Source organism: Balaenoptera ricei, chromosome 15, assembly GCF_028023285.1.
Source record: "Balaenoptera ricei isolate mBalRic1 chromosome 15, mBalRic1.hap2, whole genome shotgun sequence".
In the NCBI taxonomy this organism is placed as follows: Eukaryota; Metazoa; Chordata; class Mammalia; order Artiodactyla; family Balaenopteridae; genus Balaenoptera; species Balaenoptera ricei.
This window is the reverse complement of record NC_082653.1, coordinates 5,458,382-5,530,470: the sequence shown is the minus strand read 5'-3', so window position 1 is coordinate 5,530,470 and position 72,089 is coordinate 5,458,382. Positions and strand designations below refer to the sequence as shown.

The following is a 72,089-nucleotide window of genomic DNA, read 5'->3' as shown; positions in this document are numbered from 1 at the left end:
TGACCATGTCCTGGGTTCTCCGTCTTCTTTCTCCCACTGGTGAGCCTCAGTTTCCCCATCTGTGAAATGGACGTGGCGACCTACCTCACAGGTGGTTGCGTGGATCCAGGAGATGCTGCGGTGGTGGGTCGAGCTCAGGGCTGGGGTAGGCAAGCCCACCCCCCAGGTGGCGTCCTCAGCTCGGCATCCCTCCCACTCACTGTTCAGGCTGCTTTGATTTTGCCTTGCTCTCCTGCAGTTGCAATGCAATCCTGCACCCACAACCTTCCTTCCCTTTTCTTTCCTTCCTTCCTCCGCCCTCTCCCCCTCCTTTCTTCGCTCCTTAGGTGAGGTTCTTGGTAACTCTACGTTACACGTTCTCATCACCAGTAACGTAGAGTGATTTTTTTGTGGCAGGCCTGGCTTCAAGGTCAAGTAGCCTTGTCAGGGCCAGGCTGAGTGTGAGGACAAACAGCTCGGGGGCAGGGATCTCTGGGGGCGGAGATGGGGGCTGAAGATCCCTGAACCAGCCCCCCAACATCTGCCAGACCCTGGCCTGGCCTGGCCTCCCCTCTGGACACGGAGCCTCTTTGCATATGCAAATGAGCCATGAGCCTCCCCAGGCCAGGGCAGCACCGTTCCTGTCACCTGCTCTGGAAGGGGAGGCTGCGGCCACTGGGTCCTTCCAAGGAGCTGAGTTAGGGACCCTCCATCAAGGGCAGGAGGGGAGCCCGCACCCCGTGGGGTGGTGGAGCGAGCCGCTGCTGGCTTTCCCTCCTGCTCTGCTTCCTCTCTCCTCTCTGTCTCTCTGTCTCTGTGTGTGTGTGTGTCTCTCTCTCTCCGCTTCCCCTCTCCCTCTCTTCCTCCTTCCCCTCCCCACCTTGTTCCTCACCCTGACCCCTTCTGTGGGGACCTGACAGCCCAGGCTGTCCTTTCCAAAGGATGCCTCCACGTGGAGAAACGTCAGGATTTACTCCGGAGAACACGAGATGCAACACGAGTGGAAGCCCTCCGGCCTCCTCTGCTGCCCAGCAAGCGGCTGGAACTCTCTGCGCCCCCTTCCTTCCCCCACAGGCTGTGGGACGGGGTCGGGGGAGGGTAGGGTTATAGTGATGATGCTAATTAACTTGCAGGAGGGGCCAACCTAGCATTCAGCAGAGACAAGATGAAACCTGGAGAGCCCAAGTTCGAATCCTGGCTTAGAATCCCATTGGCTGAACTTGGCCTAGCTATTCAGCCTTCTTGAGCCTCTTTGTCTGTAAAGTCAGGGTGGTCATTCTACCAACCACAGGGTGCTGTTGTGATGAGGACATCATGGGTATTGCTGCTCCGACCCCAGGGCCTTTGCACGTGCTGTGCCCCCTGCCCGGCATCCCTCTCTCACACAACTCACTTCCTCTTTGTTCAAATGTCAAATTCTTGGGCCATCTTTTGTAAAAAACATGTGAAATCCATCCTTCCCTCCCTAGCACTCCCTACCCCATCCTTGCTGTATTTTTCTCCACAGCACAGACCACGCTCTGCCCACCGGGCATTTTACTTCTCTCTTTACTTCTTGGACTGTAAGCTCTGCCAAGGGAGAGGGTCTCAGTCTGTTTTCTCCCCAGCACATAGTGTTCTGCATACACCAGGTGCTCTATAAATACTTGTGGACGCGATCTGTACATTGAATAAATGGCTTGCTTCTTTCTCATCACGAGTAACGAAAACACACTCTGATCCTGCATCTGAGTTACCAGGACATTCAGATGTCAGCACCCCCCCAAGCAGCAAAGGAGCAGCATGGAGGTTTCCTATCTCTGGAATGGAAAGCAGAGGGGACCCTGATCCTTCAGAAAGCAGCCAGGAGGGGCTCCAGGGGCGTGAGAATAGAAGAAACGGAAGCTAGTTTGCCAGGCACCGGTCTGAGGAGCCCACCCCAGCCACTGTGAAGGGTTGCCTGAGTGCTGGAAGCTTCCGGAAGGGTCTGCTCCACAGCCCTTGACTTCAGATCTCAATCTTTTTCTCTCTGAGTTGCTGAGCAGATTCTGAGGTTGCCTGAGATCTGATCCTCAGCGAGCATCTGAGAATGCCCTAGTTCTTGGCCCTCGCCACGGCTGGCATCCCCGGAGAGCTTCAGCAATCCCGGGCCGGGTCCCGCCCCAGAGGGCCTGGTCTAGATGCAGCTGGGATACTAGGATTCCCTAGGGAATTCTACTGCACGGCCACACTTGAGGATCCCCGTGTTAATGGATCTCTGTGAATGGGAATAACGTTAACTATTGTTTATCTAACATCTTCTGCATACTGGGTGTTTTTTGGGCAAATGTCACAAAACTGGACTCCTTCCAGGGGCCAGGCAGGCCATGTAATTGTAGGAAGCGGACTGAGAGGCGATAGGGAGTGGTGGGGACTGTGGTGAACTGGGGAACCATGGCCCGTCCTAAAGGGGCAGCCAAACTCAATGCAGATGATGGCCAGTGTCCTGGGAAGCAGGCCCAGTGGGCGAGAGCTTCTGATGAGTCAAGAGAAACAGGAACTCTGAATTTTAGTGGGAAATTAGCTCGTTTTAAAACACCAGCAATTAATTCATATTAAAGGTGTGGGGGGGGGAGTGAGTAGTCATGTCCATTGGTTGGATGTAGCCTGTCAGTGGCCAGTTTCAGATCTTGGTTTCATGTCTATTATCGCTTTTCTTCACTGCGATATCCGTGGGGGTTAGACATTATTGCTCTTTTTAGAGACGAGGCAAGAGATTCTGAGAGGTGGAGTCATTTACTCAGGGTTGCTGTGGTAGGCAGAATAACGGCCCCCCAAAGATGTCCCCGTCCTAATCCCTATAACCTGTGACGTCCCCTTATGTGGCAGGGAAATTAAAGTTGCAGGTGGAATTAATGTTGCTAATCAGCCGACTTTAAAACAGGGAGATTGTCCTGCATTATCCAGCTGGGCCAATGTCATCACGGGGTCCTTTAAATGTGGAAGACAGAGGCAGGAGAGTCAGTGTCAGAGTGAGAAAACCAAGACCGGCCTTTCCCGGCTTTGAAGATGGAAGAGGCCGTGAGCCAAGGGATTTGGGCAGCCTCCAGACGCTGGAAAAGGCAGGCAAATGGATTCTCCCCTAGAGCCTCGCGGAGTCTCGCTGCCCAGGTTGCAATCCTGGCCCCGTCTTTGAGCTGTGTGACCTGGGGCATGTGTCTTCACTTCTTCTGAGCCTTGCTTTCTGCATTTGCAGAAGGTGAATAATGATGGCATTTCCCCTAAGGGATGGTTGTGAAGATGAGGTGAGGTAATCAGTGTAAACATCTTGGACTAGGCCTAGCCCATCGCCCATGGGCTCCTGATGACTATTATTACCGTTACGGGACCACGCTTGAAGCTCTGCGCTCACACTCCAGCTGTGGGCTCGGTGGGCACCCTGCATCAGCTGTGGGCTTCATTTGGGTCACGTGTGTGCACGGTGGCCGGGGGTAGAGGGTGGGCGCAGGGAAGCTGGCGGGGGGCACTAGTGTCTCCCAGGCTTGCATTTCCTGTGAATAAAAGCTCTAAAAAGCAGCAACCTCCATCCTCTTTCCGTTGAACTCTCTGCCTTTTACGGTCCACCTGAGATGGCTTTGACCTCAGATTTCCACACCCCCCTCAGCGCTGTGGATGCCTGTTCACGGCTCTGTCCAAAATTCTAGAGTTGCTTCTAAAGGGCAGATGCCGTCCAGCATCACCCCACGTCGCCCTCAAGCCCCCTGCGGCCACGTGGGATCGTCCTCAGGCTATAGACGTTATTAACATAATAACAATAACGGAAAACATTCACTTAGCACTAAGCACCAGGTCCGTGCCAAACGCATTTCCCTGTATTGTCTCGTTTCACGACCTCAAGAGTCCAAGAGGTGGCCTGTCCTGCAGAGAGGGAAACTGAGGCACAGAGAGGTTTAGTAACCCATCTCTCGGACGAGGAGATGAAGCTCAGAGGCAGTAACTAGTTCGTCATCGCTTACAAATGGGAGGTGGGAGCTGGAATCCTAGGCCAGGCTGGTCTTCCTCAGAGCCTACGCTCGCTCTTCTGTCATCTGATTAAACAATACTTCCAGATTTTTAACTTCCCCCCAGATACCACCTTCCTCACAGACACCAGGTGAGCATGTTTAGAGGCGGGAGAGCTGAAGAAAAACTCAGCTTCTATTGGCTCCTCCAATAGATGTCCTTGCAAAACCATGTGGCTTTGCGAAGAGAAACTTTAGTCGTAAAGATAAATGTTTCGCCGTCTAAGTCAGATCTAGGGAGCCCCACGTTGTGAGCTGTGCTACTTAGAAATATTGTTCATTGTTAGATTGCTGGTGCCATTTGGTAAGGAATTGAAATCCCCCATCAAGTAAATGAATTGTTATTAGTTTGGAAGAATGGTGTTGGATTTCCACTTCGTTCTAAATAAAGCCTCAGGAAGACAAAAGGACAGGTGGAAGTTACAGGTTAATTTTTTGTGTGCTTGTAAAATTCAGGATGTATGCAAATGAAGACAAACATGGTAATATGGATATTAACTTAAACTCACTGCAAGAGGGCCACTTCTATTTTTTACTTCTTTTTTTTTTGACTTATAGTCGGTTTATAATATTGTCTTAGTTTCAGGTGAAGCGTGCCACTTGTAAACTCATTTATTTGAATCAAAAATACTTAAAAAGAACTTTTCAACACTGCTTTGGTAAATGGAAAACACCATCACTTGCCAGAAACAGTAATAATTATCATCATTATTATTAGTGACATTTTGAGCATTTACTCTGTGGCAGGAACCGCCAGAATGCTTTACAAACTGTGTGACACATTCATCCTCACGGATGTAACTCTATGAAGCTGGTCCCATTATTCCCATTTTACAGATGAGGAAACTGAGGTTTCCTTCTTTCAGTCTGTTCACAATAGGGGTCTCCGGTGAGGACATGAAACTGACTTGAATTCATCTTTTGAATGCACCTGAATCACCATGTTCCCCTCTCCTCTTCCCTTACTTCACCCAGCTCCTATTCTTCTTGAAAAGTTTAGAAACTTGGTCCAGCACCCTGACCCCCACCCCCAAGCCTAGGCTGGTGAATGCCCTTTCCCCTCCCCCGCACTGCAGCTCTGAAGCACCCACCACATGCACCCTCTCCACTACCAGACAGAGCTCATGGAGGGCAGAGACAGAATCCCCCCTCCCCATCCCCAGCACGCGGCACACGGTAGGTGCTCAGTAAACACTTGTTGAAGAGATGAATGAGTGAATGAGTGAAGCAAATGTTGGAAGCGAATTCAAAGTCCAGCACAGCTGAGGTTCCCCGCCCACAGGCACCTGGACAATCGAGGTGTCCCTGTCTTTGGTTTTGGTAGTGACCTGTCTATTTTAAGGTGCTGCTACTCTGAGCCTCCTTTTCTCATTTGCAAGATGAGGGACAGTAGAAAGGGGGTCACCCTGCACCTCCCTCGGGGAGCTGTTGTAAGGATTAAATGAGTTCATATTTAGATTAGAACAGAGCCCGGCACAGAGCAAATGCTCAAACGTGTTAATAACAACAACAATATCATGTACTATCGTGATGTACATTATCTACTTATCTATATATCATAACTATTTATGACAAGCGATCTTGGTTTTCCATTTATTGTAGTTGTGAAGTTTTATTTAAAAATAAATGTATTTGATTTTCTAAAAGTGAGTTGGAAATAAGTAAGTATCTGTGCAGTGGTACCCAGATATGGCCCAAATCCTGAGGTGGTACTGAATGACAGGTTAACATAACCAAGAGGGGGGCGGGGAGGTGACTCAGTTGGGCACAGCTTCTAGAATACGTACCCTGGTCACCTGGAGACAGGCACCGCTGCGGCCTGGGGCGTGGGTTTCAGTGTAGAGAGGCCGAGGCTCTTTGGAGAAGCCTGAAGATGTTTGCCAAGGACCTCAGATGCGCTGCCACCGTGGGCGTCCCCGTTTTGTCTTCTCTGAATGTGCAGTCTCCACCCCAGACCCGGGCTGGTATTTTTAGCACACAGGCACCCTGCACAGCCTCATACACTCTGACCAAATTTAGAAATCACAAGAGGTCTTTGCACTTCCACGCCCTCGGTAGGAGTAATGAATGAAAAGCCCCCCTTCTCCCCACCAGTCCAGCTAGAGCCCACCCTAATGTATGCCGGGGTCTGTCTACAGACTGGTGAGACGCCCAAGATTTATCTCACAGTGAGAGAAAGCAAGTTGCAGAATCACATGCGTGTCTGGGTCTACTTCTGCAAAGAACAAAACAACCCCCCCGTGTGTATGTGTGTCTGGAACTGCATAGCCCAGAGAGGGGCATGGGGCAGGCTGCTAACAATGGCAATTGGCGGGTCGGGTGGGTTAGGGTGTGGAGCTGGAGGCTGGGGAGATGAGTAACTCTGTCCTTTATATTTATATAAACAAAGCTTTATATTTACTGTTTAAAACAAGTGTGGATAACTTCTGAAATTTGAAAACCTTGAGCACCAAAAAGTTTAAATATATCCCAAGATTGAAAAGCCACAAGCCAAATGCTCACGTGGGATTTTACAGTTAGCTGAAGGTTTCTGAGGCTTTGTGTGATGGTCCCTCACTGTTTCTGACAACTGGACATGCACTCCCCATTCCCTAATGCAGGGGTCCCCAACCCCCAGGCCGGTACCCGGTCCGTGGCCTGTTAGGAAACGGGTCGCACGGTAGGAGGTGAGCAGCAGGTGAATGAAGCTTCATCTGTATTTACAGCCGCTCCCCATCACTCGCATTACCGCCTGAGCTCTGCCTGCTGTCAGATCAGTGGCATTAGATTCTCGTAGGAGCGTGAACCCTACTGTGAACTGCACATGCGAGGGATCAAGGTTGCGTGCTCCCTATGAGAATCTAATGCCTGATCATCTGAGGTGGAGCTGGGGAGCGGCTGCAAATACAGATTATCATTAGCAGAGAGGTTTGACTGCACAGAGACCATAATAAATCAATTGCTTGCAGACTCATATCAAAACCCTATCAGTGAGTGGCAAGTGAAGACAAGCTCAGGGCTCCCACTGATTCTGCATTATGGTGAGTTGTATAATTATTTCATTATATATTACAACGTAATAATAATAGCAATAAAGTGCACAATAAATGTAATGTGCTTGAATCATCCCAAAACCATCCCCTTCCCTGGTCTGTGGAAAAATTGTTTTCCATGAAACTGGTCCCTGGGGCCAAAAAGGTTGGGGACCACTGCCCTAATGCTTTCAGATGTGCCAGGGACACTATTGCTCCCTGCTCTGGTCCACTGGGTGCTGACTCCACCCCCAGTTCCAGGGAGGGGCGTGGTCAAGGCTGGCCAATCAGAGCACTGCACGGCCCTGGTTCTTCAGGGCTAGGTCTCACAGCTAGCAGAGAGGTTACTGCAGACATTGTTAAAAACGGAGAACCCAAGACCCTCTGCTTAAGAGCTACTCTGGAACCTCTGTCACACCAACGAATTCATTCCCATTGGCCAAGCTTGTCTGAGGTTCGTCTGAGGTTCTCTGAGTCGTGATTGGGTCTCTGCAAGCAAATGAGGTAGCACCCTTATGAATCCACACAAGCTGATGGCTGAATTCGCAGGAGTTTTGCATAGCAGTTGTCAAACATGGCCAATATTAAAACTAAATTATATAAACTTACCATTAAATGAGTTATATTAAAACCAAAGGTAATCAATACTCGGCACTTACCTCTCCCTAATTATTTCACTACACTTTGCTATTATCCATGACCTTGGGGTTATTTATCTCTATTGTCTCTGTACAGTGGAAATGCTGTAGGACAGCGTGTGCCTGTGTGTCTCCCCGCTCCACACACGGTGAGTCACGCTGGTAGCTTGAAACCCGCCATGGTTGGGAGTATTCACACCATGGAAATTGGCAAACGCTGCAAATATGGCTCCCCCACCCAAAACTGTGGTTAAACATTTACGGGCATGGTGCTGAAAGGAGGCCTGATAATGCATGCAGGGCCCCATCTGCTCTTCAGGGACCCCAAGTAACAGGAAGGAGAGATTGTAGCATCCTCGGGGCAAGAACCACAGTTGATCTCCTTTGGTTTCCCCAGCATCTAGCAAGGACATTCCATTTATGGGTGTCAACTCACTTGAGGAAATCAGGGTCCAAGGTCACCTGGCAGTGGGGTAGGGTCCTGAGCTCAGATCCCCTGCCCCACCTTGGAATCAGCCCTTCTTGTACATTCGTCTCTGACACCTGGAAGACCGAGAGGCCCTGCTGGTAGCTGAGCCCAAATGCTCTGCCGCCAGCAATGAAGGAGACTCTGCCCCTCCCAGAGGCCCTAATGTTCAAGGCCTTTGTTCTGAGCACTCATTTCTTAACAACTTGCAACTGTGCAAGATGGTTTTAGCAAGTGATGGGCACAGCATTTAATAACACAAGGTCCCAAGTTGAGGCAGGTATGCCTTTTCAAAATATATGAAGAAAAACTGAAAGGATAAATAGACAAATCCACGATTATAGTTGAAGACCTCAACACTCTTCTCTAAGTTATTGAAAGAACAAACAGACAGAAAATCAGTAAAGATATAAAAGACCCGGACGGCACTATCAATAATGTGACCTAAGTGACATTTTAGAACACGCCACTCAACAACAGGATACACAGTTTTCTCAAGTGCACATGGAACAGTCACCAAGATAGACCATATTCTGGGCCACCAAACAAACCCTAACAAATTTAAGAGAAATGATAGCATACAAAGTTCATGCTCTGACCGTAATGTAATAAATCTAGAATTCACAAACCGAAAGGTATATGGAAAATTCCCAAATATTTAAAAATTAAATGCACTTCTAAATAACCCATGGGTCAAAGTGGAAATCTCAAGGGAAAGTAGAAAATATTCTGAACTAAAAATAAAAATATAACATATCAAGATTTGTAAAATGCAACTAAAGCAGTGCTGGGAGGGAATTTTATAACATCAAGTGCTTACGTTAGAAAATAAGAAACATCTCAAATGAATTATCCAAACTTCTACCTTAAGAAACTAGAAAAAGAATGGCAAATTTAACCAGAAGGGATGAAATTATAAAGATAAGAGCAGAAATCAATGAAATTAAAATCAGGAAAAATGAGGGAGAAAATTAATGAAACTAAAAGCTGGCTACTTGAAAAGACCAACAAAATTGATAAACCTCTAGCCGGACTGACCATGACAAAAAGAGAGAAGACAGAAATTAGCAGTATTAAGAATGAAAGAGAGAACATTGCTATAGACTCTACAGACATGAGAAGGATAATATAGGAATGTTATGAACAACTTTATGTCCTAAAATTTGACAACTTAGGTGAAATGGACAAATGCCTGAAAGACATGGACTACCAAAGCCCACTCAAGAAGGAATAGTTAATCTGAATAATCCCATAGCTATTAAAGACATGGAATCCACAGTTAAAACTTTCTAACAAAGTAAACTCCAGACAAGGTGCCTTCACTGGTAAATACTACCATTCAAGGAAGAAATAATCCTAATTCTATACAAACTCTTCTAGAAAACTGAAGAGGAGGGAACACTTCCCAACTCATTTCTTGAGGCTAGCATTACCCTAATACCAAAGATATTACAAGAAGACGATGGACCAGTATTGCTAGTGTACCTAAATAAAAGAATCGTCAGCAAAATATTATCAAGTCAAATCCAGCAAAATATAATAAAGATAATACATCATGACCAAGTGAATTCATCCTGGAATGCGAGGCTGTTCAACATTGGAAAATCAGTCAGTGTAATCTATAATATTGGCAGATACATAAAAAGCATATAATCATCTTAATTAATGTAGAAAAAGCATTTGGCAGAATTCAGTACTCATTCATGATTAATTCTCAGCAAACTGGTAATAGAAAGAAATGTCCTCAGTGCAATAAAGGGCATCTACAAAACACCGACAGCTAACATCTTACTTAATGGCAAAAGGCTCAGTGTAAATTGGGAAGTAGGCAAAAATGTCTACTCTCACTACTCCTATTCAAAATCATACTGGAGGCCCTAGCTAGAGCAATATGGCAAGAAAATAAAAACATAGACAGATTGGAGAAGGGAAAAAATAAAATTGTCTCTATTTGCAGATGGCATGATTGCCTATTTAGAAAATACCAAGGCATCTACAAACAAATTGCCAGAACTAATAACAAGTGAGTTTGGTAAGGTTGCAGGATACAAGATCAATATACAAAACTCAACTGTATTTCTCTATGCTAGCAAGGAACAATAGGAAACTGAAATTCTAAAAACAGTACCATTTACAATAGTACCAACAAAAGAAAAACCTCATGAAAAGCTCAGTAGAAGTTCTAACATCTGTGCAAGATCTGTACACTGAAGTCTACAAAACAATGATGAACAAAATAAAAAACCTAAGTAAGTGGAGAGATATATGGTGTTCATGGATTGGAAGACTCAATATTGTTAAAATGATAAATTCTTCCCAAACAGATCTGTAAATTCATCCCCTCCAAAATGTACTTTTGTCCAACAAAATGTACAAATTTGTACATCTTTTGTACAAATCAACAAATGGATTTGTAAATTTATATGGAGAGGCAACAGATCTAGAATAACCAAAACAATTTTGGGAAAGAAGTACAACGTTGGAGGACTCACATTTTCTAATTTTGATGCTTGCTATAAAGCCACAGTAATCAAGACAGTGTGGTACTGATGAAAGCCGGATCAGTGGAACAGAATGGAAACCAGAAATAGATCCCACATGTGTGGCCAATTTACTTTCAACACAGCTGCAAAGGGAATTCAATGGACAAAGGATGGTTTTTTCAACAAATGGTGCTGGAACAATTGGTCATCCATATGTGAAAAAGAAACCTTGATCCACACCTTGTATCATAAACAAAATTTGACTCACAATGGATCCTTGACTTTCACGCAAAACATAAAATTACGAAACTTCTAGAAGTAAGCCTAGAAAAAATTCTTTGTGACCTTGCGTTATGCAAAGATGTCTTAGCCAGGACACTAAAAGAATGATTCACCACCAAAAAAAAGGATAAATGAGACATCATCAAAAAATTTTTAAAAAAATTTGCTCTTTGAGAAACACCATTAAGAGAATGAAAAGAGAAAACAGAGAGAAAATACTTGCAAAACATACGTCTGGTAAAGAACTTGTGTCCAGAATCTATAAATAACTCTCAACCCAATTTAAAAAATGGTTAAAAGATTTGACCAGATATTTCATCAGGGAAGATATGCAGATGGCAAGTTAGCCCATAGAAAGATTTTCAAACGCACTAGATATTAGTGAAATGCAAACTAAAACCACAATGAGATGTCACTACACACCTACTAGGACAGCTCAAAACAAAACAAAACAACCCCCTGACAATACCAAGTGAAGGCGAGGATGTGGGCAACTTGACCACTCATACCTGGCTGGTGGGAATACAGGTGTGTCCACTTTGGGAACTGGTTTGGTAGTTTCTTATCAAGTTAAACAACTTCTGTCTTATGACCTAGAGATCTCACCTCAAGAGACATGAAAATATATATTTGCGCAAAACCTGTACACAAATGTTTATAACAGCTTTGTTCATAATCCGCCCAAAGTGGGAACGACTCAAATGTCCTTGACCTGGCGAATAGACAGGCAAACTGTAGAATAGCCATACAATGGAATATTATCCCACAGTAGAAAGAAATTAACAAATAATCCAGGAAACAGCAAGGCTGAATCTCAAAGTCATTACATTGAGTAAAAGAAGCCAGACTCAAATATATAGTGTAATTGAGTGGAAACATATGATTCCATCTATATGACATTCTGGAAATGACGACCGTAGGGACATAAAGAAACCAGTGATTGCTATGGCTCGGGAGCTGGGTAGCAACAAAGGAGCACAGTGGGATTCGGGGTGGTGGTTACATGGCCATTTGTTTGTCAAAACTCAGAATTGTACACTTAAAAGGGGGGATTTCACTCTATGTAACTTATATCTCAAAAATTAAAAATATGTAAAAAAAATGTATTGTTGGAAAATAGCACCAAGAAGAATTTTAATATCCATTTCACTTAGATAAAAAGTTGTGATTAGGAAATTAATTTCTATCTGGCCAACATTTAAAGGCCCCATATTCCCATGACTAATTTCTGATTCTTCATGAAATTTTTTAAAAACAAAATTTAAAAAAATGTGAGCAAGTATCTACCGGTACACATCCATCCATCCGTCCTGACATTATCCTACCTGTTGCAATAAATGGTAAGAATAATTTTTAAGAAGATCCAGCTGTTCTTATTCTGAAATGGGTCTGTGTTATCCAAAGTGGACTCTTAGCCTGACACAGGACAAATGCAAAGTTTGCAAAGTCAGACAAATGCATTTTCAAACGTTCGTGCTCTACGTGACACATTTACCGGCAGCCTGATAGGAACTGCTGTACCGTTGGCAGATCCCGGATCTTCCTGCCATCTCCCTCCCCTTGCCATGGGTCACGCGCTGCCACCGTGAAACAGCTGTCCCAGGCCACCTGAGCGTGCGATCTCGGTGCCAAACCACGGAGGAGGCCCCGCAAATTCCAGAACACAGCTCACATGTCGCTTCCAGAGGCTCTGTCTTCTTCCGTTCCCTGTGGGACAAAAACCAGTTGACAGGCCACCTGAGAGCTGCTGAGCTGCTCTTTGGGGTAGAACCACCCAGAGGGAAATGCTTAGGTCCTGGTATTAAAAGCATCTTCAGTTTTCCCGACATTGGTGAAAACAGGGAAGAAACCCAGCCTGGAGGGCGGATGATGCCGAGGTGGCTTTGCCACAATACTGCCTGATTCTCCGGTGCCACTTGGAGCTGCTAATTCCGTGGACTGGGGTGTCCAGTTCACAAGCCCCTGGACAGTCCCAACGCCCAGAGAGATTTCTGAACCTCCATGGTCAAGGGCCTTGGAGGAGCTGGGATTCCACCCCCGCCCCCGTGACGGGAGCAGGTGACGGTCAGGTGTGTTGCGTGGTGGGACATAGAGCCACGCTGGGGCCTCACGCTGGCCGAGGCCAGTGGGGGACCAGGTGACCAGTGCAGTGAGAAGTACACGCCCAAGCAACAGGCGACGCTGCTGCTCCGAGCAGGCCCCAGGCCCTCTGCAGAGACGGGCTGCCACTGGAGCAGAGGCACCCCAGAGACCTGGGGTGTCGCCGGCAGACACAGGCTTCAGTCCAGGCGGGGCTGTCCCGCTGTCCTCACTGCCCACCTGCAGCTCCAGCCACGCCATCCATCCCTGAAAACACCCCTCCCCACCCCCCAGCTCCTCCAGCAAAGATGCCAGGCTCCTGCTGTGGCTCGTGAACCCAGCTGATCTTCCCACGTCCTGAAACATTACTTCCATTTCGTGCTGGGGCTTCCGAGGGAATTCAGGAATCAGCTGTAACATGGGTTCACGCATACGATCTTGAATATCCACAGCTTTGGGATCACATTCTAAAATCCAGGCGCACAAAGTTAAAAAAGAGTGGTCAACAATTGCGGCCACTTCTAGGGAGACGGTCATGCCGGGTGACACTTCGGTCTCCAGGGCTTGTCCCAGCAGAAAATGTTCCAGGGATTTCACTGTTAAGTTGGGCACATCCATTAATAAAATTTCAACTTCCTCTAGCTCCTTCGAAAGACGACTACTTTCAAATATTAGCTTTTTTATTTAGGGAGTTGGCATTAGGCTTGCTAGTGACACTCTGTGGCCAGGACAGAAAAAGCCTATTTGTCCCTATATTCCATTTAAAATTGATTTTTGACACCTGGGGCAGCTGTACTTAAACCCTTCTACACCAGCAGCAAACCTTGGGCGTGCCTGTGTAGTGAAACTCTTCTTTCTGCTTAAGATAAATTATTTAACTGACAAAATATTTTTATGTCGTAGAAAAATCCTAGGATCCCTTTTAGAATTATTTTGTCAGTATTCACCGACGATTTCAATGCCATAAGCATGTTACTCTCATTTTTAGGGGGTAAAGCGGTTCTCATGCTTTGAAATACTAGTTGAGCTTCTCTCCACAAATTCATTTAAAGTTTTGAAATGGCCATTAAATGAAAGGGCTACCTTGGAAAAGGTGAAACACAGCTTTTCCAATCAAGTTAGTGACGGATGTTGATTGATTTAAAGTAATTCATTGTCTGGCGTGCTGTTTTCTGTTATTACTTTCCCTGATACTTATAGTTCAGGCCTTGGGATACAATTATAATAATTATCTGGATGAGTCTTTTAATCGGTGACCTTTGGACTCTTCAACAAACTGTCACGCTTCATTAACAGGAAATGACATCACGTGCCGGCTGTCGTTTGGCTGCTTCTCTGAGGAATATTCCACCATGAGAGCTATCTGTAGTCTTCCTATATGGTCTCCCATGGCTGGCTCCCAGCCACTGTGGCTCAGTTAAGAGTTTTTTTTTCCCTTTACTGCATTTTTTTTGTCTCAACAAGCATGGTAAGCATCCCATATAGTACTTACCTGCAACTGCTCAGGAAAACAAGCATATATGTCTTTTGACATCCTAAATTGTGCATACTATAAAAGACAATGATTTATGGAAATGAGCCTCATCATTGCAGCCATGCCTTGGAAATTAGACAAAAGCTACTTAAGTAGCACCGTAAACGAGGCTGCCCCTTAAAATCTGTTTTATCTGATACACTCAATTAAAAATAAACTGCAATGAAAAAAATTGGGGAAATGTAGAAACAGTCGGTTTGATAAGCCAAAGGTCCTAAGGCTGTTCATTGAACATGTTTAAGTATAAATAGCACTGCCCACTAAAGACTGATCGTCATAAAGGATACATTCCCAGGGGCTATTCAGTAAGATGATCAATGGTTAGCCAAATGCATAACATTTATACTGGAAATAATACCTGGAAAATAAGAAACTCCTGCCATTTTCACAAGGCTGTCGAACTTTATAATGTAAGCTGCTTGAGTTCCATCAGGACTAACCCCCCTTGTGGTCCCAACCCTTTCAGTGACTGATCTCAAACAACAGAGGCAACAGTCAAGCCTCAGGTGTGTTTAAAAAGCATCCTTTATATAGTAGAACTGTTGTCAAACAATGTTGTAATTTGAACACCCTTGCCCCAAAAAAGAGGCATTGAATTGTGCAAGAGGAGTGCCTTCCAGAATGATTTCCTGCTGGATTCGCAGAACTATGTCGAAGGCGGTCTCTCTCTGGGCATCCTGACCCCAGGGCCACGAGTGTCTTCTCTTCCAGGTCCTGGAAAAGCCCTTTTCTCACTGAGCAACCTCAAGGACCAGAAACCCTCCTGTTACTACTAAAGACACAGCTTTTTACTCACTTTTCTGTGTCGTACGAAAGTGATCAAACGAATTGCCAAGACTGTAATAACTTGGGTTTGTTAACTGTCTCCAAGGTCTGGCGTCCGTCTCCGTGTTTGAAAAGAAAGAAACCACTGCCCTCTTGTGGAGACTGGTGTCATTTCTCCTGTCACAGAAGTCAAAGGCATCAGGAATTTCTCCTTTGATCCAGGCGTCAGTGGGCATCTGGGCACATAATGGAATCAAAGCCGAGCATCTGAACTTAATTCTACCTAATAGCTCATCCAGATGTTATACATGCAAAACGCTGAAAATTACCTATGAAAGACTGTTTCTGGGGAGTTTTTGATGGTGTCTACATACCAACGGGGTTTACATGTTCAAACCATGTTTCTTATGTTATCTGTTCTTTTTAAATTAAAAAACTTATATGCTAGTAAAATCCATGACATGAAGTTTAGCATCTTACCCATTTTAAGCGTACAGTTCAGCAGTGTTAAGTACATTCACTTTGCAACCAATCTCTGGAACCCTTTTCGTCTTCCCAAACTGAAACTCTGTCCTCATTAGACAATAATTCCCCCTCCCCCTCCCCTAGGCCCCTGGCAGCCACCATTCTGCTTTCTGTCTCTATGAACTTGACTCCTCTAGGGAGCTCACATTAAGTGGAATCATACAGTATTTGTCCTTTTGAGGCTGGCTTATTTCACTTAGCAGAATATCCTCAAGGTTCATCCATGCTGTAGCAGGTGTCAAAATTTCCTTCCTTTTTAATGATATTCCATTGTATGGACAGACCATATTTTGTTTATCCATTTATCTATGGACATCTGAGTTACTTCCACCTTTTGGCTACTGTGAATATTGCTTCCATGAACATGGGTGTACAAATATCTCTTCAAGACCCTGCTTTCAATTCCTTTGGGTCTATCCCCATATTGCTGAATCACGTGGTAATTCTATTTTTAATTTTTTGAGGAACCACCATAGTGTTTCCATAGAATCTGCACCATTTTACATGTCTACCAACAACGCACAAGGGTTCCAGTTTCTCCACATCCCCACCAGGCAAAGAAGATGTTTTTTCAGAACCGTCATTCACATATAACAAAGAAAGGCAATTTTAAGTCATTTTATTTTATTTTGTTTTGCAAAAACCTCTGTAAACAACAGTCAAAGAATAAGAAACTACTGCAAAAGTTCAAATAGGCCCAATTATAGCATACAACAGACCGTGGGGTTTTAGTCTTATTATGTGATTTCAATTAATTCACTGTCATAAAAAGAATATACTGCCTTTCCTGCTGGGAAATTGCTTCCATATGTTCACCTTACATGGGGCTTCTGAACTTGGGGTATTTTCACAGCAGATCAGCATTTTAAGAATTTGAATTTAGTCAATTAGATGGGAGAAATTCTTTCACAATGCACACATACATCAAATTGTATATCAAATCATCACAAGGTACACTTTGAATACCTTACAATTTTATTTGTCCATTATATCGCAATAAAGCTGAAAAAAAAAAAGAATTTGAACTTAGGACCTATCAATGATTTTAAAATATGGGGTGGAGGGGAGTTCACAGCAAAAGCAGCTGCTGAGCTAAGAAAAGAAAAAAATACGACTCAGTATAAAGATAGGTACTAGTTAATTTTAAGTACTAAAGAGGCATTTCATGCGCTGCTCGAATGTGGGAAAATCTCTTTGGTGTGGCAAAAGAGAAATACTCATTATAGGTGCTCTAAAAAAGTACAAATTCTCTGCAAGTACACCTTTTCATTATCAGATTTTTCTGTTTCTTCTCACTCGGCCAATTATTTTAAAAATATAAACAAAGGCGTTTTAGCAAAACAAAAGGGTGACAAACTGATATACTAATAAGCTATAACGGAATGTAATGGGGGGACTTCATACCTGCCAAAGAAAATTAAGAAAGAATACAAAATCTCAAAGCGAGCCCTGCTGATCTGCCCCAGTAAAAAAATTGCTCATCACTTTCCAGTCTAATCTGAGGTTTCTCTTTTTCTACTCAGTTTTTAAAAATACCATTAGGGTCCTTTGCATTGAATTTAGAACTAATTAAAAGTATTGTGGTAGCTTTAAGTTTTATGGATAATTCATTTGTATAAAATTAGTCTTTTATGTTTAAAACTCATAGTATCAGAAATATCATGGGTGTGTACAATTCAACCTGTAGTTTCCCAGCTTTGCCTGTTTGCTGAAGCACTAAGTAGTCTACGTTATCATGGAAATGACTATTATCCAAAAATCACTGCTCATTCATTGTGGGCCACCCTGACAGTATCAAGTGAATGAATTAATAGGTTTGAGGTTTCATCCTCCAATTCAGGATTTGGGCCCTTTATCAAATACCTGCAGCGTTTCTGAAATACCCAACTGAAAACAGGCAAACAATTCTAGGCGCTACCACAAGCTCTGGAAAAACTGTGACCATCCGTTGTCATGAATTTAACTGTTTCACAGACGGTGCTAAACCCTCGTGACGCGCATTAAGAACAACATGTTGTAACACTGAACCCTGACTCCCCATCACTTCTCCATCATGGCCAGGATCATCTCACAGGTCATGTCTTCATCCAGGTCCTCGCCTCCAGCCGTGGCTTCTCCGAAGTCGATGGGAACCAGCCCTCCCGGGTACTGCTCTCCGCTCACCAGGGAGGCCTCCTCGGCAGCGGCTTCTTGGGGAAAAGGCACAGGGTTGGCAAATTTAAAATAAAGCAGCCAAGAAATCAGAATTGATAAACGGTGCAACTGTATTTTGGAAACAATCGCTGAATTTTTAGCACAGCATTTTAGAAAACAATACTTCCATTTATAGGACAGTACAAATATCCTGATCTCAACTCTTTAAGGCAGGGCTTCTCAACCTCAGCTTTAAGGCAGGGCTTCTCAACCTCAGCTCTGCAGACATTTAGGGCCGGAGGGTTCCCTGCTGTGGGGACCTGTCCTGCGCACCATTAGGTGGCTAGCTGCCTCCCTGGCCTTCACCCGCGGGGTGCCAGAAGCACCCTCCCCCAGCTGTGGCAACCAGAAATGCCACCAGACACAGGCACCTGTGCCCTGGGGGGCAAAATCACCTCCCGCTGAGAACCACGGCCTAAGGTGAATGCAGATCCTGTGAATTAGTGGCCGGACCGCTCACACAAGTCTTGTCCTGGTGCCCACGGAATGACACTGATGAAATGAAAAAGGCCAGCTGCTCTCGGGACACCTGTCCCATCAGCTAAGCAACATACCCCGAGTCACCTCCGGGTCAAGCGTCCTGCTAGGTACACACTGGGAGCCACACTCAGATCCGTGACCATCCCTGCCCTCCTTCCAGCAGCTTCTAAACAGTCAGCCCAACGTTGGGAGTCTAAAAACAGAGGCTCACATCCACATCCAACCCCCTACCCATTTTCCAAATTCCTCCCCAAGAAGACCCGCGGAAAGTCACTGACGAGGCATGGGGAATGAGAGACAGAGGGCCCCGTGCAGAAGAAGGCTTTTATCGCATGTGACTTCAAACTTGTTGCAGCATAGTTTTGCTTATGGTTCCCTGAAGCATTTGGGCGGGGGGGGGAGGGGGGGAGAGGAATAAGACCCAGGCCCTGTGTACGAAAATGAACACAAGAGTCGCGGAATAGATGCCGTCTGACAGTAACTTGCAGAAATCTACCGAGGACCTGGTGGGGGACACGCTGACCCACTAACACAGCAAAAGTAGAAGTGAGACGATTACCTGGAGGATGTAGGTTAAAAAAAAACCCTGAAGTGCGAATTAAGTCCTGTTTTTGGCTAATACAAGTCAGGTTACTTGTCTCAATTCACACTTCGCTTTGAATACACAGCTGACCCTCTTCGATATGCAAAACGTTTTAATATATCCAGTCTTTTCATCCCCGATTTTTAAACCTGCAAGAGCTTTGCCCTTTCTGCCCTTCTGGCTCATGAACAGCCAACGCCAGCCGTGTCTCCAGGGCCCTTCCCAGAGCTCGTCGACAGAACGGTCCTGTTTCAAAGACTAGTGTAAGTAAATGGGGGAGAAGACGCACGTGGGGACCCACTCTTCATCACTAAAAAAATTTTTTTTCTGTTCTTTCAATGTCAACGTCCAGAAAGCACGCTGGGGAGACGTCAGCTCAGGATTAATGAGGGCGAGGGGCTGCCCTGCAACTGCGGAGGCCGGTGCCCAGGCTGGAAGCCCTTAGACTTGAACTCTGCTCCCCAGCAGAAATGTCACCAACCGAGGGTGACGATTTCAAGGCCGCTAGTGAAGGCTACTCTTATTCAGGAAGAATTGTGCCAAACCATTTAGGCACAAAGAAGATACTGCATTTGTGTATCAAGGGGGGGGCCCGTAGGTGCCTAATTAGCCGGGAGGTCACACATTCGGGTCGACGTCTTGGGATCCAGCCGAGGGGTCCGGGGACCCTGACCTCGGGGTCTCTTTTCCGTGGTTGAAGGATTTGAGTCGACTTCACCTGCTTGACTTTGCCCATAAGAGACTGTGCTCATGACTCGCCGGTTTATTCAACAAGCGGTGCGTGAACCGACACTGACGCCAGCCTGGTCGGGGGGAGCTGGGGACCGACCTGACGGCCAGGCCCGCCTTGCAGGGGGGCACGGTGCAGTTGAGAATGGGCACTCACCGGAGGGTCAGAGAAACGTGAAACTCAGCCCCGGGTGAGGGTCCGCAAAGCAGAGGCACGGTCCTGGGGGCACGTGAAGGGAGCTGACCCGTCGGGGCTCAGAGCTGAGATTTCAGGGAGGTACAGGTGGGAGCCTGGGGAACCGGGGCACCGTCACCCAGGAATCCCCGGCAAAGGAGAGGGTGAGCCTGGCCTGGATGGGAGGGGGTCCAGCGTGGCTGGGAGCTGGAGTTGGGGGTCTGCGTCTGGGGTCCTGGGCCTTGGAGCAGAGGGTGGTCAGGCAAGGGGCTGGGTGGTGAGGATGGAGGGGCCCAACGTGCACGTGCGAAAGGTGCCCCGGCGGCCGCGAGAGGCGCTGCGAGATGGTGTCCTGGGCCAGGCGGAGGCAGGGGTGGAATCGGGATGAGCAGGGGCCGAGGTGCCAGGACCGGCTGCCTCCAGATGTGGCCGAGAGGGGCTGCCAGTGCGAGCCGCGGCTTCAGGGGCCCAGACGCCGGTGTGGGTCGGGGATGCGGGAGAGAACCAGGCTGAGGGTGGGAGGGATGGCGGAGGGGGGTCAAGACTTCAGTTTTCAGGCAGCTGAGCAGAGGTGCTCGCCAGGCAGCTGAATATTCACCCCCAGTCTGCAGAGGCTACGGGGGCTGCAGTTCTGGACACCAGTGACCCGCCTGAAGGACAGGGCGTGGGCCTGGTGTGGATGCGGTTCAGGTGTGGACACAGCTGTGGACGAGGGCGAGGGCATAAGTGCGGAGGTATGGATACAGGTGTGGACATGGGTGCAGGTGTGGACATGACACAGGTGTGGGTGCAGATGTGGATGTGGATACAGGTGTGGACATGGCGCAGGTGTGGACATGGGTGCAGGTGTGGACATGACACAGGTGTGGGTGTAGGTGTGGATATGGAGCAGCTTGGACATGACACAGGTGTGGACATGACACAGATATGGGTGCAGGTGTGGACATGGCGCAGGTGTGGGTGCAGGTGTGGATGTGGATACAGGTGTGGACATGGCACAGGTGTGGACATGGGTGCAGGTGTGGACATGACACAGGTGTGGGTGCAGGTGTGGATGTGGATATAGGTGTGGACATGACACAGGTGTGGGTGCAGGTGTGGATGTGGATACAGGTGTGGACATGGCGCAGGTGTGGACATGGGTGCAGGTGTGGACATGACACAGGTGTGGGTGCAGGTGTGGATGTGGATATAGGTGTGGACATGACACAGGTGTGGGTGCAGGTGTGGATGTGGATACAGGTGTGGACATGACACAGGTGTGGGTGCAGGTGTGGATGTGGATACAGGTGTGGACATGACACAGGTGTGGGTGCAGGTGTGGATGTGGATACAGGTGTGGACATGACACAGGTGTGGGTGCAGGTGTGGATGTGGATACAGGTGTGGACATGACACAGGTATGGGTGCAGGTGTGGACATGACACAGGTGTGAGTGCAGGTGTGGATGTGGATACAGGTGTGGACATGGCGCAGGTGTGGACATGGGTGCAGGTGTGGACATGACACAGGTGTGGGTGCAGGTGTGGATGCGGATATAGGTGTGGACATGACACAGGTGTGGGTGCAGGTGTGGATGTGGATATAGGTGTGGACATGACACAGGTGTGGGTGCAGGTGTGGATGTGGATACAGGTGTGGACATGGCGCAGGTGTGGACATGGGTGCAGGTGTGGACATGACACAGGTGTGGGTGCAGGTGTGGATGTGGATACAGGTGTGGACATGGCACAGGTGTGGGTGCAGGTGTGGATGTGGATATAGGTGTGGACATGACACAGGTGTGGGTGCAGGTGTGGATGTGGATATAGGTGTGGACATGACACAGGTGTGGGTGCAGGTGTGGATGTGGATACAGGTGTGGACATGGCGCAGGTGTGGACATGGGTGCAGGTGTGGACATGACACAGGTGTGGGTGCAGGTGTGGATGTGGATACAGGTGTGGACATGGCACAGGTGTGGGTGCAGATGTGGATACAGGTGTGGACATGACACAGGTGTGGGTGCAGGTGTGGATGTGGATACAGGTGTGGACATGACACAGGTGTGGGTGCAGGTGTGGATGTGGATACAGGTGTGGACATGACACAGGTGTGGGTGCAGGTGTGGATGTGGATACAGGTGTGGACATGGCACAGGTGTGGGCATGGATACAGGTGTGGACATGGCACAGGTGTGGACATGGGTGCAGGTGTGGACATGACACAGGTGTGGGTGCAGGTGTGGATGTGGATACAGGTGTGGACATGGCACAGGTGTGGGTGCAGGGGTGGATGTGGATACAGGTGTGGACATGGCACAGGTGTGGGTGCAGGTGTGGATGTGGATACAGGTGTGGACATGGCACAGGTGTGGGTGCAGGTGTGGATGTGGATACAGGTGTGGACATGACACAGGTGTGGGTGCAGGTGTGGATGTGGATACAGGTGTGGACATGACACAGGTGTGGGTGCAGGTGTGGATGTGGATACAGGTGTGGACATGACACAGGTGTGGGTGCAGGTGTGGATGTGGATACAGGTGTGGACATGGCGCAGGTGTGGGTGCAGGTGTGGATGTGGATACAGGTGTGGACATGGCGCAGGTGTGGGTGCAGGTGTGGATGTGGATACAGGTGTGGACATGGCGCAGGTGTGGGTGCAGGTGTGGATGTGGATACAGGTGTGGACATGGCGCAGGTGTGGGTGCAGGTGTGGATGTGGATACAGGTGTGGACATGACACAGGTGTGGGTGCAGGTGTGGATGTGGATACAGGTGTGGACATGGCACAGGTGTGGGCATGGATACAGGTGTGGACATGGCACAGGTGTGGACATGGGTGCAGGTGTGGACATGACACAGGTGTGGGTGCAGGTGTGGATGTGGATACAGGTGTGGACATGGCACAGGTGTGGGCATGGATACAGGTGTGGACATGGCACAGGTGTGGACATGGGTGCAGGTGTGGACATGACACAGGTGTGGGTGCAGGTGTGGATGTGGATACAGGTGTGGACATGACACAGGTGTGGGTGCAGGTGTGGATGTGGATACAGGTGTGGACATGGCGCAGGTGTGGGTGCAGGTGTGGATGTGGATACAGGTGTGGACATGACACAGGTGTGGGTGCAGGTGTGGATGTGGATACAGGTGTGGACATGGCGCAGGTGTGGGTGCAGGTGTGGATGTGGATACAGGTGTGGACATGACACAGGTGTGGGTGCAGGTGTGGATGTGGATACAGGTGTGGACATGGCACAGGTGTGGGCATGGATACAGGTGTGGACATGGCACAGGTGTGGACATGGGTGCAGGTGTGGACATGACACAGGTGTGGGTGCAGGTGTGGATGTGGATACAGGTGTGGACATGGCACAGGTGTGGGCATGGATACAGGTGTGGACATGGCACAGGTGTGGACATGGGTGCAGGTGTGGACATGACACAGGTGTGGGTGCAGGTGTGGATGTGGATACAGGTGTGGACATGGCACAGGTGTGGGCATGGATACAGGTGTGGACATGGCACAGGTGTGGACATGGGTGCAGGTGTGGACATGACACAGGTGTGGGTGCAGGTGTGGATGTGGATATAGGGGTGGACATGACACAGGTGTGGGTGCAGGTGTGGATGTGGATACAGGTGTGGACATGGCACAGGTGTGGGTGCAGGTGTGGATGTGGATACAGGTGTGGACATGGCACAGGTGTGGATGTGGATACAGGTGTGGACATGGCACAGGTGTGGGCATGGATACAGGTGTGGACATGGCACAGGTGTGGATGTGGATACAGGTGTGGACATGGCACAGGTGTGGGCATGGATACAGGTGTGGACATGGCGCAGGTGTGGATGTGGATACAGGTGTGGACATGGCACAGGTGTGGATGTGGATACAGGTGTGGGCATGGATACAGGTGTGGACATGGCGCAGGTGTGGATGTGGATACAGGTGTGGGCATGGCACAGGTGTGGATGTGGATACAGGTGTGGACATGGCGCAGGTGTGGATGTGGATACAGGTGTGGACATGGCGCAGGTGTGGATGTGGATACAGGTGTGGGCATGGATACAGGTGTGGACATGGCGCAGGTGTGGATGTGGATACAGGTGTGGGCATGGCACAGGTGTGGATGTGGATACAGGTGTGGACATGGCGCAGGTGTGGATGTGGATACAGGTGTGGACATGGCGCAGGTGTGGATGTGGATACAGGTGTGGGCATGGATACAGGTGTGGACATGGCGCAGGTGTGGATGTGGATACAGGTGTGGACATGGCGCAGGTGTGGGCATGGATACAGGTGTGGACATGGCGCAGGTGTGGATGTGGATACAGGTGTGGACATGGCACAGGTGTGGGCATGGATACAGGTGTGGACATGGCGCAGGTGTGGATGTGGATACAGGTGTGGACATGGCACAGGTGTGGATGTGGATACAGGTGTGGGCATGGATACAGGTGTGGACATGGCGCAGGTGTGGATGTGGATACAGGTGTGGGCATGGCACAGGTGTGGATGTGGATACAGGTGTGGACATGGCGCAGGTGTGGATGTGGATACAGGTGTGGACATGGCGCAGGTGTGGATGTGGATACAGGTGTGGGCATGGATACAGGTGTGGACATGGCGCAGGTGTGGATGTGGATACAGGTGTGGGCATGGCACAGGTGTGGATGTGGATACAGGTGTGGACATGGCGCAGGTGTGGATGTGGATACAGGTGTGGACATGGCGCAGGTGTGGATGTGGATACAGGTGTGGGCATGGATACAGGTGTGGACATGGCGCAGGTGTGGATGTGGATACAGGTGTGGGCATGGCACAGGTGTGGATGTGGATACAGGTGTGGACATGGCGCAGGTGTGGATGTGGATACAGGTGTGGACATGGCGCCGGTGTGGATGTGGATACAGGTGTGGACATGGCGCAGGTGTGGATGTGGATACAGGTGTGGGCATGGCACAGGTGTGGATGTGGATACAGGTGTGGACATGGCGCAGGTGTGGATGTGGATACAGGTGTGGACATGGCGCAGGTGTGGATGTGGATACAGGTGTGGACATGGCACAGGTGTGGATGTGGATACAGGTGTGGACATGGCGCAGGTGTGGGCATGGATACAGGTGTGGACATGGCACAGGTGTGGATGTGGATACAGGTGTGGACATGGCACAGGTGTGGATGTGGATACAGGTGTGGACATGGCACAGGTGTGGATGTGGATACAGGTGTGGACATGGCACAGGTGTGGGCATGGATACAGGTGTGGACATGGCACAGGTGTGGATGTGGATACAGGTGTGGACATGGCGCAGGTGTGGGCATGGATACAGGTGTGGACATGGCACAGGTGTGGATGTGGATACAGGTGTGGACATGGCACAGGTGTGGATGTGGATACAGGTGTGGGCATGGATACAGGTGTGGACATGGCGCAGGTGTGGGTGCAGGTGTGGATGTGGATACAGGTGTGGACATGGCACAGGTGTGGGCATGGATACAGGTGTGGACATGGCGCAGGTGTGGATGTGGATACAGGTGTGGACATGGCACAGGTGTGGATGTGGATACAGGTGTGGGCATGGATACAGGTGTGGACATGGCGCAGGTGTGGATGTGGATACAGGTGTGGGCATGGCACAGGTGTGGATGTGGATACAGGTGTGGACATGGCGCAGGTGTGGATGTGGATACAGGTGTGGACATGGCGCAGGTGTGGATGTGGATACAGGTGTGGGCATGGATACAGGTGTGGACATGGCGCAGGTGTGGATGTGGATACAGGTGTGGGCATGGCACAGGTGTGGATGTGGATACAGGTGTGGACATGGCGCAGGTGTGGATGTGGATACAGGTGTGGACATGGCGCAGGTGTGGATGTGGATACAGGTGTGGGCATGGATACAGGTGTGGACATGGCGCAGGTGTGGATGTGGATACAGGTGTGGGCATGGCACAGGTGTGGATGTGGATACAGGTGTGGACATGGCGCAGGTGTGGATGTGGATACAGGTGTGGACATGGCGCAGGTGTGGATGTGGATACAGGTGTGGACATGGCGCTGGTGTGGATGTGGATACAGGTGTGGACATGGCGCAGGTGTGGGCGTGGATACAGGTGTGGACATGGCACAGGTGTGGATGTGGATACAGGTGTGGACATGGCACAGGTGTGGATGTGGATACAGGTGTGGACATGGCACAGGTGTGGATGTGGATACAGGTGTGGACATGGCACAGGTGTGGGCATGGATACAGGTGTGGACATGGCACAGGTGTGGATGTGGATACAGGTGTGGACATGGCGCAGGTGTGGGCATGGATACAGGTGTGGACATGGCACAGGTGTGGATGTGGATACAGGTGTGGACATGGCACAGGTGTGGATGTGGATACAGGTGTGGGCATGGATACAGGTGTGGACATGGCGCAGGTGTGGGTGCAGGTGTGGATGTGGATACAGGTGTGGACATGGCACAGGTGTGGGCATGGATACAGGTGTGGACATGGCGCAGGTGTGGGCATGGATACAGGTGTGGACATGGCGCAGGTGTGGGCATGGATACAGGTGTGGACATGGCGCAGGTGTGGGCATGGATACAGGTGTGGACATGGCGCAGGTGTGGACATGGCGCAGGTGTGGGCATGGATACAGGTGTGGACATGGCGCAGGTGTGGGCATGGATACAGGTGTGGACATGGCGCAGGTGTGGACATGGCGCAGGTGTGGGCATGGATACAGGTGTGGACATGGCGCAGGTGTGGGCATGGATACAGGTGTGGACATGGCGCAGGTGTGGGCATGGATACAGGTGTGGGCATGGATACAGGTGTGGACATGGCGCAGGTGTGGGCATGGATACAGGTGTGGACATGGCGCAGGTGTGGGCATGGATACAGGTGTGGACATGGCGCAGGTGTGGACATGGCGCAGGTGTGGGCATGGATACAGGTGTGGACATGGCGCAGGTGTGGGCATGGATACAGGTGTGGACATGGCGCAGGTGTGGACATGGCGCAGGTGTGGGCATGGATACAGGTGTGGACATGGCGCAGGTGTGGACATGGCACAGGTGTGGGCATGGATACAGGTGTGGACATGGCACAGGTGTGGATGTGGATACAGGTGTGGACATGGCACAGGTGTGGATGTGGATACAGGTGTGGACATGGCGCAGGTGTGGGCATGGATACAGGTTTGGACATGGCACAGGTGTGGATGTGGATACAGGTGTGGACATGGCACAGGTGTGGATGTGGATACAGGTGTGGGCATGGATACAGGTGTGGACATGGCGCAGGTGTGGGTGCAGGTGTGGATGTGGATACAGGTGTGGACATGGCACAGGTGTGGGCATGGATACAGGCGTGGACATGGCGCAGGTGTGGATGTGGATACAGGTGTGGACATGGCACAGGTGTGGATGTGGATACAGGTGTGGGCATGGATACAGGTGTGGACATGGCGCAGGTGTGGATGTGGATACAGGTGTGGGCATGGCACAGGTGTGGATGTGGATACAGGTGTGGACATGGCGCAGGTGTGGATGTGGATACAGGTGTGGACATGGCGCAGGTGTGGATGTGGATACAGGTGTGGGCATGGATACAGGTGTGGACATGGCGCAGGTGTGGATGTGGATACAGGTGTGGGCATGGCACAGGTGTGGATGTGGATACAGGTGTGGACATGGCGCAGGTGTGGATGTGGATACAGGTGTGGACATGGCGCAGGTGTGGATGTGGATACAGGTGTGGGCATGGATACAGGTGTGGACATGGCGCAGGTGTGGATGTGGATACAGGTGTGGGCATGGCACAGGTGTGTATGTGGATACAGGTGTGGACATGGCGCAGGTGTGGATGTGGATACAGGTGTGGACATGGCGCAGGTGTGGATGTGGATACAGGTGTGGACATGGCGCAGGTGTGGATGTGGATACAGGTGTGGACATGGCGCAGGTGTGGATGTGGATACAGGTGTGGACATGGCGCAGGTGTGGATGTGGATACAGGTGTGGACATGGCGCAGGTGTGGATGTGGATACAGGTGTGGACATGGCGCAGGTGTGGATGTGGATACAGGTGTGGACATGGCGCAGGTGTGGATGTGGATACAGGTGTGGACATGGCGCAGGTGTGGATGTGGATACAGGTGTGGACATGGCGCAGGTGTGGGCGTGGATACAGGTGTGGACATGGCGCAGGTGTGGATGTGGATACAGGTGTGGACATGGCGCAGGTGTGGATGTGGATACAGGTGTGGACATGGCACAGGTGTGGATGTGGATACAGGTGTGGACATGGCACAGGTGTGGGCATGGATACAGGTGTGGACATGGCACAGGTGTGGATGTGGATACAGGTGTGGACATGGCGCAGGTGTGGGCATGGATACAGGTGTGGACATGGCACAGGTGTGGATGTGGATACAGGTGTGGACATGGCACAGGTGTGGATGTGGATACAGGTGTGGGCATGGATACAGGTGTGGACATGGCGCAGGTGTGGGTGCAGGTGTGGATGTGGATACAGGTGTGGACATGGCACAGGTGTGGGCATGGATACAGGTGTGGACATGGCGCAGGTGTGGGCATGGATACAGGTGTGGACATGGCGCAGGTGTGGGCATGGATACAGGTGTGGACATGGCGCAGGTGTGGGCATGGATACAGGTGTGGACATGGCGCAGGTGTGGACATGGCGCAGGTGTGGGCATGGATACAGGTGTGGACATGGCGCAGGTGTGGGCATGGATACAGGTGTGGACATGGCGCAGGTGTGGACATGGCGCAGGTGTGGGCATGGATACAGGTGTGGACATGGCGCAGGTGTGGGCATGGATACAGGTGTGGACATGACGCAGGTGTGGGCATGGATACAGGTGTGGACATGGCGCAGGTGTGGACATGGCGCAGGTGTGGGCATGGATACAGGTGTGGACATGGCGCAGGTGTGGACATGGCGCAGGTGTGGGCATGGATACAGGTGTGGACATGGCGCAGGTGTGGACATGGGGGCAGCGGTCCTCTATGGGCACCAGGCCGACTGTGGAGGAGGAGGAGCTATGGTTAGAAGCGGGGTCGGGGGAGGGCAGCTAGAGGGGCAGGAGAAACGCCAGGAGGCTGTGCCTGTAGCAAGTGGGTCAGGAGGTCAAGAGATGGCCGGTCATTAGTGCAAGGGCTGCGGAGAGCAGGGAAAGGCCGGCGGAACGCAGTGACCTCGGGTGGGTGATGAGGGGAAAGGGACGGACTGCAGGACACCCTGTTAAACGTGAGTTTCCGATAAACACTGAATCATTGCTTAGCATAAGTTTATCCCAGATAGCGTGTGGGATATACTCATACGACAAAGTTATTCATTGTTTACCTGAAATTCAAATTTAACTGGGCGTGTCCTCCACTTTATCTGACAACCCTTGAAGGAAGGAAGAGGCTTCCAACTATCCGTGGGAACATTCACAAGTCCAGGATTGGGGCTGGAATCAAAATCTAGGGAATTTAAAGGATGAGGACGTCATGCAAACATTTTCCATTTGTTTCTGCTGAAGGTTGCCTTGGTTTCCAATCACACTCTAAGTTCTAAGAGTCTCATACGAAAGGAAGAGAAAACATACAGAACAGCTGCACAGGAGCTAGGGCCTCCCCATCGTGGAGCAGAGCCATTCACAGGGCCGACAGGGCACGGACAGCCCCTGTGTTAACCTGGGGACTCACACCTGCTCCCTGAGGCCGGAGGGAAAAGACTGACGCCTGGAGTGGGTTGAATGGCGGCCCCGCAAAAGACACGTCCACATCCTAACCCCCAAACTGGGACTGGGACTTTATTTGGAAGAAGGGTCTTTGAGGATGTAATGAAGGATCTCGAGATGAGATCATCCTGGATCTTCCAGGCAGGCCCTAAAGCCAATGACACGTGTCTGTATAAGAGACAGAAAAGGTGAGACGCAGATACAGGGGATGCGGCCACGGGCAGACAGAGGCAGAGACGGGGTGATGCAACCACAGGCCCACGGGCGCCTGGGCCACCGGAGGCCGGAAGAGGCAAGGAAGGGTGCCCCCCCCACACCCCAGAGCGTGCAGATGGAGCGTAGCCCTTCTCATGGCCTTGATTTAGGGCTTCTGCCTCCAGAACTACAAGCAAGTCAATTCCCATTGTTCTAAGCCACCCAGCATGTGGTCATTTGCTGCGGCAGCCCCAGGAGATGGACACAGGCCCATAGCTCCACCAGGCACGGGGACGGTCCACCAGCACGACCAAGGACAGCGGGGGCACGTGCAGCGTCATCGTCTGGCTCTCACGTCCCGCCAGGACCCCATGTGACGGGGGGTGTGGACCCACTGGGGTCCCCAGGCTCACTTCCCCTGCGCATCCCCCCACTTCACCAACCCGCCCGTCGGGGCGGCAGCAGCAATGGCTGCTGGGACCAGGCGCCTGCTGGGGTCGGACACTTAGGGTTTCTGGATGCGTCCCCTGCACCGTAACGCTCAGCACCCAGGGAAACGTACAACCAGAAAACCGCCGTCAAAATAAAACCTGATTCATTTAACATGAGGTACCGGCTTCCTTGGCTGTCTCTTTCGGGATGGTCGGCTTCCTCTTTTTTGTTCGTCTTCCTTTTTCCGAGGTGGTTGGCTTTTCTTGCCCGGAGCCACACGTTTTCAAGTGTCTCTGCATGTTATTCTGCCAGAGAAATGAGAGCACAGGGAAAGCCAGCATCACTGGGAATGGCGTGGAAAACCCACGGGTAAAGAGACGGGAAGTGAGGAGGAGCGCGCGCCTTGGGTAATCTTGTACAAAAAAGATGATTTTTTTTTTCTGTTGTGTTTTGGTCTAGCCGAAACCCAGCTTATTTTTAAATATTTTTAAAGTCATGGTCGTCAATGAGAAGACCAAATTAATTTTCCTAGACTGCTTCTACTGAAGTGAGGCTTGAAAAATTCAATATATCCTCGATTTTATGAAAATCAATAATATGCCATGGGCATTTTACTGCCCTGCCAGCTTCCCTCCAGACCCACTATGCATGGACGTATTATTAAGACTGTACAACATTTGGAATTAAAAAGGCAGCTCAGAGCTTTCCTATCAAACTTAGTAACGATATATTTTTGTCTATGAACACTCAGGATGGTTTAAAATAAGTGAGAACACTTACACTAAGTCCACATGCTAAAGTAAGATACTGGCGGCATGTCATTAAATATGCTGATTATATAAAATGTGACCCCTAATTTCCATTGAGACTTCAGAGTGGCGCTCAGGACTGTCCTGGTGCGTCGGGGTAAAGAGGAAGGATCCACATGTAAGGGGAGGGGAATGGTATTTAAATTTCTTCCATTTTATGCTTATCCATAGGGGTTGGCAAACTGCTTCTGAGCTACAACGGCAGACTTGAGTAGTTGGGGCAGAAACTGGTCTGTGAAGCTGAAATTATTTACTCTCTGGCCCTTTGCAGAAAAAAGTGTGCCAATCCCTGGTTTATAGGATGACGAAGTATATAAAACCAAGCCTTTTGGAGTCAAGGATTCCTTTGTGAATATGATAAAAAGCAAGGCTCCTTCCCCAGCAAAGGGCATGTGTATCTCCATACACAGTCTCCCTACAACTTCACAAAGTTCATGGTTAAGAACTCCTGACACCAGTTTGGATGAGCAAACAAAACAAACAAAAACACATCCAGCCTTTAAAAAAATAAGTGGGGTAAGATTTTAGGTAAACATATGGACATTTAGGCCCAGGGGGCAAAGTAATATAACAAACATCTGTGTCAGGGAAATGTTTCTCAAGAGAGGAGGTGCCCAGTATTCTGAATCCAGAGCAGGGGTCCTTACTGGGGAGGAGAGGGGTGGCCCTGTGACATTCTGGTATAGAGATACACTGGGACCACTGTGGGCTAAAGAATGGAAGTTTGTGAATCATATACTTTTTTTTTTTTTTTTTAATATTTCAGCTTACTTTTTTTTTTTTTAAACTTTGGGTTTATTTAATTTATTTATTTATTTATGGCTGTGTTGGATCTTCATTTCTGTGCGAGGGCTTTCTCTAGTTGCGGCGAGCCGGGGCCACTCTTCATCGCGGTGCGTGGGCCTCTCACCGTCGCAGCCTCTCGTTGCAGAGCACAGGCTCCAATCGCGCAGGCTCAGTAGTTGTGGGTCACGGGCCTAGTTGCTCCGCGGCATGTGGGCTCTTCCCAGGCCAGGGCTCGAACCCGTGTCCCCTGCATTGGCAGGCAGATTCTCAACCACTGTGCCACCAGGGAAGCCCGTGAATCATATACTTTTTAAAAATTAAATTGAATTTGAGTATCCAGATACACTTTCATTTATTTGTCTATTTTTAAACACAATTTTTAAAGAGCAGTTTTAGGTTCACAGCAAAATTGAGAGGGAGGTAGATTTTCTTCCCTACAAATCCTCTGTGGTCTGCCTATTCTTTCTTCCCCCAAACCCCAACCCCAAGCGACCGCTGGTCTTCTTATTGTCTCCACGGTTTTGCCTTTGCCACAGAGTTGAAATCATACAGTGTGGAGCTTTTTCCGATTGGCTTCCTTCACTTAATGTGCATTTAAAGTTCCTCCATGTCTTTTTTTATTTTTTAAGATTTTTTTGATGTGGACCTTTTTTTTTTTTTTGCTCTTTCTAAAATATTAATTTAAATGTTTATTTCCTCTTTTACATTTTGTATTATAAACTCATTTAAAGCTACAACTTTACAAATATTGACAAGCTAATTCTAAAATTCAAACGGAAGTGCAAAGGACTCGAATAGCTGTAGTTTTTGGCTGCATCCCGTTAGTTTGGACATGTGCCGTTCGTAAGTTTTAAATATAATTTTAATTCTATTCTTGATTTCTCCTTTAGTCTAATAATGTTATAAAAGAGTGATTTTAAAATATTCAAATTTGTATTGCTGATTTAAAAAAAATTTTTTGCAGTGGTCAAAAACATGATCTTGCAAGTTCAACTATTTTGGAAGCTAAAAAGGAATTTGAGGTTCTCTTTACGAACAATTTTTATAAAACTTCTTCCAATTCTTGAAATGTCCTGCCCCATAACTTTGAAAGTAAATATTAACTTAAGTTTCTACCATCTAATTGTTATATTTTGCCCATTGTGTATTGTGAGGCTAAGAATGAAAACCAAGTATTTAGTCAGTAGTTCTTTCTTTATGCCTGTGCCATCAAATCTTTTTTAGAGAGAAAAGAAATAGAAGTTTAATAGCTATTCTTAATGAAGAAATAGCTTCATTCCACTCGCTGTCATACAACATCTGAGAATTTTCAACAGGAAAATAACTGGCTGCTCTCATGTTCAGAAAGGGGAAATCTGAGGAGAATTGCACCATTTTCATTAATCTGAGACACTTATAATCCTTTACCCCACAAGCAGTTGCTGCAGTTCATTTTGTATTACTGCATATACTATGAACTCCTAACACAGGAAGTTAATTCAAAGTATACTGTTGTCCTCCTAGACAAAGATAATGTACTGATAACAATGTCACTTTTTGTATTTACAAGTTCAGCGAAAGAGATGAAAGTGACACCCATTCCTCTTCTTGGGAATCACAAGTTGAATAGAAGTATTCAGTACTGGTCATGCTAGATCTTTAAAGAACTAGGCACACAAAAACCAATAAGTAACCATAAGTCCATAAATAATCATTATTTCACTTAATTAAAGTATTCACTCTTTCTAGATAACATCTTCAAAATAGAATTTTTTCTTTGATATTAAATTTTTTTGTTGTTGCCATTGTTTTGTTGGTTTCGGATTACCATTAACTTTTGTAACTTCTCTTAAAAATAAGAGTAACAGGGGCTTCCCTGGTGGCGCAGTGGTTGAGAATCTGCCTGCCAATGCAGGGGACACGGGTTCGAGCCCTGGTCTGGGAGGATCCCACATGCCGCGGAGCAACTGGGCCCGTGAGCCACAACTACTGAGCCTGCACGTCTGGAGCCTGTGCTCCACAACAAGAGAGGCCGCGACGGTGAGAGGCCCGCACGCCGCGATGAAGAGTGGCCCCTGCTCGCCGCAAATAGAGAAAGCCCTTGCACAGAAACGAAGACCCAACACAGCCAAAAATTAATTAATTAAAAAAAAAAAAGAGTAACAATTTTCCAACTGTAATGACTAAACATTTATGCCATGCTAAATTATTACATTAAAAACCTGCTTTTTAAATTATATAAAAGGAATTAATAAGAAGTTCTCTATCTAAAAAAATGTTTTTAATTGAAAAAAATAAGAGTAACAACAAAAAAAGAGTGACAATGTTCGGGAACTAATAGATTTAATGATCCTCAAAGATATAACTCCAACCTTATGAATCCGGCGTCTTTGGGGCTAGCACAGAGCCTGGCACCTAGTAAGTCCTTCACAAATTTGTGTTAAATGAGCATATGTGGCACTGTCAAAATGATGCAGTTCCAGAAAAAGCACTCTGGTGCCATCCAAGACAAATCACATACTTGCTGCGTGGTTAAGATCCCTTGACTTATCTGGTCCTCTACCAAAGCTTTTCTCTCCATTCTTGGAAGCCCTTTCAATCCAATTCTAGTTCTCTGATGCTAACATTTTCTTTACAATCTACTAAAGAAGGAGGAGTTGGAAAGGGACAAGGGAGAGGAGGGAAAAAAAAAGAAAAGGAAGGTATATAGACCACAAAACTTCTCCACCTTCTCCATCTTACTGCTGTTTGCTCACAATGAGCCATCCAAGAGGTGGGTCAAAATCCACCAAAGTCCAGGAGGCTACGGTCCATACAGGTGTTCAATCAGGCGTCTCATTGTTGATGTGGACCATTTTTAAAGCCTTTATTGAATCTGTTACAATATTGCTTCTTTTTTATGTTTTGGTTTTTTGGCTGTGAGGCATGTGGGATCTTAGTTCCCTGACCAGGGATCAAACCCGCACCCCCCGCATTGGAAGGCAAAGTCCCAACCACTGGACTGCCAGGGAAGTCCCTCTCCATGTCTTTTCATGGCTTGCTGGCTTGTTTCTTTTTAGTGCTCAGTAATATTCCACTGTCTGGATGCACCACAGTTTGTTTATCCATCCACCTACTCAAGGAAGTCTTGGTTGTTTCCAAGTTTGGGCAATTATGAGTAAAGCTGCTATAAACACCTGTGTGTAGGTTTTTGTGTGGACATAAGCTTTCAACTCTTTTGGGTAAATACCAAAGAGCACGACTGTGGAATTGTGTGGTATGAGTATGTTTAGTTTTGTAAGAAAGTTCTAAACTGTCTTCCAAACTGGCTGCACCATTTTACACTGCCACCAACAATGAAGAAGAATTTCTGTTGTTCCACCTCCTCACTGGCGTTTGGTATTGTCAGTATTCCGGATTTTGGCCATTCCAATAGGTGTGTCGTGGTATCTCATTGTTTTAATTTGCATTTCCCTGATGACATATGATGGGGAACAATTTTTCATATGCTTATTTGCCATTTGTATATCTTCTTTGGTGAGGTGTCAAAGTCCTTGGCCCATTTTTTAACAGGGTTGGTTTCTTATTGTTGAGTTTTAAGAGTTCTTTATATTCTGGATAAATCTTTTATCAGATGTGACTTTTGTAAATATTTTCTCCTAGTTTGTAGCTTATGTTCTCATTTTTCTGACATAGTCTTTCACAGAAGTTTTTAATTTTATTGAAGCCCAGCTTATCAGTTTTTTCTCTCATGGATCATGTCTTTGGTGTTTTATCTAAAAAGTCATCACCATACCAAGGTCATCTAGATTTTTTTCATATGGTATTTTCTAGGACTTTTATAGTTTTGTGTTTTACATTTAGGTCTGTGACCCAATTTTTTTTTTCTTATATCTTTATTGGAGTATAATTGCTTTATAATGTTGTGTCAGTTTCTGCTGTACAACAAAGTGAATCAGCTAAATGTATACATATAGCCCCATATCCCCTCCCTCCCACCCTCCCTATCCCACCCCTCTAGGTGGTCACAAAGCATCGAGCTGATCTCCCTGCGCTATGCAGCTGCTTCCCACTAGCCATCCATTTTACCTTTGGTAGTGTACATATGTCAATGTTACTCTCTCACTTCATCCCAGCTTCCTCTTCTCCCTGTGACCCATTCTGAGTTAGTTTTTGTGAAGGGTGTAAGGTCTGTATTTAGATTCCTTTTTTTTTTTTGCACGTGGATGTCCAGTTGTTCCAGCATCATTTGTTGAAAAGATTATCTTTTTTCCATTGTCTTGCCTTTGCTCCTTCCTCAGAGATCAGATGACTGTATTTACGGATGTCTATTTCTGGGCTCTCTATTCTGTTCCATTGATCTGTTTGTCTGTTCTTGCAGCAATACTGCACTATCTCTCGATTACTGAAGCTTTATTTGAAGTCGGGTAGCATCAGTCCTCCAACTTTATTCTTCTCCTTCAATACTGTGTTGGCGATTCTGGGTCTTTTGTTCTCTCTGTAAACCTTAGAATCAGTCTGTCAATATCCACAAAATAACTTGCTGAGATTTTGATAGGAATTGCATTGAATCTATAGGTGACGTCTTAATGATATCGAGTTTTCTTGTCCATGAACGTGGAATATTTCTCCATTTAGTTTTTTGATTTCCTTCATCAGAGCATTCTTCATTTCTGTTACATTGTTGTTGATCTCTAGCACTTCTTTTTGGTTCTTTCTTTGGATTTCCAGCTCTGCTTACATTGCGTGCTGCCTACTTTTTCTGTTAGTGCTCTTAGCATGTGAATCATAGTTGTTTTAAGCTCCTGGCCTGATAACTCCATCATCCCCGCCATTCCTGATGCTTGCTCTGTCTCTTCAAATTGTGTTTTTTGCTGTTTGGCACGCCTTGGAATTTTTCTTTTTATTGGATAAAAGAAGCTGCCGTAAATAAGCCTTTAGTAATGTGGTGGTGTGGGGTGCATTCTCCAGCCTGTGTTGAGGGCTGGGCCTTTACGTGAGCCTGTGCCTCTGGGCTGTGGTTCCTCAGTGTCTTTTTTCTCCCCTCTTGGGTGGGACAGAATGTCTAGAATGGGGTGGAGTTGGGTATTTCCCTTCCCCAGGTCAGTTAGGCTCTGATAAAACCCCAGCAGATTAGGCACTGGTTAACTAGTCTACCCCCAGGACAGACTTTGTTAAGAAGAATGGTTCCTTTTCCACTCCCCTTGCAGGAAGCAGAAGGAGATTTTTTGTTTTTTTCTTAGATATTCGCCGTGGGAACCTTGTTAAACTCCTGGTGGTAAAGCTCACAATATTGTGGGGATCCCCCTATGACTGGATCCCCCTGCACCTTTCAACACTCAGAGTCGTCCGCACCGAGCCTCCAGCAATTCATCAATGACAGCTCTGGTTTTCCTACACCGGCACTGGCTTCCACAGCAGTTCCTGCTTCTAAGTCTCTGCTCAGGTAAGAGGGAACTCCCTGCATTCACCTGTGTCTCCAAGCTTGGGGGCAGCGGTTTGCCCTGTGGCCTCACCTCTTTTACTGATCCTAAAGAGTTGTTGATTTTTCACTCTGTTCAGCTTTTTACTTGCTAGGATGAAGTAGTGACTTCCAAGTTCCTTACACATGGAACCAGAAATGGGAAATCCCTTTCTTTTATTTTTTTTAAACAGCTTAATTGAGATATAATTCCCATACCATAAAATTCACCTGTTTAAAATGTATAATTCAAGGTTTTTAGTTCATTCACAGAATTGTGCAACTATCCACCACAATCAATTTTAGAACATTTCAGAAAGAAATCCTGTACCGTAAACAGTCACTCTGCATTTCCCCTCCTTCCAGCTCCTGGCAACCACTCATCTACTTTCTGTCTCTATGAATTTGCCTGTTCTGGACATTTCATCAAGATGGATCATATAATACGTAGCCTTCTGTGTCTGGCTTTTTTCAAGGTTCACTCACGTTATATAGCACGTATCAGTGTTTCACATCTTTTCGTGGTTGAATAATATTCCAGTGTATGGGCCGGCCATGTTTTATCTGTTTGTTAGTTGATGGACATTTGGGTAGTTTCCACTTTTTGGCTATTATGAATAATGCTGCTGTGAACATCTGTGTACAAGTTTTTGTGTGGCCATATGTTTCAACTCTTTGGGATACGTGCCTAGGAGTGGAATTGCTGGGTCACATGGTAACTCTATGTTTAACTTTTTGAGGAACTGCTGGAATGTTTTACAAGGTGACTTCACCATTTAAAAATCCCACCAGCGATGTATAACAGGTTCAGTTTTCCCACATCTTTTATTATCTGCCTTCTTTGATCACAGCCATTCTAATGGCTCGTCCTAGGGGTATCTCACTGTGATTTTGATTTGCATTTCCTTAGCAACGAATGTTTTCATGTGCCTATCGGCCATCTGTATATCTTCTTTGGAGAAATGTCTACTTAGATCCTTTGCCTGTTTTTTTTTTTTGGTTTAAATTTATTTATTTATTTATTTATTTATTTATTTATTTATTTATGGCTGTGTTGGGTCTTCGTTTTCTGTGCGAGGGCTTTCTCTAGTTGCAGCAAGTGGGGACCACTCTTCATCGCGGTGCGCGGGCCTCTCACTATCGCGGCCTCTCTTGTTGCGGAGCACAGGCTCCAGACGCGCAGGCTCAGCAGTTGTGGCTCATGGGCCTAGTTGCTCCGCAGCATGTGGGATCTTCCCAGACCAGGGCTCGAACCCGTGTCCCCTGCATTGGCAGGCAGATTCTCAACCACTGCGCCACCAGGGAAGCCCCCTTTGCCTGTTTTTAATAGGGTATTTAACTTTTTATTATAGTGTTGTAAAAATTCTTTCTATATTCTAGATGCAAGTCCCAATGTGCTTTCTCAAATGGAAGGAAAAGTTTCAAAACTTCTGACTTTATGTTCTGAAGGATTCTATGAGGCTGACTTATTCTTTTCTCTGCTTTCTTGTTTCTCACACCAAAGGGCAGCTTCTTTACAATTTTAACTCAGTATGAATGACACTATTTTTGGAGCACTGCCACCGCTTCTGTTTGAAATTGTGAACTAATAGCATTAACACTCCAGAACTGTCCCACACAAAAAACACAACTACCCTACCATCTTCTTCTAAGAGAAAAGATAGTTTCTTCCATAAAAATAGTCAAGTTCAGATAATTTTAAACTTTTATAAAGTACACACATCATCTAGGGATCTAGCTAATCATCTGTGGTGGCTTTAAAATGTCCACAAATTCTTTGGCACGCTTTCTTTCAAAAGGGACTTTACCCCTCACCCCTTGAGAATGGGCTGAATTATATGATGCATTTCTAATGAACAGAAGCAGGGTCGTGTCACTTCTAAGATTAGGGGACACTGTGGCTTCCTCCTTGCTCTCTCTCGCTGTGGTCACGAGGACACTTGAGCAGCCCAACAGAGAGGTCCACGTAGTGAGGAACTGAAGCCTCCTGCCAACAGCCATGTTGAGCACGCCATCTTGGAAGCAGTGCCTCCGGCTCCAGTCAAGCCATCAAATGACTGCGGCCCCTGACAACGTCCAGACTGCAACTCACGAGAGACCCAGAGGCTGAGCCACCCAGCTGAGCCACTCCCAACTTCCCGACCCACAGAAAATGAGAGATAACAAATCCTGGTTGTCTTAAGCCACTACGTCTTGAGGTAATCTGTTATGCAATAGATAACTAATACGACACCTAAAAAAATAAAATTGAAGAGTAAATGTATTTCTGAGCACAGTACCGAGAGCCCTATTCTAAGAATATCTACAAAACATATTAAAAATTGCATTCTCTCTGTGAAGTAGCCTAAATCTAATCCACAGGGACAATTTTTAAAATGTTACCCTAAAAGCAGGGGTTCTTTGTAGATTGTTTGGGAGTCTGAGAACTCCCTAAAGCCATTTGCAAGATTCTGTCTGCAGGAGTGTCTTTTTTCACGGAAGGGAAACCACATGTTTATAAGATTTTCAAGAGTTTTGTGACTCTAAAAAACTAATAACCACTTTCTTAAGGCATGACAGATGCTGTCTTAAATCCTGGCAAGTTTCTATAATCAGGATAAAACTGCCCAAGTGTGACACTGTGCCTGGGGACACAGGGATCTTTTCAAGGAGGATTTATTGGGACTTGAGTGAGCTTACCAAGCGGGAAAAGCCTTTGCCACACCTGGGGCATTTGTAAACAGTCGGGACGAAAGTTGTATCGTGGTATTTCTTGAAGTGCACGTTTAGAAGTTGCTGCTGTCGGAAACATCTATTGCAGGAGGGGCAGGCAAACGGCTTCTCTCCAGTGTGGGTACGTATGTGAACTGTCATATGACGTTCCTAGAAGGGAAGGAAAACAAATGGCTGAGCTACTGACAGGAATTTTTTAGCATCAGACGTTATTTATTGTATACCTTTTTTTTTTCCTCCCCAAAGATGTGTGCATTTTTAAGAAAAAACAAAGCAAACGCATTCTTGACACAGCACTACCGTGGAAGTAGCGCGGTCTGGCCTCTGGGAAACAAGCTTACACAGTCCCTGCCATCAGGTTACCAAGTTCTCACGATTAATCCCAGCTGGTCCCACAGTCCCAGGGGGGATGCAGTAGAACATACCTTGGGGAGTGAAACCGTAATCAATTTCCCCTCCAAAACAGCTTATGTATTTGCAGCCCTACTTCTATAGTTATTTGCCATGACCTGAGTTTACAAGGGCGGATGGAACCTGCAAACTTGAAAATCTATTGTCTGAAGGACATTAAGCATCTAAACATTGTCCCGGCTACTTCCTGATAGTGTTACAAATCTTCATATTGATTTAAAAGCATAGTGGGGGACTTCCCCGGTGGCACAGTGGTTAAGAATCCACCTGCCAACGCAGGGGACACGGGTTCGAGCCCTGGTCCGGGAGGATCCCACATGCCGCGGAGCAACTAAGCCCGTGAGCTACAGCTACTGAGCCTGCGCTCTAGAGCCCGAGAGTCACAACTACTGAGCCCATGTGCCACAACTACTGAAGCCCGCATGCCTAGAGCCCGTGCTCTACAACAAGAGAAGCCACCGCAATGAGAAGCCCACGCACTGCAACAAAGAGTAGCCCCCGCTCACTGCAACTAGAGAAAGCCCATGCGCAGCAATGAAGACCCAACGCAGCCAAAAATAAATAAATAAATAAATACATTTAATAAATTCCTTTTTTTAAAAAAAAAAAAGCATTTGGGTGAAAATAATTGTTCTTGGCAAAGAAATCGCCAAAAATTTTAACTAAGATTTATATGAGTAAATCATTTGGGACATCAGGACAAGAATATAGAGAGAGCCAAGCGGAAGTACACATTTTATTGTTTTACTTAAAATGGCATGATTATTCAGATGGAATATACGACCACTTCTGCGTTACTATTAATGCCCTAACTGATGGTCTTCCTTGCAATCTTTCTCTCATGAACATACACCTCCCCGCCACACACCTTTCAGCTCATCCCTCTCTCCCAGGTAAGCATCACCTGGTCTCCTGCTGGGAGTCATGGTCTAACCCGGGAGGGCTGTTCTCCAGGACCAAAGTGGCTCAGTGCACCCAGCAGTGCTCCGGCCTCATCCCTGGCCTCCAGGTACCCCTGTCTGCTCTCTGCTCCCTAAATACCTGGGGCTCTATCCTCCCTGGAACCACCTCCCAAGTCTCATCCATCTTCCAGGAAGCTCTCTTAGTTCATTTAAACAAATTTGAGCCTGAGGCATCCGAACAGTCTAATGCTCAAAATCTACAAGAAAAACTCACTCTCCTTTATTCAAAGCATATACTATTTCCAGCCCACACTTTGAAACACAATAAGAACTGACCTCCACCTTTGGTGACCAGTGGCAAAATATTCACAGTAGCACACAATGCTTCAAAACCGCTGTTCAGTTCTTCAACTTTTGGTCTTAGGACCCATTATACTCATAAAAAATCATGAACAACTCCAAGGAGCTTTTGTTTATGGGGATGATATCTATTAATATTGACTGTATTAGAAATCAATTGAGAAATTAAAAATATAAAAAATATTTAGCAATTCATTTAAAAATAACAACAAATCAACTATGTTAACATACTTCTGTAAATGTCTATTATCTATTTTTTTAAAACAAAAAAACTAATGTCTCGCCTCATATGTAAGATTGCATTATTTGGGACATACTTATATACAAAAGTATTTGTTGTTTACCTGAAATTCAAATTTAACTGGTCATTATCTATTTTTATTTCTAAGTCTGGCAACATTATTCAAAGGAAATAGCTTCTGCCTTCGGTCTGCAGGGGTGTGTTATTGTGGCTGAAATAGATGAAGAACATCTGCTCTCCCAGATATGTAGTTGGGAAAGGGAGCAGAATTTTTATAGTCTTTTTCAAATAATTGTGGATATTCTTCTCTATTACACCAAAATTCAACAAGTGGTAATTTCTTAAAAGTTGGTTAAAATGTGGGGCCTGAAACCACACCAATGAACTTTTTGTACTTTGTTACGTTAAAATGTGTTGATCTTTTTATACTTTGAATGGATCTTTTACCCATGCATGATTTTGTAAATAACAGATGGGTCATTTGGAAAACATCAGCTTACTGAGTTATAAAGAGCTTCTAGGTGTTGAATATATACTATTAAAAATGCTTTCTTAAAATCACTTCAATCTCATTTGCAAAGTCTTAAGTGTTAGAAAGCTGCCAGGTTCACACTGATGGATATAAGTTTTCCAAAATTCTAATTCTAATTTCCTCTTGAAAGTGGAAATTGCTTTCTTGGCAACCCATTTTCCTTGACATGGCAGGATCACTTCATTTGCTTTCAAGAGAACGTCTACCAAATACCCAATAATGGAATAAGCAGAGTTTGTCATCTGTTCTTTCAAGAAAAAATAGTGATTCATGAAAAAGTGGCTAGTTGAGCTGGCAACTCAAAAGTCCCACAGATGCCTCCTCCAGTTGACCACCGTGCTTTGGAGGACAGCGGAGGTGCTTTATGCCAACTTTGTAGTTCATCGTGCAGACTATTAAAAAGAGCATTCAGGGTCAAGATGGAATAAAGTGAATATAACTTTCACTGCTTTGTCAAGGACATTCTCAAGTAAACTGCCCTTTCTTTTTGCTGCCAGTGCACGAAGAACAAGAACACAGCAGTCCTGCTTGGTGTGGCCGCACTGACTCACATTAAAGCAGCTCCACTGTTTTTGCACCATCAGTGCCAATGTCACCTAGTCAAAAGGGCAAATAACGTGTTGGCATTACAACTAGTTAATAACAGTGATTTTGATCTTATGATCCTGGTTGGTTTCAAGGACCTCTAGGGGTCTGTGAACCACACTTTAAGAACGGTTGCTTTCAACTCTGGGCTCCTCCCCAAAGTGCCTGAAACACAGTACCTGCTTGCAGGCATAGCTGCAGTGTTCACACTTGAACCTCTTCTCGTTTTTGTGAGTTTTGTGGTGCTGAAGGAGAGCATGGCGCACGTGGAAGACAGCAGGACAGTAGTGGCACTTCATCTCTGCAGCTTTGTACGTATGCAGGTTGCGCAAATGGACACCTAAAAGAGTAACAGAGCATAACGTAGGAGAATAGGGTTACTTTCTGTGAGGCCGATTTCCCCCTACCCTCCAAATAGGGTTTCTCATCCTTGCTACTACAGGCAGACCTCGGAGATATTGCAGGTTCCGTTCCAGACCATCACAATAAAGCGAATAAAGCGAATCACATGGACTTCCTTGTTTCCCACTGTGTATAAAATTTGTTTATGCCATACTGTAGTCTATTAAGTGTGCAGTAGCACTATGTCTAAAAAACAATGTACATACTTTAAAAATACTGCTAAAAAATGCTAATCGTCATCTGAGCCTTCAGCAAGTGATAATCTTTTTGCTGGTGGAGGGTTTGAAATAATGCAAGATTTACCAAATGTGACACGGAGACAAGAAGTGAGCAAATGCTGTTGGGAAAATGGTGCCCATAGACTTGCCTGATGCAGGGTTGCCACAAACCTTCGATCTGTAAAAAACGCGGTATCTGAGAAGCACGAGAAAGCAAAGTGCAATAAAACGAGGTCCGCCTGTGTTAACACTTGAGGCTGGCTAACGCCTTCCTGGGGGGTGTCCTGTGCGCTGCAGGATGTTCTGCAGCATCTCTGCCTCTACCCTCTAGTGCCAGTACCATCCCTTCCTCCCCACTTGTGACAACCAAAGCGCCTCCAGACATTGCCAAATGTCTCCTGGGAGGTAAAATCACTCTCAGCTAAAAAACTGCTGCTCTAAATGCACGGCGCACTGACATCTCATTTTAATATTCGTTCATATAGAGTTAAGAGTTACATAAGGTAGGGCATATTGGACCTAGTGTGTTCATGTAACAAAGCACTTGGAGGGCTTCCCTGGTGGCGCAGTGGTTAAGAATCCACCTGCCAATGCAGGAGACATGGGTTCGAGCCCTGGTCTGGGAAGATCCCACATGCCGCAGAGCAACTAAGCCCGTGCGCCACAAAGAGAGAAGCCACCGCAATGAGAAGACCCCATGCAGCCATAAATAAATAAATAAATAAATAAATAAATAAATAAATAAATAAATAAATAAATAAAACCAAAAAACAAAGCACTTGGAGAACCTTACGGTGTGGGTGGAATTTTAGGATAATGTTAAGATGGTTTTGGGGCTTCCCTGGTGGCGCAGTGGTTGAGAATCCGCCTGCTAATGCAGGGGACACGGGTTCGAGCCCTGGCCTGGGAAGATCCCACATGCCGCGGAGCAACTGGGCCCGTGAGCCACAACTGCTGAGCCTGCGCGTCTGGAGCCTGTGCTCCGCAACAAGAGAGGCCGTGATAGTGAGAGGCCCGCGCACCGCGATGAAGAGTGGCCCCCGCTTGCCACAACTAGAGAAAGCCCTCGCACAGAAAACGAAGACCCAACACAGCCATAAATAAATAAATAAATAAAAATTAAAAAAAAAAAAAAGATGGTTTTACATAACAAAGATATAACTTCTGTATTTTGGCTTAAAATAAAAGCCCCGACGTTCTGTTAAGAGGCCAGTGCTCTGTTTTCTCCTATATCGTAATTGAGAGGCACGCTCTAGGATAATTTCTGCTCAACTGAGTCTAAAGCGTGGTGGCTTTGTGATCCTTTGTGTAAGACGTCTCTGCAGGGCAGAGGTACACACCTCATATGTGCCGACTCGGTCATTTAAAGAGCTTGGTGTCTCATATAGTGACAGGAAGGGAGACTTAGCTTGTGTACAAAGCATCTTATATGGTATACGGAGGTATAGGGAGTGCGCCACCGGCTTGGATGGGACATAACCTGTATTTCTTTGCCGTGGTGTCGAAAATGTCCTTTCTTGGCAACTGACTCAAGACTCTTGTGCCCTACAGGGTCTCACTGGGCTGTGTTTTGCAACTGACAAAGGATTTGGATGCAAAGTTGTTAAGACTTCATTAAACACCTTTACCCTTTCAGAAATGTTTGCAAATGTTTGTGCCTCTCATCCCCAGAATTTCTCTGGGCAAACCAGGGACTCTATTTCTGCCGACATATTCTGAGTGTCACAGTGTCATGTGTTTTAGAAAGAAGAAAATGAGAGACCAGGAACCCTGAAACAAAGGAGAGGGGCTGGTTCACTCACCGTCACCTCCACCACCGCCCACGGCTAAGTAGGGCCGGTTTCCCCTGCAGGCGGGATACAATCCCAGCTCCCAATCTGGCACTCGGAACTGCTCAAGGTGCCTCGTATTGTTAGGAGGGTTTACCTTGTCACAATACGGATCTCACGTCACATGAAGCGGGCTCTTTTACTGAAGCAAGTTCCTTATGGGAAGAACCATGTCTTGCTTCTTGCCTTTGCATCCTCGGTTCCCAGAATTGTTTAGGGTCACAACAAGGGTTTAAGAAAAATTTGCTGAGTGTCACGGGAGAGATCATTTAATAGAGTCAGAACCTGCAATCAGGCCACCTCCTGGCACCTGGTCACGAGACTCTGGGGCAGTTCGCTTTTTGTCCCTTATCCGCTTCGTCATCTGTAAAAACAGGCCCAATATGGAATAAAATAATACCCGGGGAAGCCCTTTATGAGCTCAAATGCCCGTGAGAGCTCACCTGTGTACCTGGACCGGGCCTGGGCCAGACTCTGAAACTGCACTTATGCTATCTAGCCACAAGATGGCACCACAGGACGTCCGGAAAAAAAAAACACAACAACCCAGGAGCAGCTCCTGAATCCCGCTGCCTCCCTGGAATCAGGCCCAGGGCTCCGCAGGCTTCCCGAAAAGCCGGCCCACGGGGCAGCTAAAAGAAGTTCTCTATGCCAGACACTCACGCAGGTCACTCTTCCTTGCAATGACAGTGGCACAATGCGGGCACTGGTACTTGGGGACGTTCTCGGTGTGCTTCTGCAGGATGTGAATCTTCATGGTCCCACTCTGGGTGAAGCGCGCGTGGCAGATGTGGCATTCGTAGGGCCTCTCACCTGGGACACGGATGACAACAATGACCCTCCGCCGAGGGGCTTCACCCCGAAACCCCTGGTGCTCCCCAAAGGACACCTGGAGCTGAAAGCCTTTCTTTCCCCCCCAGGACTCCCTTTGCAACTCCTTTCTCATATGTTTAACTCCCAACTAGGGCCAGGTTCCTAAATCAAGCCCGGACAACGTGCTGTCCAGCTGTGTGGACAGCAGTCCAGATGGGCGACTCTCCTAACATCTGGCGGCTACTCACAGCTCAAGACCCACACCTAGTTCCTACCCTTGGTGTAAAGAACCCAGAAGCACACATATCATAGCCCTTATACAACAAAATATAAAGAGAGTGCTTTACGAAATCAGTACACCTTGTTTTTTGTTTTGCCTTAAAGTTGAAGGATGAATTAAGGCGCCGACTTTTAAAACCCTGGAAAACCCATGGGAGCAAATAGTTGACGGTGTTTACTCTTCACAGTGGGGTCACCACGGGGTATTTACGTGCTGTGTTTATGTGTTGAATTATGCTCCCTTAACGCTAAATAAAGGCAAAGGCAACATCCCTGTGTCAGAACTTCGCTTTGACGTTCAAACTTTAATTCTGCACTGAAGATAACTTTGACAAGGTCACTTGTAAGAAGGAAACTACGCTTTACTTATTTGGCCTTAAGAGTGAGAAACTTTTACCGGAATGCGTCCTCATGTGCCGTTTCAGCTTGTAGGGGTCTTTGCCGGCGTAGCTACAGAGACAGCACTGAAAGGGGCGTTCGCCCGTGTGTGAACGGATGTGGCGCTTCAATTTACTTGCCTGATAAACAAATGAAAGATATTTATTGCAATAGAAACTTCCAACTTGTGGAGTCTTCAATAAACCAGTGTTATAAGAGATATCTAAACGAGTCCGATTTTAACAGCAGAGCCTATCTCACAGCCTGAAGAAAACATGCTAAAGCCACTGCTTTTTCTTTTCCGTGGTGCATGAGGTACTGCATTTGACGTGTGTGCATAAGACCCTGGGGCGATAATGAGCGGAGCTTCAGGAGACTCTCACCTTCAGCTTCACTTTACAAAGGAAAACGGAAATCGAGCTGCTCCGTGGTATCCACAATTTTATTTTCATTTCTAAGGCAACGGCCTCTCAATAGCTGCAAAGTTTAGATCATGCTGCAGGAGTGCAGAGGCCAGAAAATTTTTTGGTTGCATAAATAGAGAAACTTGAAAACATGAGCTCTTGAATGGACCGACATCTGTCGGAGGCACTTCACAGTTCCAACTTCTGTGGACTCTAAACGGCCCAGGGATGTTAGAACACCTTCCTTGCCGTTAAGAATAGATTCTACGCGGGGACTTCCCTCGTGGCGCAGGGGTTAAGAATCTGCCTGCTAATGCAGGGGACACGGGTCTGAGCCCTGGTCCGGGAAGATCCCACATGCCACGGAGCAACTAAGCCCGTGCGCCACAACTACTGAGCCTGCGCTCTAGAGCCCGCGAGCCACAGCTACTGAGCCCGTGTGCCGCAACTACTGAAGCCTGCACGCCTAGAGCCCATGCTCCACAACAAGGGAAGCCACCGCAATGAGAAGCCCGCGCACCGCAACGAAGAGTAAGCCCCAGCTCGCGGCAACTAGAGAAAAGTCCAGCACAGCAACGAAGACCCAATGCAGCCAAAAATAAACAAATAAATAAATTTATATATATATAAAAAGGAATAGATTCTACGCGGTAGCAGTTTGTAAGAACTTTTAAGTAGAAGAAAATACATTCAAATTTGATTAATTACATATCGTAGGCAATTAGTTAAAAGGCAAACATGCCCATTTTATCATGTTTTTGGCCTATTGTATTAACCTTCTAGGACTGTTCTTATTCTGTATTCACTTACTTCAGGCTCTTTTCTACCTTTAGCAGAAACAGAGGTAATGAACCATGCTTGGGCTACAGACATGGGAAAGCCCTCAGCGGCCTGTCTGTGATCTTAGGAAGGCTTCACTTGGCCTGGTTCCCTAACGTGCGGCAAGTACCCAGAAGCCTAAAGAACATTCAAGAACAAAGGAAGACTCGGAATGGAAAACAAGATCCAACCCAAAAAATTTAGCTTAGATTTTTAGAAGAAAAAAAGATATCTTTGAGTGTATCAGAAGGCAAAACAAAAGGAATGTTTAAAATTGTAGCATGAGAGGTTTGGTAAGCTGAGTGGTGTGAAGGATCAAAGAAGGCTGTGTGTAAACCTTCTCTGGACGGCTTTGAAAGGTAGGAGGGGGAGGGAGGGGAGTTCAGAAGTTGGTGTACTCTGCACCCCAGCTTCACACATTCCTGCTGGCACATGTGTAAAGGGGTGGCGTCAGGGTGGGGGGCTTTGGCTACTCCCCCTTGGAGCAGACCAGCATGCCAGGACTTGGAAAATGCAAAAAACAGGGTGATGGCAGAAGCAGGGGGTCCATATGTCGAGGTCGACCCTGGAGAAGGGTCTCAGCGAACGTGGGAAATTTGTGCTGAGAACTGGCGGGACACCAACCAAAAGTCTATTCTAGGCTTAGGATTCTCAGGTGGCTTTGCTCTTTGAAACCCTCATTTTGTGTTTTCACAGTACAGTTTCAACCTTTAACTCAGATGACAAATAATTTTTAAAAATAGTAATAGCAAAAAAAAAAAAAAATTTTTTTTTTGGAATCAAATTCTGCCCTGTCTGTGAAATTTCCTAGTTGATGAAACACAGTTTCATCACTACTGTATTTAAACGTTAGCCATCCCCTTTAACTCAGTTCAATTCAAGTGTATCGTCCTTTCCCAATGGGGCTCAAAATCAGGACCCAGCATGCGCTCTGCTAGACAGTGGAGTTCTTAAAGATTAATTGTACAAAAGTGACACTCAAAAGTAAATATACTGTGCTGTTGTTTCACTGAGGGTGTGCTAAATCTGCTGGAAGGTATAAATAAACCGATCTAGTTGAAATGAACATGACTTATAACTGAAGGTTTAAAAAGTTGGCCTCTGTCATTAAGAGTGGAAATGGCCATGTTTAAATCTTTAAGCACATTGCTTTGTATCGAGTCAAGTGCCATTGAGGAAAGCTCAAAAATCTCAGCAAAAATTCAGATTGGATCTCTGTTCTGTTAGAGCAAATACACTTTGATTTTGTGGAATGAGTCCTACAAAGAATGCAAGGTAGAACTTTTTAACAAATACGAGAATTATTTCTCAAGGACCACAGATTATTTGTAATTTGTACAGCTCTACATACTGCTTTCACTAGTCGGTAATCAAAGAAAAAAAGAAATCACATTTTAAAAATTAAATTTAGGAAACAGAATGAGTATTATTTCCTGCAGAGATGTTACAAGAGATTCTACTAGTAGTTTGACTTACATGGCTTTTACAGCAGCTTCTTAATACGAAACTATGAAACTTTAAGAGTGAACTTACCTCTACGCTAGCATACTTGCACATGGAACATTTAAAGGGCTTCTCGTGAGTGTGTTTATAACGTCTGTGTCGGACAAGTTCTCCACTGGTGACAAATGCCATGTCACAATCACCACACTTGTAGGGCCTGGTTCCTGTAAAATCACATAGTTTATTCTTTTAAGCAAGATTTAACCACAATTTTCCTAGGGAATCATAACTTATAAATGACACTCAGTCTCAAAATGCTTTAAAAATTAAGAGGCTCTTTAAACCACAAATGCCCCGGAAAGACATGAGAAAAATCTTTGCAACATCCAACGTTTTTAACTAAAATTGAAGAAAAGAGACAAAACTAAAGTCTAAAAAAATGCATTATTTTAATATACAAACACATGGATTTGCATTCTTACCTAAGCCTCAACACACATCATTCAAGGGAAACGTCCTTCTCAGCTGTTTACCTGTGTGGGTGTTGATATGATTCCGAAGGAGAGTAACAGTACGGAAAGCTTTCAGGCAAAGGTGACACATATGGGGCTTTTCATTGGTGTGAGTTTTCATATGACGAGTCAAACTCGAAATTCTAGAAGAGGTGAACATGCAGATGTCACAGTGGAAGGTTCGTTTTACTTCTGCAGGAGGGAGAGACAACATTTATGTATTTGTAAAAACCTTTCTTTAGGCGTTCAAGTTCCACTTAAATACAAAGTAACTACACACATCCTTTTCTCACCTAATGTGGTAACCGAACAAGGTGCTCCATGCAAATGGTAAGCAAAAGAGAGCTGGGTGGCTCTACTAATAGACAAAACAGACTTTGACAAAAATTGTTCCAAGAGACAAATAAGAACATAACGCAATGATAAAAGAGTCAAACCATCATGAAGATATAACAATTATAAATACACGTGAACCTAATAACAGATCCCCAAAATACTTGAAGCAAAAACTGAAAGAATTGAAAGTAGGAAGAGATGCTTCAATAACAGTTGGAGACTTCAATGCCCCACTTTCAACAATGAAGAGAACTAGACAGAATATCATCAAGGAAACAGAAGACTTAAACAACATTATAAACCAACTGGACAGAAGAAACAGCTACCGAACACTCCACTCAACAACAGCAGAACGTACATTCTTCTCAGGTACACAGGGCACCTTCTTCAGGAAAGACCATATGGTAAATCAGAAAACAAGCGTCAATTAATTTTAAAAGACAGAAATAATTTGCTCTCTGACCATTATGGAATGAAGTCAGAAATCAATAAAAGAAGGAAATTTGGAAAATTCACAAATATATAGAAGTTAAACAACACACTCCTAAAGGACCAATGGGTCAAAGAAGAAATCACAAAGAAACTGTAAAATACTTTGAGATGAATAAAAGTGAAAACATGGCACACAGGATATGCCAAACAAGCTTACAGGATATAGCTAAAGTGCTCAGAAGGAAACTTTTAATTGTAAACACTTACATTAAAAAAGAAAAAATATTTCAGATCAATAACCTAACTTTACATCTTAAGGAACTAGAAATATAAGAGAAGTCTAAACCCAAAGCTAGCAGAAGGAAGAAATAATAAGGATTAGAGTGAAGATAAATGAGATAGAAAATAAGAAAACAGCAGAGAGGACCAATGAAACTGAAAGTTGGTTCTTTTAAAAGATCAACATTGACACTTTCTCTAGACTGGTAACCAAAAAATAGATAAGTCAAATAACTAAAATCAGGAAGCAAAGTATACTACTATTTCTGTACTACCAACCGTACAGAAGTAAAAAGGACTATAATACACAAATGTGTGCCAATAAACTAGAAAACCTAGACAAAATGGAAAATTCCTAGAAACACACAAACTACCAAAACTGACTCAAGAAGAAATAGAAAATCCTAATAGCCCTACAATCAATAAAGAGATTGAGTCATTAATCAAAAAACGTTCAATAAAGAAACCCCCAGGGCCAGATGGCATCATTGGAGAACACTACCAGACTTAAAGAATTAACATCAATCTAAAACTCTTAAAAAACATCTAAACTCAAAAAAAAAAAAAAAAAAAAAACTAAACTCAAAACTCTAACATCTAAAACTCTTAAAAAAAAAAAAAAAAGAAAACATCTAAACTCAAAACTCTAACATCTAAAACTCTTAAAAAAAAAAAAAAAAAGGAGAAGAGTAGGAAACACTTCCCAACTCATTTCATGAGGCCAGTATTACTCTGATACTGAAAAAAAAGACACCAAAACAAAACTATAGACCAATATCCCTTATGAATACCGATGCAAAAATTTTCAACATACTAGCAAACCAAATCCAGTAGCATATTTAAAAGATTGTGCACCTTGGCCACGTGGAATTTATCACAGTAATGGAAGAGAGGTTGAACAGATGGAAATCAATCAATGTAATACACCAAACTGACAAAAGAAAGGGAGAAAAAAACCTACGTGATCATCTCAATAGGTACAGAAAAAGCACTTCACAAATTCCAACACCCTTTCATGATGAAACACTCAACAAACTTGGAATAGAAGGTTTTGGGGTTGAGTTGTGTTCCCCGAAAAGATAGGTTGCAGTCTTAATGGCAAATATCTATGAATGTGACCCTACTTGCACATAGGGTCTTTGAAGACAATTTCAGATGATCATACTGGACTAGGACGGGTCCTGATCCAATATGACTGGTATCCTTATAAGAAGAGAACAGAGACACACGGAGAACTTTATGTGACAACAGAGGCAGAGACTTGGAGGGATGCATCTACAAGCCAAGGATGCCGTAGCTGCTGCATCACCAGAAGCTAAGAGAAGGGCATGGAACATGCTCTCTTTTAGAGCCTTCCAACAGAGCATGGCTGTATCAACACTCTGATTTCAGACTTCCAGCTTCCAGAACTGTGACAGAATACGTTTATGTTGTTTTACGCCACCCAGTTTGTGGCATTTTGTTATGGCAGCCCTGGGAAGCTAATACAGGCACCAATTTAAAAATGGGCAAAGGATTTGAATAGACATTTTCGAAGAAGACACACCAACAGCCAATAACACGTGAAAAGATACTCAACATCATTAGTCATTAGGGAAATGCAAATGAAAACCATAACGGGATACCCCTTCACACTCACTAGGATGGCTGTAATTTTTTAAAATGGAGAATAGTGAGAATGTGGAGAAAGTGGAACCCTCCTACACTGCTGGTGGGAATGTAAACTGGTGCAGCTGCAGCTCCTCAAATAGTGAAACATAAGAGTATCCAGCAATTCCACTCCTAGGTATACACCCAAAAGAACTGAAAACAGGTGTGCAAACAAAAACTTGTCCATGAATATTCACAGCAGCACCATGGACAATAGCTAAAAGGTAAAAACAGCCTAAATGTGGATCAACAGATCACTGGATAAACAGAATATGGTGTGTATCCATACAAAGGAATGTTATTCAGGGGTGAAGGAATGAAGTACCGACACATGCTACGACGTGGATGAGCCTTGAAAACGTTATGGTAAGTGAAGGAATCCAGACACAAAAGGCCACGTGTTACCTGGGTATAATTCCATTTAAATGAAATGCCCAGAAGTGACTGTTTAATGGGTACACTTTTCTTTTTAGGGTGATAAAAATATTCTGGAATTAGACAGTGGTGACACTTGCACAGAATTGTGAATATACTAAAAACCTGAAAATGAGCTAGGAGCTGGGAATTTGGGGGTACAATCTCTTGATTTAAATATATGAGAAACTAATATATAGCAAAGGTTACGAATGCAACCAGCTACTGAAGCCAGAGGCAATCAGCCTAAATGAATAACGTTCACCACACGTAAGAAGAAGGGATCGTGGTGGCAGCGTGGCTTTCTAAACTGAGTCTCTTTCTGACCCCGACTAGCTGTTGCTAGAAGGAGGAAACAGCCGAGGGTGGCCAGATATGACTTTTTATAAATGAGCTAAAAGTTGAGACTTCAAAGGTGAACTCTCTTGATTTAAATAAGGGAGAAACTAATACTTTTTAAAAAGCTGAACAAATAATTTTCGAGGGTCAGAGTCATCCTCTTTCCTGGCCTCACCTAAACATCCCCTCCCCTTAAAGGGCACCTCTGCTGCCCTCTGGGCATCACTCCTTCCTTCTCCAGGGCCTGAAGCACTTGCTCTGGTCTCCGTCAGACACCCCCTAACCCCCCGGGGCTGCAAACTAGGGAGCAGATGGGGCCCAAACTTCTATTTATGTGCACGGCCCTTTTCGGGAGCCTCTGTACTATGCTTTCAAAACATTTGCGCACAAGATGCAAAAACTCTTTTGGACTTGATTCACAATACAGAATGTTAGTTCAAAATTTCTCCCATTTCCTGACATTCTGAAAGGGACTAAGGCAACCACTTCAAACTTCAATGGCCATCCCCTTCCCCTAAAGAGAATCAGCAGCCCTGTTGTTTGAAGAGTCTCTTACAAATGAACTGGCCTACCCTTTGTCTTCTTTCGACTTTTTGTAGCGTTGGCTTTTTCAACATGTGCTTGACCCAGCGCAGGTTTCTCAGTATTTAAGGTTGAAATTGTCAGAACAATTTCATCTCCTGGTCTCGCTTCCACAAGAAAAAACTGCCCTTCTGTTTCTTCACTGAATCCACCTTCAACCAGCAGCTGTTCCTCTTCCTGACGTTTCTCAAGCTAATACACAAAAACAAGTATTCAAACAAGTACAATACTATGAATTACAGCCTGATTCAACTCTTTGCTTTGATGAAACTATAGAATCCATAGAGAAAAACACACATTAAAGAAGCACAGAAGATTGTCCATTGCAACCAAAATGCTTAAACTGTAATTACTAAGCATCAAGGGTTTCGGTGGTGAAACAGAATACAACTTGAAAACTCGATGCATCTCATCGTATTCTAATGAGTGTAACTTTTTAAACTCTTAAAAAACAACACGAGGTCTCCCAAGATTTTCCTGAGAAATATTTTTACTGTATTTAATTTTAAATGGCCAATTTTAAACTGCTTGTCCATACATAATACTGCATGAAGGGCAACTCTAAAAAATAGTTTTCTGGCTTCCTCCCCCGTCCCACATTTTATTAAAACCAGTCGTACCTTTATAGATCCAGAGCTTTCTGCCAGGCTCACTGCACACTTACTGTCTTCACTGGCCCCGGTCACATTCTCCTCCAGAACATGAAACTGCATCACCTCCACCTCCTGCAGCGGGTACATCTCCTCCTGGATGCTAATGGTGACACACTGGTGCAGGCTCTGCTGGGACCCCTCCCCAAGCCGCACCAGTGACTGCAGCCCACTACCAACCTGCTGCACCACCACCGGCACCTCTCCCTGGTGCTGTGGTGCCAGGTCCTGCAGCTCCGCATCTTCGGAGGTCAAGTGCGCCGTCTGCAGGGTCAGAATGTGCTTCTCGTCCTCCTCCGGGATGGCCAGCACCAGCTCCAGCTTGCCCCCCGGGATCTTGGCCTGGAGGGCCCCGTGGGTGCTCTCGGCCTCTAACTCTTCAGAGCTTGGGTGTTCCCTCACTCTGCACACCCCGTCTTCTCCCTCCTCCAGGGCTTTTTCTGTTATCAACACTCCTTCTTTGATTTTGGTGAACTGCTCCGGAGGGACAGAGATCTCGGTCCCTGCCATTGTGACTTGGTCTGTCAGAGAAAGAAGCAAGCCGTGTGGGCACAGTGGGTTCGGCCTAGCAGGCTTTGGGGCTGATCAAGGCCTGACAAGTTTCCAGCCCCAAAAGGCTTTGGGGCTCACACGGCTCAGAACTAAGTTAACTCAGCCTAGGCCTAGAAGGGGCTGGACTAAGTAGGATTGAGGCTAAAGCAGGTGTTTGTCCAGAAGATTCTAGAACCAACAGATTTGGGCCTGGGCAGGCTTTCAACAAATGCACATTCCAGGCCTGGAACGCTTGACCCTGGGCAGGCTTCTAGCAAATGCGCATTCTAGGCCTAGAAGGGAGGCCTGGACAAGCTTCCCACCAGGGCACAATTCCAGATTCGGCACCCTTTCAGCCACGCAGCCTTGGCCCTGCAGACCTCAGGTCTAGCATGCGCCCCTCCTGGGCTGGGGCACCTCCCCCCACCCCGGCTCCACCCTGGCCGGCCCCCTCCTCGCCACCCACCAGAACCTTTCCTGCCCACGCCCGCGCGGGTCAGCTCCGGCTCTGGAGGAGGCTGGAGTCCGGCTCCCGGGGGCGGCCCCTTACCCGGGAGGCGTGGCCTCGCCGCCCGCGCGGCCAGTCCCGGTGGGCCCCACCCCGTGCCGCGTGCTCCACCCCGTGCCGCGTGCTCCACCCCGTGCCGCGTGCTCCACCCCGTGCCGCGTGCTCCACCCCGTGCCGCGTGCAGCAGGCCACCGCCCGCCGCCGCCAGCCAGCCGCCTGGGCTCGAGGGTCAAGAATGGCAGTACGCAGGCGCAGGGCGGGAAAGTGGGGCGGTGTGCAAGGGGCGGGGCCGGGGGGAGGGGTTGATGGAAGATGCGGAATGTGGAGGAGAGGAGGTGGGAGCTGCAGGGGGCGCTGCAGGTACTGCTGAGAGACCATGGCGGGGTGGGAATGGATGAGGGGGGGAGTGGAGGGGGACCTGCAGGGGGCACTGAGACATACGGGGAGGTGGATGAGGGGGAGAGTGGGGGGGACCTGCAGGGGGCACTGAGACATACGGGGAGGTGGATGAGGGGGAGAGTGGGGGCGGGGACCTGCAGGGGGCACTGAGACATACGGGGAGGTGGATGAGGGGGAGAGTGGGGGGGACCTGCAGGGGGCACTGAGACATACGGGGAGGTGGATGAGGGGGAGAGTGGGGGGGACCTGCAGGGGGCACTGAGACATACGGGGAGGTGGATGAGGGGGAGAGTGGGGGCGGGGACCTGCAGGGGGCACTGAGACATACGGGGAGGTGGATGAGGGGGAGAGTGGGGGGGGGACCTGCAGGGGACGCTGAGATCTGGGGGGAGGTGGATGAGGGGGAGAGTGGCTGGGGACCTGCAGGGGGCGCTGAGACCTGGTGGGGAGGTGGATGAGCGGGGAGTGGAGGGGAGGAGAGAACCAACTGAGAGGGGTTTTGAGAGATGGCGTGTGTGGAAGGGGGAGGGGGGAACCCGCTGGAGGCTACGGAGACCTGAGCGCGGGATGGATGGCGGAGGAGAGGACGAGGGGGAGGAGATGGAGGGAGAGGGGAACACGGCGGGCGTGATGGAGAACAGGAGTGAGCCCAGGACATGGTCAGGGGGTTAGAAATGGAGGTCAGTGGAGTAAAAGACGTTGAGGGGGGAAAGGGTGGGCTGTGGAGGAGATATGAGGAGGCCAGAAGGAAGACACAGCTAGGTGGAAGCGAGAGGGAGCGAGAAGGCGAGACGCTGGGAGGGGGCTGGACTCCCGTACAGCTTTACATCCTTCCCGGCTCTTTAAACAGTCTAAAGTTCTTTCCAGAACCTCTGCGGTAAGGCAGGTGGAGGGCAAGGGAAAGTGAGGGAGAAACAGAGAAGGGGGTGTGGGGAGAGGTAAAACTCAGAAGGAGCCGTGAACCCACCACCTGTCCCTGAATTGTTCGCTTTAAAGGGGTTACTTTCTCTTGTACGAATTTCATCTCAATAAGTTCTTTTTAATGGAGAATAATGATTTTGATGGTCTCCACAAGGAGTTGGTTCTCCAACTAGATACAAAATAAGTACAAGTTTGGAGCCAACGGATGATTAAAATCATTTGCAGTTCACTGATGTTTTTAAGGCATGGTTTACACTATGCCAGGAAATTTCATTCTGTTTTATTTTTACTTTTAAATGTTTTTCAAAATTTTAATGAAAATTTAATGTTTGCTGATTGTGTATAAATATATTTGGATGCCGGGAAACAAAAAATAACTCAAAGAAGAAAGCATTCTTGAGGACAGGGTTGGGGTGGGCCTCCAGAAGCTCAGTGGAGGAATGGCCTTCGTTTGGCCTACCTTTATGTGAGCCCATCTTCCAACAAACCGGTAATGGATTTTTCTCCCATCCATAGCCAGAGAACCGCTGGTGTCCATCAAAGTGCTTCCTATATGTCTGCCCATTCATTCTCCACAGCCCCTTCTTGTAGCTCTCTGTATTTTATTTCACATTATCGTGCAGAGTACGTATGCAAATATTTTTTTATTTTTGATAGTACAAAGGATAGAACTAAATTCACTTTTAAAAGAAACTCACTTGAAACTAACACAGCATTGTAAACCAACTATACTCCAATAAAAAAACAAAAAACCAAAAAAAAAAAAAAACTCATGTACCAACAGTAATGGGTTTGTTGGTTAAAATCTTGGATGGCTAGTTTTAACATTGTGTCTGGGTTTTTATTACAGTATGTGTGCTATATGGGTGAAGATAAATATTTGAAGGTCACTGGGAAAAGAGTGTGTTATAATAACTTCTTTTAAATCATTTAAATGAGTTTTTCTGCTTGAACAATCACGACCTATTTAGTGCCTTCTCGGGTAATTTTGCATTATTGCTCTCACACTCATGCAGCTAGAAAGTTTTACCAGGATTTATATAATAAATTCATGTTTAGAAATTTCAACTACCGATTAAAAACACATTTTTTAAAGGAGAGGAGTGACATAGAAAGGGGAAACTGAGGTAGACTTGGAGGGAAAAGTAGGGGCTTAAAGAGGAGACAGTCGGGGGGAGGGGCGAGCAGGGAGAGAGCCTCCTTGAAAGGGAGAGTAGGGTGACATGGATGAAACACTCAAAGGAGGTAGAGCAGAGCAGACAAACCTGCAGTTTTCCAAACTTTGGTTCTGATGTGGAAAGTTCCAGCAAAGATTGCATCTGTTTCCTTTACTCTTTGCAGGCACCCCTGGGACTCCCTGGAAAACCTCCCACTGAAGGATGTGTCACTTTGGAGCCTCTGCGGAGCCTTCTTTCAGAAGGTGGAGGTAGGAGAGACACCCCAGAAGGTTGTCTTCCTTTGAGAGTCTCCAGGCAGCCCCGCTGACTGGGGGAGGGGGAGGAGACTTCACGGGTGCAGGGCCCTTGAGGCGGCCGGTGTCGAGGCAGCCTTCCTGGGCCAGGCTGCTACCCTGGCTGTGCCAGTGAGTGGGTTCAAAAGGTGGGCAGTATTTGGAGCCCACCGGTAGGCCAGACACAATCTCAAGACAGCAGGCTTGGCTGGCAGCCTCTGGAAGAATCCAGACTGTCGAAGCCTCATTTCGGCAGGGCTGGCTTCTTTGCGGATGCAGGTGACTGTCACGTCCATTCCTTATTCTCTGTGGAATCTGAACTGACCCTTCCTTTCCGATTCCATAAGCCTCCCTGCGTTTTTGGTTAATATGATATTCGGGGGGAGACACCTCCAGAAAGAGATGCTGGATTTCTGCTAAAAGGCCCTTGGAGCGCAGGAGACTAGCAAAATAAGAGATGTGACCTATTTCAGCCCGAGTGCGTGGAGCAGTTTCTACCAGTTAAGCTCTCGATCCCTGTTTATTAGGGGGATTGAGGTAAAACGCGAGGGAGCTTGCTTGCATTTAGTCTAGAATGAAAAGAGCAATTAACTCGTGGGCCTGCAACCGTCTTGTCAAAAGTCTAGACTCCTCAGATTCACTTCAGTTGCCTCCTTTACCCCTTCCCTGTCCCTGCTCCATCCAGACCCATCTCCTGATGGTCTCAAGTGGCCACACAGGGTGTAAGCTGAGCCATGTGTCTGTTCTAATACCCAGAGCTTTGCGCCTGGCTTGGCTTTGCCATCGTAGGTGTCCCCGCGAGCACCGATGGGTATAGCGTAGCCCTGCTGAGACCTGGGAGACCTGGCATCCTGTCCCGGAGGCAAATGCTGTTGCATCTGCTAAAGATGCTGCGGTTGGCACCGGCCAGCCTCGGGTTCCTCCAGCACCTTTGGTGTAGTTGTTGGTCACTTGTCTCCTTCAGGGGACAGTGATACTCACCATGCCTTTTGCCCAGGATGTCAAGGGACTTCTGTGTGGTTGACGGCTGCTTGCTGGATGGGCTCCTGGGAGACTCTACAGAGGACTGTAGCACCGTGGGCGGTATTGTTCCTTGGCTCCTCCACATTATCAGCTTTTGACCAGCCAGTGTGGCTCAAAGGAAAGAAGGGTCCTGGCCAAGTATATGGTGCTTACGACGCAAAATGGAACAAGGGTAGGAGGCCACGTTAACACTTGGTTGCAGAAAGCGAATGTTCGAGTACCTCTACTCAGCTCTCTTGCCCACAAGGTCTACCTCCAAGGTCTGCTTTTGACCCAGGAGGCATGGATGACGGTGGCGGCGGGGGGAGCAGACGTAATGTATAATCCTATTCAGAAATGTTAATAGATTTACCCAGAGACATATACATGATCAATATAAAAATATTTTGAAACAAAAAAAAAATAAATGAATGTCTTGCAGGACAGCATTGAATGAGGCAGGCCAGCAAGTGCCGACAACATCTTTTAAAATTTATTCTCAGTCTGCTCACTGCTTCCGGAGTGAGTGTCATGAGTCTTACCACCTAATGAGTCCCTGGCCCCCTAACTTGAGTGCAAAATCTTTATAAGGTACGTGGTACGCACTTAAATAGTTGAGCTTCCCAAGTGAAAAAGGAGTTTGGTGGCGCAATGCTATGTGAAGGTTGGAACTGCCAGAAAATCTGCGGCAAGGGGTCTTTGTCAGTAGTCTGTATCCAGTGTGCCTAGGACAGGGAGGGCCCTCGGCACTGTTTTGTGGAATTGCTGGATGCTGGCGTCCATAGCCCTTCCCCATTCTTTTTTCTTGCCTCTTTAGCATCCAGGAAGGGTGAATTTGGTTTTTATATCCTGGAATCTTACATAAATAAACGTCAGGGTGGTTTTCTCCTGTTGCCCTGCAGCGATATTTACCTGAACAATTGAAAGACATCTCTGACCTCTTCATTTTAAGAAGCTTTCCTGAAACTTTTTACTTTATTCAACAGTTGTTCATTCATGCCATAGGTGTTTATAATTAACTCTGCTAACTCCATCGTTGGGAAATGGGGTACTCAGAGGACCTCTCTGAAAGGTGATCTGGCACCCCAGAATTTCCAAACTCCACACTGGATGGGCCACTTCCCAAGACGGGCGGTGGGCCTGTTTTAAGGTAAAGAGAATTTAACCCATGATAGGTTAGGAGGAAGCCCTAGTACTAACTAAGGTATGTTCGTACTGCCTCAGCCGCGTGTGTTACTATAATCAGTTCAATTCTAAGGAAGAGGAGATGGAAAGTTAATTTGTACTTTTTCAAATATTAGAATTTAAGAGTAGGTACCAAGTTTTTCTTCTGCATGGTTGGTTGTTTCGGTGTTTATTTGCTTATATTGCACTGAAGCCTGACTAGCAAGTGGTAGTACATTATTATTTAATCCGCTGTTATAGTGATAAGGTTGGCCCCTCTGCGTGTCATAAAGATAATTCATGCCCAAAGAGTACATAAACAGCCTAGCTCTTTTGCCTGAAATGTGATTGCTGTCACTCTGGCTTCAACCAATGTGTTGCCAAGGAGCGTCCACTTTCGAACCTGCCAGTTGACCTGTTGGGCAAACAATGTTTTTATATGGATCGTTATCCTTTGACCTTTGGTATGAACACAGACCGAATGTACTTTTATGTAATGAGCAATTCAGCATTGCTCGTGGACTTGGCCACAGGGTGAAGAGTTTGGGGACAAAGGAGGCACAGGAGAGAATTCTTAAAACCATGTGGGATGTTTATGAGAAGGGAAGAGGCAGGATACAAGCATGGGAATTTGACTATTAAGCAAAAGTGCAGTAGGTGTTCTGGAACTCTCCAGAACTTTATCATTATAACCTCTACCTTGTCCTGCTTCTACATGAAGAAACATTTGGGAAATAAGTAGATAACGAAATAATAAAAGCTTTATTACATTAAGTCTGATTAAACGGAGTCCAAAAACAAGATTCTTGGGGGGAAAAAAATCTGGAAATGTGTACTCCAGCCCATGAATGGTAGTTAACTTGGGGGCTGGGGTGCTGAAGAGGCCGATGGGAAAGACTCCTGTTTTTTTCTGTGCATAATTTCTTTACATAGTACCTAAAACTAGTGTGAAAGAAAAGGTGATCTACTTTTTTTGTTGTTGGAAAAAAAATCCTGGAGGATCAAAAATCTGAAATAAATGCTGAGGGTTTATGGACTGTGTTCCGTTTGTCTCTACAGCCCAAGCTTCTAACTGCTATCCAGCGTCCAGAGGAAGCATAACTTAGCAGTAAAAGTGGTGCACAGCTTCCCTGCTGTGTGGCCTTCGACTGCTTACTCACCCTCTCTGAGCCTCTATTTTCTCATCTGTAACTTGAGCCTAATAATAGTGCCTTCCTAATTTTATTATTACGGGGAATAAATGAAATAATCCATATCAAGTGCTGAAAAATAACACAGAGCTTGGGATACAGTAAATACAAAATAAATGTTAGTTATTTTATTAGCATTTTTCACTGATTTATGCAACAGTTGTTATTTATAATAGAATATTTATGTTGTTGGAATTCTGCAGGTCTTTATCTATCTATCTATCTATTTATTTATTTAATTTATTTATTTTTGGCTGCGTTGGGTCTTCGTTGCTGCGCGCGGGCTTTCTGTAGTCGCGGTGAGAGGGGACTACCCTTCGTTGCGGTGCGCGGGCTTCTCATTGTGGTGGCTTCTCTCGTTGTGGAGCATGGGCTCTAGGTGTGTGGGCTTCAGTAGTTGTGGCACATGGGCTCAGTAGTTGTGGCTCACGGGCTCTAGAGCACAGGTTCAGTAGTTGTGGCACACGGGCTTAGTTGCTCCGCGGCATGTGGGATCTTCCTGGACCAGGGATCGAACCCCTGTCCCCTGCATTGGCAGGCGGATTCTTAACCACTTCGCCACCAGGGAAGTCCCTCTGCAAGCCTTTTAAACGTCACTTTTTAGATTTCTTTTGCTAGTTCTAAAATTAAATCTGCCTTAAAAAAAAAAAAAATGACATCCCTACATCTTCTGGCACAGAACAGATAAAGAGGGATTATTTTACATTTTTATATTTCTCCAGGAGGTTTAGCATTAGAAAAAGGTCTAAATTCAGTGGCATAGTTAGATCATACCTAATTAGATGATAATTAGAGGCTGGTAATTCTACTCTAAAATCTAAGAGGACTGATGCCCTGTGCTGTCCGGTACCGAGGACAGCTTGGGATGTCCTGATTTTTGCAGGAGCTGTTCCATTCTTGCTCTTGTCAAGGTCAATGCTAACCCCACTGATGGGTCCCTGCTCAGTTCCCAGTGCTCTGACCCCCCCTCCAATCCTCCCCTGCTCACCCCCCAACACAGGCCACTAGGATCTCGCCTCCGCTCGAAACACCACCCTGCCCCACACAGAGCCCTCCAGACGCCAGGAGAGCTGGTGTCCCCCCGTCCCCCAGACTTTAGGCGACCACCTCTCTCCCACCTGCTCCCGTCACACAGCCCCTTACTGTCTCTCACACCCCAAGCAGGCTGTCCCTCAGGGACTTTGCGCTTTGAAGGATGGCAGAATGCCACCCCAAATACCCCACTTTCGCATAAGGATTATTTTGAGCTAAAGGCACTTGGAAAAGAGCAGATGCAAGAAGGGCCCCCTGACCTCCCCTTTTCTTCCTGAAAGCGGGAGATGAAACCCCCCCCCCCCCCCCCCCCGTGAATGGTGCCCTCCCGGTACCAGGAAGAAAGAAACAGTCTTGTCACCAGAGATGGGGCATGGAGGTCGAGAGAAATCCGAACAAGCAGACTTGTTAAAATAATTCCTATTTTCCTTTAGTCTCCCCATGTATTGTTACTTTTCCATAGTTTCCTGTTTTTTCTCAACTCAGTGGATAAACACCCAGACCTGACCCGTTCACTGGGTCTTTGTTCCCTTGGGGGCGCCAATGTCCATGGAACAATCTGTGTGTGTTTCTCCTGTTAATCTGTCTTAGATCAATCTAATTCTCAGGCCCAGCTGGAGACCCTAAGAGGACAGAGGAAAAGTTTAGCCTCCCCTAAAATTTGATCTCTGTTCCATCATCCCTTCTCTGAGGCCTTCCTGACCTTCCTGTTTATTTATTTTTTTGTTTTGTTTTGTTTTTTGAATTTTACTTATTTTTTATACAGCAGGTTCTTATTACTTATCTATTTTATACATATTAGTGTATACATGTCAATCCCAATCTCCCAGTTCATCCCACCACCACCACCCCTGACGTCCCTGTTTAAAACGGACACCCCAGTGTCCTTTGTCAGCTACCCGTTCCCTAGCATTTAAAAGTGGTTGGCATCTCCTCCAAAACTTGAAGGCTCATGGTGTGCTCATAACAAATGTCACTAAAATGCATGCTCCCCCAGGGCCAAGGTCGTCCTGTTTTCTTCTGTTGTTTGTTCCTTCCTGGTACTAGATCAGGCTTGCCACTTGCAATGCGCTCAACAAATGTCTGTTGAATGAATGGACCTGAATGAATAGTTGTGCAATCATTTTATGCAATAACCTTACCTGGTTCTGAGAGCCAAGTGTTCAAAGTCAATGCGTAGTGGGTTCCGTTTACCTTTTAAGGTTAGTTGTCTATATCCTTGTAACGTCACACACGTCTAATGCTTCTTTAACTTCTCTATTTGGAGGATTTAGAAAGGCTGCCTGCCGTAATACAGCAGTAGGAAATAGAAGCCCCAAACGGAAGCTGAGATTCTGTTCGTGCTTTACCTCTTATGCCCAAAGTACCTCTGGCTTTTCGTTGACACATGTTCTAAAATATATGTTCTACAGAATTAAAATTCAGAATCATTACTTTGGAAAGGGGAAGAGATGGTTTTCATGTGGAACAAGGGCTGCATTTAGGGTGACAGAGGACTCAGAAGAGTCCCCGTGTGTGGGACACCTGCCGAGATGCAGGGCAAACGGTCTTCTCTTCAACTTGGGGTCGTCAGGGCTGCACTTCAACCAAATATTTGTGAATGGATGGATGGAAGGAAGGAAGGAAGAAAGGAAAGGAAGGGAAGGGGAAGGAAAGGGGAAGGAAGGGAGGAAGGAAGGTGCCTGAAAAGCAGACTAGAAACCCCGATGAGTGAGTGGGAGGCTGGCGGATAGACCAGGTTTCCCAAAGGCTGCTGTTCAGGCCAGATGCCCCTCCGGCTAGGCCGCCCAAGGGGAGACACGTTGTCTAAAGCAGCTGGCCTCCTCACATCTCTGGAGAGCAGGACTGTCATGAAGTGGAAAATCACCTTGATAAGTTGCCTGCAGGTGGAAGAGGTTCCCGGCCAACACCCTCAACGAGATAAAGAAACTGCTCTGTATCAGACGTGGAGAATTCGCCTCTATTGTGTTTGCCTTTTCTTGTCTGTTTGTTTTCGAAGGAGGGGGACGTGCAAGGAAAAGAGCAGAGAGGACGGAAAGAGGGACGGCCAAACAATACAGCTGACCCTTGAGCAACATGGGGGTTGGGGCACTGACCCTCTGCAGGGTCGAAAATTCTGGTATAACGTACAGTCGGCTCCCCCCATCAGGGGTCCCCTGCACCCACGTCTAGGGATTCAACCTCCGTGGACCGTGCAGCACTGTTGTATTTACTACTGAAAACACCCGCCTGTCATGGACCCACGCACTTCCAACCCGTGTTGTTCAAGGGTCACCTGTACTGCGAAATGGCTTAGGTATCGCTTAGAGGTGCATCTTATGAAGCTGCAAGTTGCGTTTCTCTCTCCCAGCCGTCAGTGAGCTCTCCTGCACACACAGAGGCCTTGGTTTGGGGGCGGTGTATGTGGTGTGTGTGTGTGTGTGATGTTTGTGTACATATAGAAGTCAAGCGAAGGGCTGGCTTCCACGTGGGCACGTGTGTAGTGCAGGCCAGCGTGGGTTGGGGGAACGATCCGCACGTGAAGTTAACCCAGAACTGGGGTTTGGACGCAGAGGCCACCATGAGGATGTTGGTTTTGAAAATAATCATAGATTGACGGGAGGTTGCCAAACAAGAGTGTACAGGGGGGTCCCTTTACCCAGTCCCCTGCGGTGGTTACATCTTAGGTATCTACAGTGCAATATCAAAACCAGGAAGCAGACATGGGTACAATCCACACAGTTTAGTTAGACTTTCGCAGTTTTACGTGCACTCCTTTGTGTGTGTGCATGTGTAGTTCTATCACACGTGTAGATTTGTGTAGCTTCATAGGTTCCTAAAGCCACAATCAAGATGCCAAGTACCATCAGCCCCGGGATCCCTCCAGCTACCCCTCTGTAGGCACACGCACCCTCCTCCCCTACCCCATCCCTATGACCATAAGAATTTAAGCCCCTTGCGAATTGGCAGAAATCTTGGGAAGGATGTTGTATTTTTCCACAAGACGGGCATGGGAGGCTCATGCTTATCTTATCTAGACATTAAGGGTCGTGTCGGCTACTATACCATAGCCCTAGAACTATGCTGATGTGACAAAGCGCCGCTGACTTCAGTCCTAAAGAGCTCCTACTCCAAAGTCCTCTCATTCCCAAAGTCTGTGTGTGGACGGCCTCTGACAAAGGGGGTGGGGATGGCATCTGAGAGCTAAACGTTGTGAGCTGGGTCCTCGAGTGCCAGGGGCGTCCATGGAGAGTGGGAAGAAAACCTCGTGGGGGCCGGAAGCATCGGGTCCCTGTGTTACCAGATTTGTTTCCTCTGCAGCCCCGGAACCATACTCAGTGTCCTGTGACAGGGATCGCTTCCATGAAGCATCCCAAGGTGCCTCTATTATGGATAAAGGATACATTTTAAAATCTAGAACAAAGGCGGCAAAGCCATTTGCCTTTAGGGACCAGGCCCATCGGTGACTCTGGCGGCTGGAGATGGGCAGGTGTCCTCTCCTGAGGGAGACAGTGCTCCCAGCACCGCTCAGCCGCGGCCACAAAGAGACAGATGCCGCGCGTCTTATTTTTCTAGACGAGCCAGGGCCTGAGCGTGCAACTAAATTCCTCTGAGTGTTAAACAGTGGCAACTAATTAAAAGAAGTTTTAAGTCCTCTTGTCAACCAAACAAAATGGATGCAGGAACTAGATTGGCTCAAAGCCAAATGGGATATTTTCCCGTTGGTTCCCATTACTTAGTCACAGAAGGAGGGGTCGGGTGGCTGGCGCCATGGATCATTCTGAGAGTACTTGTAAGCGCTTTAGGAACTTATGAAGTCATTGTTTTCCTCAGAAGAGAGCTCTGGAAGTGATAATAATTGAACTTTGTAGAGTGCTATCAGGCTCACCACATCCATGTTGGTTCAGGCGTTCTCGATTTACCTCCCGGTACGACGGTACATGGATGGTTGTCTGAGGTCACAGGGCCTGAGAGTCCAGGCACGGCCTGAGCATCTGAACTGCAGGTGTGCACGAAATCAGGGTGGACTGGGGGCACCCCAGGGCTCTTGCTAGAGCCCCCAAGTGCATGACAATTGCTGCAACGGGGCTAACCAGAGAAAGAGTGACTTTTTCCAACTTGGGAGGGGAAGCTGGTGATGTTGGACCTATTGCTGCTTCTTGAGGGACTTTCACATGCGTTTAGACTATATTTACTTTAGACTGTGTTCAGAAGCTAACCCCCATCCCTCCCCATCGCTCCCCAGTTTTTCTCACCACCATCAAAGACAGCTCTCACCGTCCTCCCCAATGCACACACACACACACACACACACACACACGCTTGCTCCCTGCATGTTTTTTCACTTTCCTGTCTCTTCACTAGTCCAACTCTGAAGCATCCATCAAGACTCCTTCAAATCTGCCTTTTTCTGTGTCTGCCTGGGCCACACAGGCCCCCTCTGAGCGCTCCCTCCTTCTTCCCCGTTCTCAGGGCTCCCAGGAGGTGGAGGAGGGCAGGGTCGGTTCCTGCAGGGCTGTGTGGATGGTCCGAGGTCAGGAGTTGGACTCTATTTGGGTTCCACAGGAAGCCACTGGAAGGGTTTGCCCCTGTTAGTGACGCAACCCAATTTATATTTTAGAAAGTTCTCTCCTTTCCTTATCTCTCGTCTCGCAGCTCCTTGCACCCTCAGGTGCCTAGATTCATGCTTTTGACTTCATAATGGTAACCGTGATTTTTGCTGATGGGAAGGTCTGCTGCGTTTCCACTGACTTGGCAGGAGAAAGATGCTAAAGGTGTCATTCTGGTGAGGGTGACGGGTGAATGGCCAGGTGGCGGGAGGCAAGCCACCCCTGGCGTCTGGACTTCTCAGGGAGCGGAAATTATTTCTTACGGCCAGAAAGGTCATCAACATGACCAGGTCATCCCCATGTCTCTCCCTTGAAAGACACGTCTGTTATTACAGCCGAAACATTTTTCTCATCAGATTACTGTCCGTGGAGATGCTCATTTGGGACCTGTTTAGTCTTGATTGTTCTAAACAGCCTGGGCTGGAGAGTAAGGAAATCAGTCTTCGGTTGGTCGAGCTTGGACACTTGATCTAGAAGGAGACCGAGATGTTCTTTCCGGATTGCAACCCTTTGCCCCGGCCTGCGTGCCCGCCTGGTCCAGCTCCTGCCAGCGGCCTCTGGGCCGTCACACCACCTCCCTCTCTGCCCCACTGTTTCTGTGCTGCAGCCTCCCTGGCCTCAGCTTTCCTTTTAAATGCCAAAGGCGTGCCCATTTTGGGGGGTCTCCTCCCTCAGACATAGAAATGGCAACTCCTTCTCAACGAAAGTGTACTTTCTCCAGTGTAACTGCTGTCTAGAATATTCCTCCACAGCACATGATTTCTGTCATCGTCATGTGTTTTATTAGCTCTTTCCTCTGAATTCTTGTTTATGAGTTTGCCTGTTTATTGTTTGTTTCCCCTTAGGATGTGGCTCCGGGAGAGCAGGGTTGCCTTGGTCCCCTCTGTCCCACAGAGCCGTGAATAGCACCTGGCGTTCATCTGCTGAGTGAACTTGCAGAGTCCAAATGTCAATGTCCTTTTTTTAAAAAAAAAAAATTTATAAATCTATTAGTTTTTTATTTTAAAAAAATTTGAAATATAGGACTTCCCTGGTGGCACAGTGGTTAAGAATCCGCCTGCCAATGCAGGGGATACGGGTTCGAGCCCTGGTCCGGGAAGATCCCACATGCTGCAGAGCAACGAAGCCCATGCGCCACAACTACTGAGCCTGTGCTCTAGAGCCCATGAGCCACAACTACTGAGCCCTCGTGCCTCAACTACTGAAGCCCGCGTGCCTAGAGCTCGTGCTCTGCAACGAGAGAAGCCACCACAACGAGAAGCCCGCGCACCGCCACGAAGACCCAACACAGCCAAAAATAACTAACTAACTAACTAACTAAATAATTTTAAAAATTGAAGTATGGTTGATACAATGCACTTTTAAGTCTTGAGTTCCTGCAGTGGGCGGAGCGAAGGCACTGCTGGTGGTCTTGACCTTGACAACGGCAGACACAGCATTCGTAACTCCCCAAACTCAGTCTTCTCATTAACCCTGTGCAAGCGTTGAGCTCTTGCAAACGAACCCTCCAAGACGTGGACCCTTCCAGAGAATGGAGGCGCAGGGCTCCGGAGTGGACCTGTACCAACACCCCTTATCCTACTGCTTGTTTTGGCACCATATGACCGCTTGCTTTCTGAGAACTTCCTCTGGCTTCTTTCCAGCAACCTGTCAGGAAGTTATAGACTAAGCACCCTTCAGCAGTTAGACTAGACTTCAGTTGTTTTTTGAAAGATGAATTTAGAGGTAATTTCCCAATTACCAGCAGTCGTCACATGAACTGAGACAAAAGACCGCTGAATCTTTGCTTTGGTACAGACCAGCCCTCACTCCAGCAGGAACCGGTTGTTGTGTCTTAGTGATGAACGCAGGGGATCAGTAGCTTGAAAACCAATTAGCTTTCTGCTTCTTTGCTAATGAGGGGCCAGTGCCGGGCAGAGTTTGGCTGCTTGAGAATGGAGTTCAAACAGGGCCAGCCGTGGAAGTCAAGCTAGCAGAACTGATGAAAGGAACACACTTCAAGGACGTCTGTGTTCTTAGCAATATCAAAATGTTCATCTTCATTTGATGGAACACTTCTGAGTCTGAACTGTCAGTATAGACGTTAAGGATGTAATAGCTATTGACGCCTATTCTAGATAATAATGCCTAAAGATATCACTGGGGCATTTTTTATGGGAGTTTTACTCTGCAAGTGGAAGTTTTTCTGCATCGTTGCTATCTGCAAAAATGTCAGACTTATACACGCTAATATTTGTAAAGGGGCATTGGTATTATTTTTTCCTGCAGTTGTTTGTGTGGCATTGTGCTTTGTTAATGAGTGCATTGTGTCATGGGTTGATGTCACAGGGCGATCGATGGCACAGGGGGACAGGGGGTCACCTTGAGGCTGTTGCTTGGGCTCAGGGTCTGATTTGCCGCCATGAAGGTCTAGGAATTTGATTCTGTCGGGACTCCACAGTGGACTCGGAAGGCAATGGCATATCAATCGGTGCCAATTTCTTAATTTATGACAAAACACGACTTTTCTAGAAAGATAGACCCCAACTCTACCATCCAGGCTTCCTCATTCCTTGCAGCTACTGTGATGAGAGAGAACTGTGGTTGGTGGAAAGACAGACTGGGGCAGAGTCCCAGCTCCACTAGTGACCTCCAGCAAGATCCTTCCTTTCTGAACCTCAGTTTCCTCATTTGTAAGCTAGCCACCCTGCCTCCTACTCACAGGGCAGCTGGGAAGATTAAGGGAAAATATGTATGTAAACTTCTGGGTCTAAAAAGAAGCACTGAATGATTTAAATGAGACAGGCAAATGCAGTGGTTAAGCATATAGACTTCAGAGTCAATGAGTGGATTCCTCTTACAGCTGTCATCCCCTGAAATACGCTGCTTCTTTTTTCTGAGATTCAGTCTTCTCATCTACTAAATGGGATCAGAATGTTATCTACTGCATAGGCCTGTTGTTGCATTGAGTGAGATACTGAATGGTGATCATGGTGCCTGGACATAGCAAGGGCTCCAGTGAATGGAACCCACCACTGTCACTAGGAATCTTAGTAGTTTGGCTGGTGGAAACCATAGCAGCTATTGTGGCACCACCAGCAACCAAAGCAAAACAAGCCAGGAGGAGGTGAAGATCGCTTGATGAGCACAAAATCGAATGAAGAGGTGGACGGTCACGGGCAGAGCTTCTCTGCCCTGACATTTATTGGTGTTCCAGGCTGGGAGATTCTCTGTTGTAGGGCTGTCCTGTGCACTCCCTGGTGCTGAGCTGCATCTCTGGCTTCTACCTCCAGATGCAGTAGCACCACCCAGTTGTGACAACCAAAGATGCCTCTGGACACTGACCCACGTCCGCAGGGAGAGGGCAGAATCACCCCGCTTGAGGAGCTCTAGTCTAAGGGACAACTTCACCCAGACCAAGGAGAAGCCCATGGTCCTCCATAACTTGCTCCATTGCCCGCACCGCTACAGAGGCCTCCCTGCCCGATATTGTGCTTTGATCCTCCCTTTTCTCATCTATGCTATCTTTTGTCTGTTTGATGGCAAACATCGAACGACTACTATGAACCAAGTACCTGGGGGATAACCTACGGGGGAGCAAGTCTCAGCCTCTCCCTCGGGGACACTCCCTCACACAGACCTTCCACCTTGAGCCCTTCCGTCCACACACTGCCGCTCACGTGGTCTGGTGCCTTGACCCCAGGTTTCTGAAGCTCCCCACACACAGCCTGGAGCCTCCCTTGGCCCCTCGGAGACAAACCTTCTCTGCATAGAATTACCTCTTTGGAGAGCTCATCTTTTTCCTTGTGCGGTTGCCCGCGATATTTACTAGCGTTATGATCTTGGGGATGAGAATTAACCTCGCCGGACCGCAGGTTCCTGTGCAAAATGAGGGCAACGACAGGTTCCCCAGGTGGTGCCTGCACGCAGGTGAACCGAGATTCCCGGACCTCTTACCTCCTCTCTCTCTTTTCTAATGATAACTTCATTCTCAACTGTACCTCGCCCGGCCTCTTGATATTTACCACAAAGTGGTTTTTGAGGACAGAGCTTAACTTAACGTGTCAAAGCTTCAGTTTTTTTTTTTTTTCTATTATTCCAGTGCCTGTATTGGTCTGCATTACTATCCAATTTCAAATGTTCCTTACCAGTGGAACTCAGTGGTTTGTAAATCTCTATATCATGGCCAGAACAGTTTGCCCCACTGTAATTTGGACTAATCTCTGAGAAGGCCTGGCTGAATGAGTAAAAGTACAAATAATTTTCCAATTAAAAAAAAAAAGAGGTACTTTATTACTTTCAAACCAAGCAAGAACTGGGCTAGAAAACTATGACTGAAGAAAATTCTTTAGGGAAATATTAAGTAAACATTAAGAATGACTGGGAACTTCATTTCGTAAGTCTCTATTGCTTATTGGTTTTATGAGCCTATGCAATACCCGCCAGGAGATAAGTGCATATATAATCCCTGCTTTGCTTGATGTG

General features: G+C 46.8%; 1 protein-coding gene across 2 annotated transcripts; it reads right to left on the bottom strand.

Annotated features, from left to right (window-relative positions):
* Positions 1–17,821: 17,821 nt before the first annotated feature.
* CTCFL (CCCTC-binding factor like) lies at positions 17,822–55,349 on the bottom strand. 2 transcript variants are annotated; one of them, XM_059896769.1, is made up of 11 exons: positions 55,035–55,349; positions 54,810–54,935; positions 54,180–54,381; positions 50,179–50,349; positions 49,736–49,869; positions 46,999–47,119; positions 46,173–46,322; positions 43,240–43,400; positions 39,997–40,179; positions 30,485–30,608; positions 17,822–17,970 (listed from the first exon to the last, which is right to left on the bottom strand). In XM_059896769.1, the coding sequence occupies exons 1-11, from the start codon at positions 55,347–55,349 to the stop codon at positions 17,822–17,824; spliced, it is 1,836 nt and encodes a 611-aa protein (XP_059752752.1). The 2 variants fall into 2 exon arrangements, with proteins under 2 accessions (XP_059752752.1, XP_059752751.1); XM_059896768.1 differs by having other exon boundaries at positions 54,180–54,366; positions 54,810–55,349.
* Between the last annotated feature and the right edge of the window lie 16,740 nt (positions 55,350–72,089).

Bases quoted from the DNA above. Each gene is read 5' to 3' on its own strand.
- CTCFL (XM_059896768.1), bottom strand. From the start codon at position 55,349: ATGGCAGGGACCGAGATCTCTGTCCCTCCGGAGCAGTTCACCAAAATC. The intron at 54,367-54,809 runs GTACGACTGGTT...GAGAAACGTCAG, and splicing joins AAAGCTCTGGATCTATAAAG to GAAGAGGAACAGCTGCTGGT. The intron at 30,609-39,996 runs GTAAGCTCACTC...TTTCTCTGGCAG, and splicing joins GCAAAGGCTTTTCCCGCTTG to AATAACATGCAGAGACACTT.